Raw genomic sequence first — 72,089 nt, 5'->3', positions numbered from 1 at the left:
AACAAATGGACGATGACTGTCCGCCTCCTGCTAGCGGCGGCAGTGCTCGCTTGAAGCCGGGCCCTCAGCGGCCTTCTCGATGACCCCTTCTTGCACCTTCTTCTTCTCACGATGGCACTTATTCACTGGAATATTCACAGCATTCGTTCCAACCGAGAGGACTTGAAATTGCTGCTCCGCTCGCACCGTCCTCTCGTCGTAGCCCTCCAGGAAACGAAGCTACGCCCATGCGATCAAATTGCCTTGGCACATTACACCTCTGAGCGTTTTGACTTACCACCTGTGGCAGGTATTCCGGCTCCTGGAGGGGTTATGTTGCTGGTCCAGGATGATATCTACTATGATCCCATCATATTGCACACCGGCCTGCAGGCAGTTGCCGTCCGCATTACTCTCCCCAATTTTACATTTTCCATCTGTACCGTTTACACTCCATCGTCGTCTGCCGTTACCAGGGCAGACATGCTGCAAATTATTGCTCAGCTCCCTACACCATTTTTGTTAACTGGAGACTTCAATGCTCACCATCCTCTTTGGGGCTCTCTGGCATCCTGTCCGAGGGGCTCCCTGTTAGCAGACGTTTTCACCAGCTCAATCTTGTCTGCCTCAATACTGGCGCCCCTACTTTCCTTTCAGACACCTCTCACACTTATTCCCATTTGGACCTCTCCGTCTGTACTACCCAACTTGCACGCCGGTTTGAGTGGTATGCGCTTTCTGATACACATTCGAGCGACCACTTCCCGTGTGTTATCCATCTCCTGCATCATACGCCCTCTCCGTGCTCAACTAGTTGGAACATCTCCAAAGCAGACTGGGGGCTCTTCACTTCTAGGGCGACCTTTCAGGATCAAACCTTCACAAGCTGCGATAGTCAGGCCGCACACCTCACGGAAGTCATTCTCACTGCTGCTGAATATTCCATCCCTCACACTACTTCTTCTCCACGCCGCGTACCGGTCCCCTGGTGGACCGCAGCATGTAGAGACGCCTTACGTGCTCGTCGACGTGCTTTACGCACCTTTAAATGCCACCCTACAGTGGCGAATTGTATCACTTACAAACAATTACGTGCGCAGTGTCGTCGTATTTTTAAAGAAAGCAAGAAAGCCAGCTGGGATGCTTTCACAAGCACCTTCAACAGTTTTACTCCTTCTTCTGTTGTATGGGGTAGCCTGCGCCGGCTATCTGGCACTAAGGTCCACTCACCAGTTTCTGGCTTGACGGTCGCGAATGATGTCCTTGTGGCCCCTGAGGATGTCTCCAATGCTCTCGGCCGCTTTTTCGCAGAGGTTTCGAGCTCCACTCATTACCCCCCTGCCTTCCTCCTCCGAAAGCAGGCAGAGGAGGCTCGGCCACCTAATTTCCACTCCTCGAATTGTGAAAACTACAATGCCCCATTCACCATGCGGGAACTCGAAAATGCACTTGCCCGGTCACGGTCCTCCGCTCTGGGACCTGATTCTATTCATATTCAGATGCTGAAGTACCTTTCTCCTGCGGGTAAAGGTTTCCTTCTTCGTACTTACAATCGCATCTGGATTGCGGGACATGTTCCCGCATGCTGGCGCGAGTCTATTGTTGTACCGATTCCTAAGCCGGGGAAGGACAAGCACTTGCCTTCCAGTTATCGACCCATCTCGCTTACCAGCTGTGTCTGTAAGGTGATGGAGCGAATGGTTAACTCTCGGTTGGTTTGGCCTGTCGAATCTCGACGCCTACTTACCAATGTACAATGTGGATTTCGTAGGCGCCGCTCTGCTGTTGACCATCTGGTTACCCTGTCGACCTTCATTATGAATAACTTGTTGCGGAAGCGCCCGACCGCAGCTGTGTTCTTTGATTTGGAGAAGGCTTACGACACCTCTTGGAGGGCGGGCATTCTCCGCACCATGCATACATGGGGTTTTCGCGGTCGCCTCCCTCTTTTTATTCGTTCCTTTTTAATGGATCGACAGTTCAGGGTACATGTGGGTTCTGTCCTGTCAGACACCTTTCGCCAGGAAAATGGGGTGCCACAGGGCTCCGTTTTGAGCGTCGCTCTCTTCGCCATAGCGATCAATCCAATAATGGATTGCCTCCCAGATGATGTATCAGGCTTCCTTTTCGTGGACGATTTTACCATCTATTGCAGCGCGCAGCGTACATGTTTCCTGGAGCGCTCTCTTCAGCGTTCTCTTGACCGTCTTTACTCCTGGAGTGTCGCCAGTGGCTTCCATTTTTCTGCCGAGAAAACGGTCTGTATTAACTTCTGGCGCTACAAAAAGTTTCTCCCACCATCCTTACGACTCGGCCCCATTGCTCTCCCATTCGTGGAGACAACAAAATTTTTAGGTCTTACATTTGACAGGAAACTTAGTTGGTCTCCACATGTGTCATATTTGGCTGCCCGTTGTACCCGTTCTCTAAATGTCCTCCTTTTTCTCAGTGGCACGTTGTGGGGAGCGGATCGAACCGTCCTACTTCGCCTATATCGGTCGATCGTCCGCTCCAAGGTGGATTATGGGTGCTTTGTATATTCCTCTGCACAGCCGTCCATCTTACGCCACCTCAACTCCATACAACATCGGGGTTTACGGCTTGCAATGGGAGCGTTTTATACTAGTCCCGTCGAGAGTCTTCATGCTGAAGCCGGTGAATTGCCACTCACCTACCGGCGCGATATGCTGCTTTATCGTTACGCCTGTCGGCTTCTGTCAATGCCCCACCACCCATCGTTTTGTTCCTTTTTTGATGACTCTCTTGACCGTCAATACGGGTTGTATGTCTCTGCCCTGCTATCCCCTGGAGTTCGCTTTCGTCGTCTCCTTCAACACCTTGATTTTTCGCTCCCTGCAACCTTTAGAGTGGGCGAGAGCCACACGCCACCTTGGCTCCAGGGTCAGGTTCACGTTCACCTTGACCTCCGCTCGCTCCCAAAGGAGGTTACCCCCGGTTCAGTATACCACTCCCATTTTGTCGAACTTCGTTCGAAGTTCATTAATATGACCTTAATTTATACGGATGGCTCTAAGACCAATGACGATGTCGGGTGTTCTTTTATTGTCGGTGCGCAAAGTTTCAAATACCAGCTACATGGCCATTGTTTGGTCTTCACAGCTGAGCTCTTTGCCCTCTATCAGGCTGTTCTTTATGTCTGCCGCCACCGACATTCTGCTTATGTCATCTGCTCCGATTCTCTGAGCGCCATCCAGAGCCTCAGTGATCCGTATCCGGTTCACCCTTTCGTGCACCGGATCCAACGCTCTCTTCAGCAGCTGGTGGACGACGGGTCTCCAGTTAGCTTTATGTGGGTTCCTGGCCATGTCGGTATCCCTGGGAACGAAGCTGCAGATGCCGCGGCCAAGGCTGCGGTCCTCCAGCCTCGGACGGCTTCTTGGTGTGTCCCTTCATCAGATTGTAGCACGATCATTTGTCGGCGCATTTTATCGCTGTGGCATGCCGATTGAGCTGCACTTAGGGACAACAAGCTTCGGGCCTTGAAACCTCTTCCCGTAGCTTGGACGTCCTCCTCACGTCCTTCTCGGCGGGAGGAGGCTGTTTTGGCCCGGCTACGAATTGGACACTGCCAGTTCAGCCATCGCCATCTGCTGACGGCAGCGCCGGCGCCGTTCTGTCCATGTGGGCAATTGCTGACGGTCCGCCACATTTTAACGTCCTGTCCGGATTTTACTACGCTGCGTCTTGATCTTGGCCTGCCATGTACTCTGGATGCCATTTTAGCGCATGACCCAGGAGCTGCTGCTCGCGATCTTCGTTTTATCAACTTGACACACCTGTCTAAGGACGTTTGATTATGCTGTAGTTTTTTAATCCTATGTCTGTTAATAAGTCTTTTATAGTGTTGTCCCTTTTAGTTGCTGTATTAACCTTGTGCCACGCGGTACATTCCTAAATTAGTCAGGGCGCTAATGACCATTGTAGTTGTGTGCCCTAAAACAAAACAAAAAAAAAAACAAAAAAAAACCATGGTGTGTGCTCCGCGCTTGCCTTCGGCTCGAATTGGCACAGGGCCCGAAGGACTCAGTCCCTCCGGAGGCCTTCTGCCGCCGCTTTCTTTCCATCCTTGCCATTTAGCAGGACTCTGGTGTTGTTTACACTGGGAGTTTGATGGTTGCTGGTTGTGTCGGTTATGCTCTCACTCTAGCGGACCATTACGAACAACGTTCATTGCCAGCTGGCTGCAGCGTTTTCACTGCTGAGCTGGTCGCCATCTTTCGTGCCCTAGAGTATATCCACTCCTGCTCAGGTGAGTCCTTCGTTATCTGTAGCGGCTCCCTGAGCGGTTTACGAGCTCTCGACCAGTGTTTCCCTCGCTCTCGTCTGGTGCTAGCTATCCAGGAGTCCCTCCATACTCTTGCCCATTGCGGCCGCTCTGTAGTTTTTGTGTGGACCCCAGGCCATGTTGGGATACCAGGCAATGAACATGTAGATTGCCTGGCCAAGCACGCCACCAGTAAACCATCTCTGGACGTTGGCCTCCCGGAGACTGATTTGTGAGTGATCTTATGCCACAAAGTTTTCCAACTTTGGGACACTGAATGACGCAACCTGACAATGCCAAACAAACTCCGTCCTATCAAGGAGATGACGACTGTGTGGTGGTCATCCATGCGGGTCTCTCGCATGGAGTCTGTTGTCCTCTGCCGGCTGCGCATTGGGCACACATGGATGATGCACGGCTACTTATTGCACCGTGAGGATCCACCTCTATGTCACTGCGGGACGGCTTTGATGGTGGTCCACATTTTGTTGGAGTGTCCCCTTTTAGCTGTGCTCAGGCAGACGTTCCCACTGCCTGACACGCTCCCTGCTCTTTTAACAAATGACACGACCATAGCAGGCTTACTTTTGCATTTTATTTGGGCAGGGGGTTTTTATCACTTAATTTGCGTGTTAGTTTTTTTTTTTTGCGTTGAGTCTGGCCTTTGGCCTATGATTTTAGACTGAGTTTTTAATGTGTTTCTCGGTGGTTGGCTTTTCCTTTTTTGTCTCTATGGTCGGCCAACCACTATCACACACTGTGTGATTTTAATTCCTTGTGTCTGGTCTCTAAGTCTAAGTCTTTCTTGTCCCGTGTCGTCTGTCATCTTTTCCGTTGTTCATTTTTATTCAGTGTGGGTGTTTTTAGATTTTGGAAAAAGGGACCAATGACCATAGCAATCTGGTCCCTTTAATCCCCCAAACCAACCAACTATTCCAGTCAACACTGTCAAAAGCTTTCTCTAAGTCTATAAATTCTAGAAATGCAGGTTTGCCTTTCCTTAATCTATCTTCTAAGATAAGTCATAGGGTCAGTATTGCCTCACATGTTCCAACATTTCAACAGAATCCAAACTGATCTTCCCAGAGATCGCCTTCTACCAGTTTTTCCATTTGTCTGTAAAGAATTTGTGGTAGGATTTTGCAGCTGTAAATTATTAAACTGATAGTTCAATAATTTTCATACCTATCAATACCCGTTTTCTTTGGGATTGGAATTATTATATTCTTCTTGAAGTCTGAGGGTATTTTGACCGTTTCATACATTTTGCTCACAAGATGGTAGAGTTTTGTCAGGGCTGGCTCTCCCAAGGCTATCAGTAGTTCTAATGGAATGTTGTCTACTTCCGTGGCCTTGTTTTGACTCGTGCCTTTCAGTGCTCTGTCAAATTCTTCACGCAGTGTCATATCTCCCATTTCATCTTCATCTACGTCCTCTTCCGTTTCCAAAATATTGCCCTGAAGTACATCACCCTTGTATAGTCCTTCTGTGTACTCCTTCCACCTTTCTGCTTTCCTTTCTTTGCTTAGGACTGGTTTTCCATCTGAGCTCTTGATATTCATGCAAGTGGTTGTGTCTTCTCCAAAGGTCCCTTTAATTTTCCTGTATGCAGTATCTATCATACCCTTAGTGATATTTGCCTCTACATCCTTACATTTGTCCTCTAGCCATCCCTGCTTAGCCATTTTATACTTCTTATCGATCTCATATCAGCATGGGAATGCAATCTATCATATAACAGCACATGTGAGACAATGATTTGTGGACAATAACATTCCTGAAATGGACTGGCCTGCCACAAGTCCTGACCTAAATACAATGGAACACCTTTGTGATGAGTTAGAATGTCGACTTCACTCCAGACCTGAGCATCCAGCATCACTATGTTTTCTAGTTTTGGCTCTAGAGAAATAGTGGACTGCAGTTCTTCCACAGACATTCAGACACTTCATTGAAAGTGTCCCCAGCAGTGTTTTAGCCATCATAAAGACGAAAATTGGACACACCCCTTATTAATGTTCACTAATAGGTGTCCAGATACTTCTTATCATATAGTGTATGTTGACTGTATAGTGGCCAGAATGTAACTGACTGCAAAATTAACATAAAAATTACTGCTTTTACAAGTTCAGTTTTCTTGATTGTTACTAATAGTCATCACAGAAGATGTGGCACAGCTTCGGGACTCTTCTTGCAGTAGATGGCCATTGATGCTGTGAAAATTTAATCCAGTGTTGTTAAGTACCAATGCCGCATGAAGAATAGGCATCAGCTCTCACCTGATCTCTGCATCACTTGTGCTACAAGAAAGCAAAAAAGAAAACATTGTAGTTTCTATATTAGTTACTACTGTAAAAATCATTAACATACTTGTATGACATGTTATTTGGAGTGTCCCAAGAGGATTAGTCAATATTCAGGGATATGACAGGAACAATTATGTGAAGCAAAAATTTTCATGTGGACATATTAGCTATTCTAAATAGTTTGCAAGATAGAACATATTTAATGTACATTGTTGTTTATTTTCTGTGTTATTTAATACATTGTCAGGTTTACAAATGTACAACAGTTAGTAAATAATACATGTTTTTAATACATTCACCTGTGAGCATTATCGTACACATCATATCACAGCTGTTGTACTGTTCACAGTAAATATTTGAATATCCCACCATCAGCTTCAGTGCATTTGTGCACTCTTGGGAGAATATGCTGTGTTGCTTGTCTCACTTCTCTCTCCCCACTCCCCGATGAGGGCAGAAGCAGCCATGTTGTGACCAAGCATAATCCGTTTCAACCTGTTATCGATCATGCCGCACCAAACATTGATCGAAAAATGAACTTGTAAATTGGTTTACAATGTAGTGTGGATTTTTCTGTGGCCATCAATGAGTATTATACATGTTGTTCTGTTCCATGTAAACATGGCTTCATCAGTGCATAGTATCAATGGAAGCAAATGATGATTTTCATTTAACCAGTGATAAAATTCAAGTTGTGTGGCTTTGTCACACTGTGTATGAAGTAGATACAAGTTTTCCGCATGTAATATGAATGTTTGAGGAACATTGGTATGAGTAGTAGTAGTATTACACTGCACCATGTCAACAATATGTTGCCGTTTCCACACAGGTTGTTGAACTAACATTCATAAGAAAAATGGGAACTTAGAAGAATAACTGATTCACCCAATGTGCTGCGAACTCTGATAAACACTTGCTGTCAGGAAGGTCGCAGTTTGTAGTAATAGACGGCAAATCATTGAGTAAAACTGAAGTGATATCAGGTGTTCCCCAGGGAAGTGTCCTGGGACCTCTGCTGTTCCTGATCTATATAAATGACCTGGGTGACAATCTGGGCAGTTCTCTTAGGTTGTTCGCAGATGGTGCTGTAATTTACTGTCTAGTAAGGTCATCCGAAGACCAGTATCAGTTGCAAAACGATTTAGAAAAGATTGCTGTATGGTGTGGCAGGTGGCAGTTGACACTGAATAACGAAAAGTGTGAGGTGATCCACATGAGTGCCAAAAGAAATCGGCTGGAATTCGATTACTCGATAAATAGTAAAATTCTCAAGGCTGTCAATTCAACTAAGTACCTGGGTGTTAAAATTACGAACAACTTCAGTTGGAAAGACCACATAGATAATATTGCGGAGAAGGCGAGCCAAAGGTTGCATTTCATTGGCAGGACACTTAAAAGATGCAACAAGTCCACTAAAGAGACAGCTTACACTACACTCATTCGTCCTCTGTTAAAATATTGCTGCACGGTGTGGGATCCTTACCAGGTGGGTTTGACGGAGGACATCGAAAGGGTGCAAAAAAGGGCAGCTCGTTTTGTATTATCATGTAATAGGAGAGAGAGTGTGGCAGATATGATACGCGAGTTGGGATGGAAGTCATTAAAGCAAAGACGTTTTTTGTCGCGGCAAGATCTATTTACGAAATTTCAGTCTCCAATTTTCTCTTCCGAATGCGAAAATATTTTGTTGAGCCCAACCTACATAGGTAGGAATGATCATCAAAATAAAATAAGAGAAATCAGAGCTTGAACAGAAAGGTTTAGGTGTTTGTTTTTCCAATGCGCTGTTCGGGAGTGGAATGGTAGGGAGATAGTATGGTTGTGGTTCGATGAACCCTCTGCCAAGCACTTAAATGTGAATTGCGGAGTAATCATGTAGATGAAGATGCAGATCAGGAATTTGATGTGTCAGAGAGCACCAACAGTATTCTTTGACATCAGGAGCACTGCCATCACAGAAGACATTAGCACACACTGTATCTACATATTCATCATTAGTGTAATTTTTTGGCATTTTTAGCCAGCATGTGTCCAAATACAGTTAACTGGTGATTCTCTCTCGTACACTCTGTCCTTCAAACTACTTCACTAACAACACACCATGGACTACTGTCAATTCAGTGGGCTCATTTAGTGGGAGAAAGACATCCTAAGCAAAGAGGTTGGCTGGGTAAGTGACGTGTGTGTGCCACTACACCAAAAACAAATGTATATTAAATGTGTTCTGTCTTGGAAGCTGTTTGGAATAGGTGATACATCAATATGAAATGTTTTGCCTCAAATAGGCATTCTTACCATATCCTTAAATATTCACCATTCCTCCTGGCACACCCTGTGTAGCATACTTTATAATATATTGTATAGGCAGAAAAATCCACAGTGGCACAGCCCAAATTCTGTACCACTGCAGCACGTGCAGGCAGAGCACAGATAATTTCACACAGTCTGTCTCCTCTGTGATCTTATCAACATGCACAGTCCCTCATCTATCCCTCGACAACAATGCTGTTGTTTGGACAACACAGGAGGAGCACTTAACCCCATCACAACGAAGTCCTTTCTGTCCCACTCCATCATTCAGCTGACCTTTCTAAATAAAGCCTATCATTAGAAGCAAAATGACTCTAGAATGATCATCCTTACTGTACCAGGGAACTAAATAATATCTCTAGTTTCCACAGACAGTTAAAGAATTATCTATTAAATTTCATCTATATTCTATCTACATTTGATATCTATTTCTATATATGTTCCGCTCCCACAGAAGTATCTCTGTCAGAAGGTACCACTTTTATACACTCATAAATACAGTTTGTGTCTTCTACTATCACTGTTATTATTATTATTATTATTATTGTTACTACTACTACTAGTACTATTTATTATTATTATTATTATTATTATTAGCAGCAGCAGCAGTGTTACTATTACTGTCATTATTCATGCTAGCCTACTAGTTCTTAGCAAATTGTCTTTTTTCCAGTTAACCATGAATGTAAAAGGTACTGTTTGTGTAAAATCCTGATCTGATATAAAGAGGACCTGAAGGCCCCAGTATGATCAGACTAAATAAATAAATAAGTAGTCAAAGATTAGCACACATTTAGCCATCAGACTACACCAGTTAAAACCATTTTGTTTGCAGCTGCTGGATTTAGATTTCAAAATCATGAAGAAATGTTCACAACTGTGTTCATTAATGCAGATTCCTCCCCATCAACAATTACAGAACATAAAATTACCAGATCAAACTTAAAAATTAAAAAAAAAATAAAATCAAAAAAGGGCCTAGTCTGTTATTGTTCTGCAGCAAAGCAAACTTAGCGTAAATGCGATGTTGCAACAGTAATGATTACGACTGCAATTAAAACATGGCTCACAGCTACAGCACTGGTCATGAACCGAATCTAGAGACGCTAGAGTGAAAGCACATCATGTGTTCATTTGTATCAGCAATTTCATATCACACTCATAATCAGTGCAAATGTAAGAAACACAGTATAAATATTGGTAAAATGCAAGTCTGATGTACAGAGGGGTTATAACTACTCTCTGACTACTTGAGCCAGTGTAGATGAAAACTACACTCCTGGAAATGGAAAAAGAACACATTGACACCGGTGTGTCAGACCCACCATACTTGCTCCGGACACTGCGAGAGGCCTATACAAGCAATGATCACACGCACGGCACAGCGGACACACCAGGAACCGTGGTGTTGGCCGTTGAATGGCGCTAGCTGCGCAGCATTTGTGCACCGCCGCCGTCAGTGTCAGCCAGTTTGCCGTGGCATACGGAGCTCCAGCGCAGTCTTTAACACTAGTAGCATGCCGCGACAGAGTGGACGTGAACCGTATGTGCAGTACACGGACTTCGAGCGAGGGCGTATAGTGGGCATGCGGGAGGCCGGGTGGACGTATCGCCGAATTGCTCAACACGTGGGGCGTGAGGTCTCCGCAGTACATCGATGTTGTTGCCAGTGGTCGGCGGAAGGTGCACGTGCCCGTCGACCTGGGACCGGACCGCAGCGACACACGGATGCACGCCAAGACCGTAGGATCCTACGCAGTGCCGTAGGGTACCGCACCGCCACTTCCCAGCAAATCAGGGACACTGTTGCTCCTGGGGTATCGGCGAGGACCATGCACAACCATCTCCATGAAGCTGGGCTACGGTCCCGCACACCGTTAGGCCGTCTTCCGCTCACGCCCCAACATCGTGCAGCCCGCCTCCAGTGGTGTCACGACAGGCGTGAATGGAGGGACGAATGGAGACGTGTCGTCTTCAGCGATGAGAGTCGCTTCTGCCTTGGTGCCAATGATGGTCGTATGCGTGTTTGGTGCCGTGCAGGTGAGCGCCACAATCAGGACTGCATACGACCGAGGCACACAGGGCCAACACCCGGCATCATGGTGTGGGGAGCGATCTCCTACACTGGCCGTACATCTCTGGTGATCGTCGAGGGGCTCTGAATAGTGCACGGTACATCCAAACCGTCATCGAACCCATCGTTCTACCATTCCTAGACCGGCAAGGGAACTTGCTGTTCCAACAGGACAATGCACGTCTGCATGTATCCCGTGCCACCCAACGTGCTCTAGAAGGTGTAAGTCAACTACCCTGGCCAGCAAGATCTCCGGATCTGTCCCCCATTGAGCATGTTTGGGACTGGATGAAGCGACGTCTCACGCGGTCTGCACGTCCATCATGAACACTGGTCCAACTGAGGCGCCAGGTGGAAATGGCATGGCAAGCCGTTCCACAGGAGTACATCCAGCATCTCTACGATCGTCTCCATGGGGGAATAGCAGCCTGCATTGCTGCGAAAGGATGATATACACTGTACTAGTGCCGACATTGTGCATGCTCTGTTGCCTGTGTCTATGTGCCTGTGGTTCTGTCAGTGTGATCATGTGATGTATCTGACCCCAGGAATGTGTCAATAAAGTTTCCCCTTCCTGGGACAATGAATTCGCGGTGTTCTTATTTCAATTTCCAGGAGTGTATTTACTGTGTGGGTACTGTGCACGGTAGGATTTGCTTTGTTAGTAGTGTTGGTGTCATGACTTGCCATTAAATGCTGACACTGGTAGGGCTTCAAATGGTGGAAACACAAGCATCAGAGTGCATTACAGTTGCTGCAACATGGATGTGGACAAGATGAGCAGGAATTTTTATGTAAAGCTGTGTTATCAAAAAACAGCAATAGTGCTCCTGCTGTCCGCAAGTGTTGACCATTAAAGGAACATGGAGAGGTCATCTTTCTATAAGTGGGTTGAAGAACATAATTTGGAGGTTTGAATTAACTGGCAATTTGGGAATTACTCCTGGGAGAAGGTTATGGCCAATAGCTCCTTACATTGTTGAAAAAGTTGCTTTTTCCATGGCTGCGAATGCTGGACACTATATGTGCGAGCTGTGTTATGACAATAAACATTCCATGCTTCAGAGTTTGAAAAGTGCTGCGAACAATTGTGAAATTGTGTCTCAAGTGCGGTTCCAGGCTGTTGTGGATGCAGGTGCTCTTCACATTGAGCAATGATTGTAACATCTGTAACATGAAAGTGGTATGTAGTTAACAGATGTTACCCTCTCATCTGGAAACTGAAATGTGTTTCTTTCAATGTTTATTCATTATTTCAGTTCTGCCTGTCCTTACAAATGTTTTCACAAAGTTTCATTGAACTACAATCACTTGTTTTCCATGGGAGCCCCTCACAAGTAATAAAAGATGAATTATAACCACCATGTACAATGAATTCCGGTTGTTGCTGAATTGTGGTATTTGATTGTCTATGCCAAAGAAATTATACCGCAGCACTTCTGCAATGCTGTTGATCAGATATCAGTTGGTATTAGTTAATTATTACTGACAAATAAAGGGCCTGCAGAAGAAAGTGCAAATCCACTAGAGTGTACTTTGAGATACTGCATGTTATATGTGTGGTTAATTTAAAAGATAAGAACATAAATATTATAAAATGGAACAATTTATATAAAAGGCAGTGCATTAAAGTGATAGGTAGGGAACTACTTGTTACCGGTATGTAGTAAAGTGAAAAATACAACATGAAACACAAACAGTCTAATTCCTACTAAATTGATGATTAACACTTCATTCTACTCACCCCTTCAGATAGGAGTTAAACTGTTCACATGCATACCTTATGAAGTGTCAATGAAACCTTGTATTGGAATAGCGAGTCACTAATAATTTAGGCTATAAACAGAATTTTTCAAGACTGAACTTGAATTGTTGCACAGTTGTTTGCAAGTGAAAGTAGTGCTGCTGCAATTGTAATGGAAGCCAGGTTAATTGGTACTGTTTTACCTTGGTGGCAGGCAGTATGTAGATTGTGGTTACCTGTTCTGCATCTTGAACAGAGTTAGGCTTTCATGTATTGTCTGTCAGCTGAGATTAATTTATCCAACTTCATTGTTTTGTATTGTCAGGCAGATGGGTACTGTTCCACCATTTCGACACTTGAATTCTTTCACAACCAGGTGTTGGCATATGTGTCCGATTCTTCTTGTAGTTACATTGACTCCTCAGGTTTCCTCTACTGTCATGCAAGGCTTTTCTGCTTAAACAGTAATGTTATGTGCATTCAAGGAATACTTGTGCCAGAATCCTATGTAATACAGGGTGAGTGTTTTAACATTAGCACTGGAAACACCTCCTAAACCACAAAAAACACCAAATAACCAATTTCGTAGATCGAAAGTGAGGAGAGGGGCTGTTGTAATTGGTTAATACAAATCATTGAGAAATGCACTGAACTCTTCTTTTGAACACATACTTACGTTTTTTGTTTTTTTTTTAATGGAAACCTGTTGTTATTTTTAGCACAACTGAAAATAGAAACAAATACATAATCAGTGCCATTTGTTACGTTGTAAAATGTTAAGGATATCAAGAGTAATTTGTAACGTAAAGTTGACACTTGAAACCTCAGATGTTCAGTCACATGTTGTAGCAAACATGATCTGTAGGGGAATGTTTATGAAGACTACAATGTTTACGAGTTTGGGTGCCTCTCAGTCTGCATGGAGTGCTTACTGAATTAGTCCTTGTACTCAGAATAACTGTAGCACACTGTGTACCCAGACGTCTGTGATAGTGTACTGTACACAAGCAAGAACAGAAGTACACTCAGGTGAGGAGGTCGCAAGTACAACAGTGCGTACAGTGTTGTAAGAAATGCGAAAATGGTTCATTCTAACTCTGAAAAGGCAGAGATGATACTCATCGATAGTGAGTGTAGACGAAATGCAGCTGCAGCCTGCAGGATGTATGCACAAAGGTACGTGAACAGAGATAATCCAACACGCCACACATTTGAAAACATATACAAACAACAGATATGGTCCTAACACGCAAACGGGTCCATAACAAACCCACCACAGGAGAAGCAGGTGCAGTTGGTGTGTTAGCTGGTGTTGCCATGAACACACACGAGTTCATGTGACATCGGTAGAGGCAGTGCAAAAGTAGTGTAATGTGCATACTTCATCGTCACAAATTTCACCTCTATCATATGTCACTGCATCAGCACTTATATGGAGATGACTTTAATAATCAAGTGAATTTATGTCAATTTGCATTAACAGAGAATGCATTGCAGTTCTACCTGTTTCCTGATGAAGCAAGATTCACAAACTATGGTGCAGTGAATTTACAAAACATGCATTACTGGTCTATGGACAGGTAGTGCGGCAGCGACCGTGGAACGTGAACGTGCAGTGTGAAGTAATTGGCGACCATCCCATTCGTCCTCACTTCATTGAAGGCACCCAAACAGCTGCAAAATACATTGAGTTTCTTGATCTGCCAACATTGCTAGAAAATGTCCTGCTGGAAATGTGTAGATGTATGTGGTATCAACATGATGGTGCTCCTGCACATTCTGCAATGAACAGTAGGCTGACACTTGACAGAATGTTCGACGGGCATTTCATAGAACATGGCAGATGCATAAATTGCCCAGCCTGTTCTCCTGATCTTACACCTTTAGAATTCTTTCTGTGGTGTATGTTAAAGGAGAACATGTACCGTGATGTATTTACGACCCCAGAGGATATGAAACATCTCATTGAGGCAGCCAATGGCAACATTACGCCAAATGTACTGCTTCATGTAAGACATTCATTACACGATAGATTGCAAATGTGTGCAGCAAATAATGAGCACCACTTTACACATTCATTGGCCTGAAATGTCAGAACACACTCTCTTACATTCTGTAATTGAAAACAAAAAGAAATTTGTAAGTGTGCAGCTCTTGGTCTAGGGGCTAGCGTTGCTGCGCCTGGGTTCGATTCCTGGCCGTGTTGGGGATTTTCTCTGCCAGGGGACTGGGTGTTTGTATTGTCATCATCATTTCATCATCATCATCATCATCATCATCATCATCATTTGTGAGAGTGACTAGATTGGATTGTGAAAAGAAAATGGACTGTGTAAAAATTGGGACTTTGTACGGATGCTGATGACTGAGAAGTTGAGTGTCGCACAAGACCAGACATCACAACTGCTGTGGTAGTTAAAGTGGTTGTAAATTGGTAAGATTGTTGTACTTAATGACCACAGGGAAAAGAAAATCACTATTCTTCCCAATTCAGCCTGTTCCATTGAATTTACTCCTTTTCTAAAAGTCTGTCATCACAGTTACACAATAAGTGATTTTATGTTCTATTTAGTTGTGTTACAGAGATATGTTAATTTGCTTTTTAATGTGGAGACTGTCTATTTCAAAATTATTATCATGAATAAGACTACTACCAACATTATTAGTTTTAGTTTTCTTGCTATCCATAACCAATTGGGCTGCTATTCACAGTTCACATACTAGTGTGTTAAAGTTACATGCACATGACAGTTGTTGTGACTAAATTCTGTACAATGTTATTGCTTGTACCTGTCATATAGGATTTTGAAGTTTAATTATAACAAAAAACAATATATTAAGGAAACTTATATTAAGAATATTTATTATAATTTTAGGGAAACTGATAAGGGAAGATCACACAAAAAATTAAATAAAATAAACTACTGCTAAGACTGTGAGTGTGTTTACAACAGTATTTTATATTTTCTCAGTTTGTTCCTAAATTGATGATCTGTCATAAGTAAGTCATAAATACACTCCTGGAAATGGAAAAAGGAACACATTGACACCGGTGTGTCAGACCCACCATACTTGCTCCGGACACTGCGAGAGGGCTGTACAAGCAATGATCACACGCACGGCACAGCGGACACACCAGTAACCGCGGTGTTGGCCGTTGAATGGCGCTAGCTGTGCAGCATTTGTGCACCACCGCCGTCAGTGTCAGCCAGTTTGCCGTGGCATACGGAGCTCCATCGCAGTCTTTAACACTGGTAGCAAGCCACGACAGCGCGGACGTGAACCGTATGTGCAGTACACGGACTTTGAGCGAGGGCGTATAGTGGGCATGCGGGAGGCCGGGTGGATGTACCGCCGAATTGCTCAACACGTGGGGCGTGAGGTCTCCACAGTACATCGATGTTGTCGCCAGTGGTCGGCGGAAGGTGCACGTGCCCGTCGACCTGGGACTGGACCGCAGCGACGCACGGATGCACGCCAAGACCGTAGGATCCTACGCAGTGCCGTAAAGGACCGCACTGCCACTTCCCAGCAAATTAGGGACACTGTTGCTCCTGGGGTATCGGCGAGGACGATTCGCAACCGTCTCCATGAAGCTGGGCTACGGTCCCGCACTCCGTTAGGCCGTCTTCCGCTCACGCCCCAACATCGTGCAGCCCGCCTCCAGTGGTGTCGCGACAGGCGTGAATGGAGGGACGAATGGAGACGTGTCGTCTTCGGCGATGAGAGTCACTTCTGCCTTGGTGCCAATGATGGTCGTATGCGTGTTTGGCGCCGTGCAGTTGAGCGCCACAATCAGGACTGCATACGACCGAGGCACACAGGGCCAACACCCGGCATCATGGTATGGGGAGCGATCTCCTACACTGGCCGTACACCCCTGGTGATCGTCGAGGGGACACTGAATAGTCCATGGTACATCCAAACCGTCATCGAACCCATCGTTCTACCATTCCTAGACCGGCAAGGGAACTTGCTGTTCCAACAGGACAATGCACGTCTGCATGTATCCCGTGCCACCCAACGTGCTCTAGAAGGTGTAAGTCAACTACCCTGGCCAGCAATATCTCCTGATCTGTCCCCCATTGAGCATGTTTGGGACTGGATGAAGCGTCGTCTCACGCGGTCTGCACGTCCATCACGAACACTGGTCCAACTGAGGCGCCAGGTGGAAATGGCATGGCAAGCCGTTCCACAGGACTACATCCAGCATCTCTACGATCGTCTCCATGGGAGAATAGCAGCCTGCATTGCTGCGAAATGTGGATATACACTGTACTAGTGCCGACATTGTGCATGCTCTGTTGCCTGTGTCTATGTGCCTGTGGTTCTGTCAGTGTTATCATGTGATGTATCTGACCCCAGGAATGTGTCAATAAAGTTTCCCCTTCCTGGGACAATGAATTCGTGGTGTTCTTATTTCAATTTCCAGGAGTGTAGATGATCTGTCATAAATAAGTCATCAAAATTAAACATTCTTGACAGATTCACAAGCCTTTTAATGCTTTTTTTATTGATTTTTACCCACCAGTTAAATTTTTTTTCCCAAGGTAAATAGTAACAGAGTAAAAAAGTGGAACATACGTGTGTAGTTCAGGTGTTAAGATAAGGAATGGAAATATGTTAAATCTCCTATTCTGATAACTGCATATGAAATGTTTTGGGGAATCGATTAGATTTAAAAATGAAAGCTGGCATGATGATGAATGTACACAGGCAGTGGGACAGAAAGAAAGAGCAAGGCTGAAATGCGTAAAATAAAACGAAAATGGTCTGATCAGTTTTCCTTCATTTTGCTTGACAGTCTGTTGTATTCTTGGGTGAGGAAGAGGGAGTGGGCTATCACAATGTGATAGTGAGTTACGTTCGCAGTAGTTTGCGTACCAGTACTGTGTTAGTAACAGCTGTGCTGGATACACGAAAGTCTAACTTTTGTGATGTAGTTTGTCCATATAAATATGGTAAGGGAAAGTTTTCATGGGATTTTAATAATTTAAGGAGTAAAGATAACAACTAACTGAATTGTAAAATTATGATGTTGCTGAAAGGCAAATATACAAGACTTTGCTAGCTTTCAAGTGAATCTTTTTTCAAGCTATAGTGTACACAATGACACACATACATATCTTTTCAGTGACCAAGAGATGCTCCATTCAGTGCTGTGTACCTCTTCTGTAGAGGTATACTAATTAGTTAACAGATAATCACTGTTTTTCTCCAAGGTTGTTTGGAGATAATATTCTGTTATTCTATTGTTATAAAATATTGTGAAATACTTAGCCTTAAAATGAAACAAGCCTTTGTGGCCAGAAAAGTTACAATTATTAAAATACTTCTGGAATATTAAGCAATGGTTGTATAGATTTTTCTGTAGCATGGGGTTAAAGCAAATAGAATATGGCAGGTGCTGTATGGTACTATTATTCTTTAAAAATGCTCTGATGGCATTTTTATTTCTTCACCAAGTAGCTCTAGTTATTCCATGAAAAAGTGTCACTAACAGGCTTCTAATTGTGGCCCCATCCGTCCATAAAACATTGTCCCAATTAAAGTATGTGGTTCAATAATTATGTTTCTTAACCTTAACTGTTTTTACTATGCAAACAGGTGGTGTTGTCCAGGTAGCACAATATCTTATCAGGCTGTATATTACCATCCTCAAGCAGTCCTGTTTACATAATTGTTTTCTGATGGGCACCATCTTATATATTCCCTTCCTCTTGTTGTCCGTATTGGGTCCACATTGATCAGGCATGGCTGCACTATGTAAATAGAGGGGGAATGCCTCTCTTGGGCACAAACCGAAGTCCCAAGTCTCTGCTTTGTTTGTGAGATCATCATGTTACACCTTGTGTAAGGAGGAGAACATCTGCCAGCTTGTGTCAGAATTTAATAATGGCAGGGTCGTGGCCTATAGAGACTAAAGTGTATTGTTCCGCAATATTGCTGCTTGCATTAAGATCTCACAAGTGTCAACCAAAATATGGAATTCATAGGTTTAGAAGGCCTGTACTAAACACTGTACAGGATTTCTGCAGACCCTTGCAATTATTGTTTGAGGAGACTTTACATATTGTTAGCATGTCTATGCAGGATTTTACAAACATGTCATGTTCCTTGAGTCAGGAAATGGTCTTGTTTGCAGCAAGACAAGCATTGACACAAATAGTGCGATGATATATGGTGCACCAAAGACTGTCAAAGTGCAATATGTGGGATGGTCGTTGCAGCATCCCTTGATGTAACAGCAGAGAGAGGCACCCCAACAGTAGTGTCACCAATGACAACACTGGACGTGGGTTTAGCATCCTTTTCTTTCCCCCACCACTCGCCACTGCTGTACTCATGACAACACCGGAATGGAAGTTGGGTTCTTAGTCCTTCAGTTTATGTGACTTGAGGGGGATCTTCCCAACAGACCGTCATGCTTTGAGCAGGGTCACGGTTGTATACCAAGCCAAACTCAGTTGCAAACTGCTGTTTATTTGTAAGTTCATCAAGTAGCCAAATCTCTACACATTCTTTCAAAATGCAATCCCAGAATGTGTTGGCTGTTTGAAGAAACTTGATGCTGCTGTAATTCATACCCCTTTGCAGGCTGTTAAAGAAGGTATGAGCATATGGAATAGGTTCACAGATATGTGATTGGCTCAAAGACTTCTTGAGTTATAGAACCCAGTATGTTGACCTTGGCTGCAAATATCTATCAGAGACAGGGGTATCATAAGGAGTGCCCCAGGTTAGTGTGAGAGGACTGCTGTTATTCTCTTGTTATCATCAAGCGACTGTAGAGGATACAAGATGACATTTCTAGTTGGTGTGGTGAATGTCAGCTATCTAAAAATTTAGAAGAATGTAAGTTAATATGGATGAGTAGGGAAAACAAACCTGTAATGTTCGGATACAGCATTAGTAGTCCTGAATGAAATTTTCACTCTGCAACAGAATGTGCGCTGATACGAAACTTCCTGGCATATTAAAACTGTGTGCCAGATCGAGACTGAAACTCGGGATCTTGGAGTGGAGTGTGGAAGGTAGGAGATGAGGTACTGGTGGAAGTAGACCTGTGAGATGAGATGGGTCATGAGTCATGCTTAGGTAGCTCAGTTGGTAGAGCACTTGCTTGTGAAAAGCAAATGTCGCAAGTTTGAAACTCAGTCTGCCACACAGTTTTATTCTGCCAGGAAGTTTTAGCATTAGTAGTTCCCTGCTTGACATACTCATGCTGTTTGAATATCTGGGCATAACATTGCAAGGTGATGTAAAATGAAACTAGCATGTGTGGACTGTTGTAGGAAAGGTGAATGGTTGACTTAGGTTTACTGGGAGATTTCTAGGAAAGTGTGGTTCATCTGTAAAGGAGACTGCATATAGGATGCTAGTGTTAGCTATTCTTGAGTGCTGCTTGAGTGTTTGGGATCCTTACCAGGTCAGATTTAAGGAAGACATCAAAGCCGTTCAGAGGCAGGCTGCTAGATTTGTTACTGGTAGGTTCAAACAACACCCAAGTGTTATGGAGACGCTTCTGGGACTCAAGTCGGAGTCCTTGGAGGGGAGGTGACATTCTTTCTGAGGAACAGTATTGAAAAAATTTAGAGAACCGGCATTTGAAGCTGGCTGCTGAAAGGTACGAGAAATTAAGGCTCATACGAAGACATGGAGATGGTCATTTTTTCTCCGTTCTATTTGTGAATGAAACAGATCAGGAAGTGAGTAGTAGTGGTATGGGGTACCCACTGCTACGTCCCATAAGGTGCATTATGGAGTACTGATGTAGATGTAGACGTAAATGTCATTTGGAGATGCAATACTCTGGACAGCTGATATTTGTGGTTGTTCTTTATCCTTGTGATTCTTATTCTCTGTTAGTTTTTCCAGTTCCTTTTAAACAGTCTGATGTAGATAAATTTCTCCACACTGGATCAGGATGTGGGAAACCTCATTCGTGGAGTCTTAAGTCATCCTTTATAGACACATTCAAGCCTATAAGTTGTGAGTGAACTAAGCATTTGACAAAGTACACTGAAGAACCAAAAACCTGGTACCCCTGCCTAATATCGTGTAGAGCCCCCGTGAGCATGCAGAAGTGCTGCAACATGACATGCTATGGACTTTACTAACGTCTGAAGTAGCGCTGGAGTTAATTGACACCATGAATTCTGCAGGGCTGTCCATAAATCCGTAAGAGTATGAGGGGGGGCAGAGATCTCTTCTGAACATCACGTTGAAAGGCATCCGAGATATGCTTAATAATGTTCATGTCTGGGGAGTTTGGTGGCCAGCGGAAGTGTTTAAACTCAGAAAAGTGTTCCTGGAGCCATTCTGTAGCAACTCCGGACATGTGGGGTGTCGCATTGTCCTGCTGGAATTGCCCAAGCCCGTCAGAATGCACAACTGGAAATGAATGGATGCAGGTGATCAGACAGAATGCTTACATACATGTCACTTGTCAGAGTTTTGTCTAGACGTATCAGGGGTCACATATCACTCCTACTGCATGCACCCCACACCATTACAGAGCCTCCACCAGCTTGGGCAGTCCCCTGCTGATATGCAGGGTCCATGAATTCATGAGGTTGTCTCCATTCCTGTACACATCCATCAGCTCGATACAATTTGAAATGAGACTCATCCGACCAGGAAACATGTTTCCAGTCATCAATAGTTCAATGTCGTAGTTGATGGGCCCAGGTGAGGCGTAAAGCTTTGTGTCATGTTGTCATCCAGGGTACACAAGTAGGCCTTCAGCTCCAAAAGCCCATGTAGATGACGTTTCGTTGAATTGTTTGCATGCTGACACATCTTGATGGCCCAGCACTGCAATCTGCAGCAATTTGCAGAAGAGTTGCACTTCTGTCACGTTGAATGATTCTCTTCAGTCATCGGTCCCATTCTTCCAGGATCTTTTTCTGGACCCAGCGATGTCAGAGATTTGATGTTGTACTGAATTCCTGATATTCACGGAACATTTGTGAAATGATCATACGAGAAAATGCCCACTTCATTGCTACTTCAGAGACTCTGTGTCCCATTGCTCATGCACTGTCTGTAACACCACATTCAGACTCAATTAAATCTTGATAACCTGCGATAGTAGCAGCAGTATGTAACAACTGCACCAGACACTTGTTGTTTTATGTGGGTGTTGCCAGTCGCAGTGGTGTATTCTGCCTGTTTACATATCTCCGTATTTGAGTACGCATACCTATACCAGTTTCTTTGGCCCTTCACTGTATTTATGAAGTATGCTTTTGATTTTTGTGATATCATCTCTATGTAAATGATAAATTCTGTCACAACAGGTTTCTCTTTTTCCTCTGCAGGCTGTCACCTGGGCTCCTTTGGCGTTAGGGTACACTATTTCTGGCAGTTGTTATAACCAAACTGTTTGTCGGTGATGAAACTCCACTTCTAAACCGTCTTGTTCAGACATTCTGGAAGCCCTGTGCGCTAATGAGCTTAGGACATTCTCTTGTTAAAAGGGGACGTGACATCTGGAGACATGCAAGTATAATTCTGTATGTGTTAGTTTCCAGTGAATACTGGGTCTTGGTGTTCCATTCAATCTTCTCTTGATGAGAATTTCCAGAAATGAAAGTTGGTTTTCTTTCTTATACCTCTTTTGTAAATCTCATGTTTTGATGTAACAATTTCAGATGTAGGAATGTCATAGACTGTGTAGTCCATTTGGCTAAATTATTAGTGTATCATCTGTATATCAGAAGAAACATGAGTTATTGTGGACTTATGACTCCGTTGCTGCATCCATAAACATGTTATTAGAAAAGTGGGCATTACACAAGCTCTAATGGTTGATTTTAATACGTTTCAGCTGCAGTGCTATCTGCTGGACTGACTGCCATATCCTAGAGTACAGTATATCTTTGAAATATGAATAACATACTGTACCACATTCATAGAAATGACTACTTCTCCAAAGGCGTTTGCTAGATACATGTACATCAAAGGAAATGGGATGATTACTTTTGCATGATTTTGCCTGACAGCTGTATCCTTGTCACTCACTTTGATATTTTTTCTTTTAACTGTTTTAGGAATGTTCACCTTCAGAAGATCTTCATGGAACTAATACATTGGATGTTGAGGGAAAGAAGGATGAAGAAGATGAGGAGGCAGCAGTGGGCAAATATGACACAGTGGTGAGTTGTGCTCTAAGTAGGTTGTGTACCACTGGTGGGTTGACAAGAGCTGTGCATGATAAAGTGAAGTAAATATTTTTACAATGTTTGCATGTTAGATATGGTTGTGAAGTCTCAGTAAAGAGTAGTTTAGAGGCAAGTGACTTTCACTAATGAAAAGATGGACTGCTCATTGCTGTTTGCTACCTCAGTAGACATATACAAAAGGCACTGCTCGCCATTAAAATTGCAGGACCAGACAGAATTACTAATCGCAAAAGCTTACTTATTGTGTGTGTAAAGGTACAGTAGGAGGAATACATGGTTGTTTGTAGATGATTGTGGTGTACTCGGTACATAATTTAGCACACAGAGCTGCCACGTGTGGCAACAAGAATCACTCTAAATTGGCTTGTGATCAAGTCAAACTGAGCTTGATGACAGATATGGATTTGTCATTCATTGCTGCTTCATCTCTGTGCCAGAGTTTATCAGTTGTAGTGGGTGGTGAGTGGTGGTGTCCCAGCCTTTCAGTAATGTGTGAACTGATGTTTTCAATGAATAAGAGATTAGAAAGTTGTGCTGGCCAGGGCCATAGTTGAACTCTCTACATATTGAGGTAGATCAGGACAGCACAAGCAATAAGCAATCCTGTGTTACCATGTTTGGAGCGTGTCACGTAGACCTCAATGATAGGGCATGGCCACCACCTTAAATATCAGAAATTTAATAGCTACTGTTCAGAAGATCAGCTGCACAAGCCAGAGGTAATTACATTGTGTAGCCAGTGGCACACCATACTATCACACCAAATGCTAGGTATGGTTGGTTACTGTGCCTCCACTGAGGGAATCTCTGCTCTTGTAGATCAACACCTTCAACCCATTACCTGGAACCTACCCTCCTATATAAAAGATACCAACCATTTCCTTGACTGACTCTCCACAGTTCTACATCTACATCTACAGCTACATGACTACTCTGCAATTCACATTTAAGTGCTTGGCAGAGGGTTCATCGAACCACAATCATACTATCTCTCTACTATTCCACTCCCTAACAGCGCGCGGGAAAAACGAACACCTAAAAATTTCTGTTTGAGCTCTGATTTCTCTTATTTTATTTTGATGATCATTCCTACCTATGTAGGTTGGGCTCAACAAAATATTTTCGCATCCAGAAGAGAAAGTTGGTGACTGAAATTTCGTAAAAAGGTCTTGCCGTGACGAAAAACGTCTTTGCTGTAATGACTTCCATCCCAACTCGTGGATCATATCTGCCACACTCTCTCCCCTATTACGTGATAATACAAAATGAGCTGCCCTTTTTTCCACCCTTTGTTTGTCGTCTGTCAATCCCACCTGGTAAGGATCCCACACCGCGCATCAATATTCTAACAGGGAACGAATGAGTGTAGTGTAAGCTGTCTCTTTAGTGGACTTGTTGCATCTTCTAAGTGTCCTGCCAATGAAACGCAACCTTTGGCTCGCCCACAATATTATCTATGTGGTCTTTCCAACTGAAGTTGTTCATAATTTTAACACATAGGTACTTAGTTGAATTGACAGCCTTGAGAATTGTACTATTTATCGAGTAATCAAATTCCAACGAATTTCTTTTGGAACTCATGTGGATCACCTCACACTTTTCGTTATTTAGCGTCAACTGCCACCTGCCACACCATACAGCAATCTTTTCAAAATCGCTTTGCAACTGATACTGGTCTTCGGATGACCTTACTAGACGGTAAATGGTGGTGGTGGTGGTGGTGGTTAGTGTTTAACGTCCCGTCAACAACGAGGTCATTAGAGATGGAGCGCAAGCTCGGGTTAGGGAAGGATTGCGAAGGAAATCGGCCATGCCCTTTCAAAGGAACCATCCCGGCATTTGCCTGAAGCGATTTAGGGAAATCACGGAAAACCTAAATCAGGATGGCCGGAGACGGGATTGAACCGTCGTCCTCCCGAATGCGAGTCCAGTGTGGTAACCACTGCGCCACCTCGCTCAGTAGACGGTAAATTACAGCATCATCTGCGAACAACCTAAGAGAACTGCTCAGATTGTCACCCAAGTCATTTATATAGATCAGGAACAGCAGAGGTCCCAGGACGCTTCCCTGGGGACAACTGATATCGCTTCAGTTTTACTCGATGATTTGCCGTCTATTACTACGAACTGCGACCTTCCTGACAGGAAATCACGAATCCAGTCGCACAACTGAGACGATACCCCATAGGCCCGCAGCTTGATTAGAAGTCGCTTGTGAGGAACGAAGTCAAAAGCTTTCCGGAAATCTAGAAATACAGAATCAACTTGAGATCCCCTGTCGATAGTGGCCATTACTTCATGCGAATAAAGAGCTAGCTGCGTTGCACAAGAGCGATGTTTTCTGAAGCCATGCTGATTACATATCAATAGATTGTTCGCTTCGAGGTGATTCATAATGTTTGAATACAGTATATGCTCCAAAGCCCTACTGCAAACCGACGTCAATGATATAGGTCTGTAGTTAGATGGATTACTCCTACAACCCTTCTTAAACACTGGTGTGACCTGCACAGTTTCCCAATCTGTAGGTACAGATCTATCGGTGAGCGAGCGGTTGTATATGAGTGCTAATTAGGGAGCTATTGTATCAGCGTAATCTGAAAGGAACCTAATCGGTATACAATCTGGACCTGAAGACTTGCCCGTATCAAGCGATTTGAGTTGCTTCGCAACGCCTAAGGTATCTACTTCTAAGAAAGTCATGCTAGCAGATGTTCGTGTTTCAAATTCTGGAATATTCCATTCGTCTTCCCTGGTGAAGGAATTTCAGAAAAGTGCATTCAATAACTCCGCTTTAGCAGCACAGTCGTCGGTAACAGTACCATCGGCACTGCGCAGCGAAGGTATTGACTGCGTCTTGCCACTTCAGTACTTTACATATGACCAAAATTTCTTCGGATTTTCTACCAAATTTCGAGACAATGTTTCGTTGTGGAACCTATTAAAGGCACCTCACATTGAAGTCGGTGCCAAATTTCGTGCATCTGTAAATTTTAGCCGATCTTTGGGATTTTGCGTTCTTCTGAACTTCGCATGCTTTTTCCGCTGCCTCTGCAACAGCGTTTGGACCTGTTTTGTGTACCACGGGGGATCCGTACCATCTCTTACCAATTTATGAGGTATGAATCTCTCAATTACTGTTGCTACTATATCTTTGAATTTGAGCCACATCTCGCCTACATTTGCATAGTCAGTTCGGAAGGAATGGATATTGTCTTTTAGGAAGACTTCTAGTGACAATTTATCCGCTTTTTTAAATAAAATTATTTTGCGTTTGTTTTTGATGGATTTGGAAGAAACGGTATTGAACCTAGCTACAACGACCTTGTGATCACTAATCCCTGTATCAGTCATGATGCTCTCTATCAGCTCTGGATTGTTTGTGGCTAAGAGGTCAAGTGTGTTTTCGCAACCATTTACAATTCACGTGGGTTCGTGGACTAACTGCTCGAAATAATTTTCGGAGAAAGCATTTAGGACAATCTCGGAAGATGTTTTCTGCCTACCACCGGTTTACCACACGGTGCCCTGCTCATCACTATTGATGCCACCTCCCTGTACACTAACATTCGTAATGGTCATGGCCTTACTGCTATCGAACACTACCTTTCCAGATGCTCTATGGATTCTAAACCAACAACCTCCTTCCTAGTCTCCATGACCAACTATATCCTCACCCACAATTACTTCTCCTTTCAAGGCATTACCTATAAACAAATCCATGGTACGGCTATGAGGACCTGCATGGCACCATCCTATGCTAACCTATTCATGGGCCATGTAGAGGAGTCCTTCCTAAAAACCCAGAATCCTAAACCCATCACCTGGTTCATATTCATTGATGACATCTTTGCTATCTGGATTTAAAGTTAGGACACCTTATTTACATTCCTCAAGAACCTCAACAACTTCTTCCCCATTTGTTGCACCTGGTCCTACTCAATCCAACGAGCCACCTTCCTAGATGTTGACCTCCACCTCAGAGATGGCTACATCAGTACCTCCGTCCATATCAAACCTACTAACCACCAGCAATACCTCCACCTCAACAGCTGCCACCCATTCCATACCAAGAAGTCCCTTCTGTACAGCCTAGCCACCAGTGGTCGTCACATTTGCAGTGACGAGCAGTCCCACTCTAAATATACTGAGGGTTCACTGTAGCCTTCACTGACCATAATTATCCTCACATCCTTGTACAAAAACAAATCTCTCTTGCCTTATCTTTCCAGTCTCCCACCACCTCCCAAAGTCACACAGTCCGGCCACAGAGGAGCATTCCCCTCATAACTCAGTACCATCCGGGGCTGAAGCAACTGAATTACATTACCCGCCAGGGTTTTGATTACCTCTCGTCATGCCCTGAAATGAGAAATGTCCTACCCACTATCCTTCCCACCCGTCCTACCATGGCATTCCACCGTCCACCAAACCTACACAGTATACTCATCCACCCTTACACAACCCTGCTCCCAATCCCTTACGTCATGGCTCACACCCCTGTAACAGACCTAGATGCAAGACCTGTCCCATACATCCTCCTACCACCACCTACTCCAGTCCCTTCACTAACTTTACCTATCCCATCAAAGGCAGGTCTACCTGTCAAACCAGTCATGCCACTTACAAGCTAAGCTGCAACCACTGTGCTGCATTCTATGTAGGCATGACAACCAACAAGCTGTCTCTCCGTATGAAGAGCCACCAACAAACTGTGGCCAAAAAACAAGTGGACCAGCCTGTTGCTGAACACGCTGCCGAACAGGATATCCCTCACTTCAGTGACTGCTTCACAGCCTGTGCTATATGGATCCTTCCCACTAACACCAGCTTTTCTGAACTGCGCAGGTGGGAACTTTCCCTACAATACATCCTACATTCCTGTAACCCTCCTGGCCTCAACCTTCATTAGTCACTCTCCTCACCCACCCACCCAGCCGCCTCCCTGTTTCCATTCCAGCACTACACAGCCGTCATTTCACCCCCACACCCAGTCTTTTAATTTCTTCTTTTTTATTGCTCTCCTTTCCGCTGCTCACCCCCTTTGTACCTTCTCTCCTGTCCTCTGTCCAAACTGCAACACTTCACTGACCGCCACTCCCACCATACTATCCCTCCCCCTCCCTGTCCCAGCCTCCTCCTTACCCCCACTCAGTCGCCACGCCCCATCTTGCACTGGTGGTGCTGTTTGCAGCATGGTTTCAGCTCTCTGAGACTGCAGGTGTGTGTATGTGTGTGTGTGTGTGTGTGTGTGTGTGTGTGTGTGTGTGTGTGTGTGTGTGTGTGTGTGTGTGTGTGTGTGCGCGCGTGTGTGTGTACTGCTGACAAACGCCTTAATGGCTGAAAGCTATAATTGTGTGAATTCTTTTGTTGTGCCTATCGCGACTCAGCATCTCCACTATATGGTGAGTAGCAACTTTCCTTCTCTGGTATTGTTACATACAAGGTGTGTTAGAAAAGTAATGAGAATGACAACACTGTGAGCAATATGGTGATGTGGTGTCATGCTACTTGTGTAGATTGGTGTGTTGATCCCTTCCAGAGCTTGGTTTGAGTTTCAGCTCTGTACAGCCATCACGTGATTTTTGAAAGTGCCATTAGTAAAGTTGTGTTTTTGTTGTGTGTTTTGAAAATGGAACAGTGGAATTTAGACCAAGTTTTGCATTAAACTTGGGGAATCTGTGAATGTGACCTTCGAAAAGTTGGAACTGGTATATGGAGAACATTCCTTATCAAGAGTAAAAGTTTTTTGCTGACAAATCATTTTTGGAAGACCAAGAACACATTAATGAATGTCTCTCAGGGATACTTTCAACATCAAAAACCGACAAAAATGTCAAACCTATGCATGCTGTTGTGAGATCAGACTGACTGTTAACAATAAGGATGCTGTGTGACCTGTTAAACTTAAACAGTTTCACCATACCTCAAATTTTGAGTGAAGTTTTGTACATGGGAAAGGCTCATGTTGAGAAACCACACAAGTGAGTGGAAGGACAGTCGAAAAAATGTGTGGGTTCATCTTCTTGAGAGGATTTCCAATGACCACGAATTGTTCAGTCATGTGATTGTAGGTGATGAATCCTGGATTTCGGAGTATGATCCTGAGATAAAGTGGCAAAGTGAGGAATGACAAACTGCAACATCTTGACTAAAAAAGCTTGCATATGCAAATCAAAGGTCGAGCAAATCAAAGATAAAAACAATGCTGATTTGCTTTTTTGGCAGTACAGATATTATGCATAAAGAATCTGTTCCCCAGGGCAAACTGTCAATCAGTTGTTTTACGAAGATGTCCTTGAAAGGCTCAGTAAAAGGGTGAATTGAGTGAGACCAGACATTGCAGACAAGTGGATGCCCCGTGTCACATGACCACTTCCATCATGGAATTTTTTACTTTCAAAAGCACTCGTGTTGTTCCACAGCCCCGGTATTTATCTGATCTGTGTCCTTATGAATTCTTTCTTTTCCTGAAATTGAAAAATGTCTGAAAAGGATGTCAATTTGGGACCCGGGAGAGCATTCGAAAGAATGTGACTGCAGTGTTAAAAGCCATACCAGTTCAGGCCTTCAGCACTGCCACCAAGACTGGGAATGACGACTCTGTCACTGTGTAGCTGCCATAGGGAACTGCTTTGTAGGTGACAGTACTGGCGGTGGAAAAAATGAAAACTTTGGTGTATAAAAAACCAATCTCATTACTTTACTCACATACCTCATAGTTCGCAACACCTCTATTTGAGTCTAAAGCTTACAGGAGTGTGGTGCCAGTGTAGCCATAAATGACCTAGCCATAGGCACATCCTTAGTTTCATGTTTGAGATGGAACAGCAGCTTCAGCACTGCTGCAGATTTGGTGCTGTTGCAGACATGTCTTTTTACACATGTTTACTGTCTTGTAGTTACTAGCAGTGTAGCTGTTCATCACCTTTAGCAGAACGCAGCAATGTTGCTCACGTACGCACATGTTTACAATTAGCTCAGTGATAACAAATATTTTGTGCAACAACCACAAACCAACAACACCACCTTTATCACCTTGTTCTGCTCTCTTGGTTCAGTACACTCTTTCCAGCTTGATCGAAATCATGTGTACCTAGTATGTTTCAGTACATGTGCTGTGTGTCAAAACACACACACACACACACACACTCACACACACATTCTCTCTCTCTCTCTCTCTCTCTCTCTGTCTCTGTCTTCCACCGTTTTATGATTCTTCCAGAACTGATTTGGAGTTTACTTTCTTGCTGATTACCTCACATACTCTAGTTGTAGAATTACTGTGATGATATCGGATGGTGGTTGTTATTATTATTATTATTATTATTGTTGTTGTTGTTATTTTCAATTATTCCCATTTAAGAGAGCATTTGAACTTGAATTCCTTTATGATGATTGTTTATGTTTCTTGTGTTGTTTCTTTCGCTCCGCTGTCCATTTGCATCCTGGTCTCTTCTGTGTTGTGGTGTCAAATTTATGTTTTTTGATGGTGTTCCTGAATTCAGTTCTATTTTCTGCATCGTTTACTGTTACGTGTGCTTGTTTGAGGTCCTCTTCAACTTCTTTTATCCATTTTGTTTTCCCCCTGCCTGAGTTGATGACTTTAAGAATTCGCTTTGAAATTCTGTTTTCATTCATCCTGTGGATATGTCCGTAGAACTGCATTCTTCTTTTCCTTATTGTATCCGTAATCTTGTCTGTGTATTTATATAATTCTGATGTTGGTCTCTTCTTCCAGATTCCTTGCTCTTGTATCGGGCCAAAAATTTTCCTAAGAATTTTCCTTTCTTGTTTCTCTATTTCTTTGATTTTAGATTGCCCACCTATTTATGTTGTTTCAGATGTATACAGTGCCTCCGGAAGTACGACAGTGTTGTAGTGCCTCAATTTTGCGTTAATGGATATGGACTTTTAGTTATAATAGTTCCACGTGAGTTTATATGCTTTCTGTAGTTTTTTTATTCTTTCCTCATTGGCCTTTAGGTTGATCCCTGATGGCTGGATGATTTCTCCCAGGTACTTAAAATGTGGTACTTGTACGATTTTCCCATGGGTTGTCACAATAGGCAATTTGTCTTGTGGCACTCTTTCTATGTACTGGATTTTCTCATATGAGATTTGCAGACCAGTTCTTTGTGCAATTTTCTGTAACTTCTCTATGGCGTTAGTGGCTTCTTTTCTATTATTTGTGAGGATTGCAAGGTCATCCACAAAAGCTAATCACTTCACATTGAATCTATTGTCTTTTCTAATGCCAATTTGGATTCCTTTGGCTTCTTTTTCCCATGTCCCAATGGTTTTTTCAAGAATGATATTAAAGAGTAATGGTGAAAGTCTGTCACCCTGTCGCACTCCAGTTTGGATTTCAAATGGTTGCGAGATATCCCCCATAAATTTAACCTTGGAGACTGTGTCAGTTAATGTTTCCCGAATGATTGCTCTTGTCTTTCTGTCAATGCTGAACTCTTCCAGCGTCTTTCAGAGTGCTAATCTGTCTATTGAGTCGTAGGCTTTTTTAAAAAATACAAAAGTAACCTCTGTGTTTCGGGTGTTTCTCATCTGGAGAATCATTTTCAGATTCCAGATCTGCTCTATGCATGATCGTCCCTTGTGAAAACCAGCCTGGTATTCTCCTATTTGTGGGTCAGCTTGTTCTTCTAATCTATTCATGAGAACTTTTGATAGGATTTTATATTTGACCGGTACGAGTGAGATACCCCTGTAATTGTTTGGTTCAGTTTTGTCGCCTTTTTTGTGGAGTGGATGGATGAGAGCGTGTTTTCTCCTTTTCGGAGGTTGACCCAATTTCATCGTGGATTTGAGGACGTCCACAAGTTCTGTCCAGTTTGTGGTGTTTGTCTGACTAATTTCCTGTAAGATGTTTTCCTTGTTGAGTGTTATGTATTCGGGGTCTGGTCTCAGCACTTCGTTTAGTTTTGGCTTTTTTCTATTGGGTTGTAATCTGGTCTTTATCTGTAGAAGATGGTGGTCAGAGTCAAAAAATCCTCTTCTTGTTCTCACATTCAGAATTTCTGCTGTGTTACTCTTGGAGATGGCCACATGGTCTATCTGGAATTCACCCAACATTGTGTTGGGCGACTTCCAAGTATACAGTTTCTTATTGGGTTTTTTGAATTGTGTTGACATAATTACGAGGCCGAAATTTTCGCAAAGCTTATCAATCTTTCCCCATTCTTGTTAGTTCTCTTGTGAGCTGTATGGATTCCGGTGATTTTCCTGTATTTTTTCTCTTTACCTAATTGTGCATTAAAGTCGCCTAACAAGATTATTACATGGTGTTTGGCAATTTTGTTTGTTGTCTCTTCAAGGTCATTCCAGAAGTCATCCACTTTCTGACGGTTCTTCTTGTTATAGTTATTTGTGGGTGCGTGTGCATTGATCAAGGTATATGCTTTGTTGGCCAATTTGATGGAGAGCGTTGAAATACGTTCTGAGGCAGACTGGAAGTCAATGACAGAGTCGCTGATAGATTTGTGGACTGCAAATGCTGTGCCAAACTGTTTGAGCCCTTTCTCATTAGTTTTAACTGCTGGTTTTCCTTTGTAGATCCTGTAGTTGTCTGTATCAAAATGGTTTTCGTCCGTAAATTGTGTTTCCTGGATTGCAAGGATTTTGATATGGAATTTTTGCAGCACATCTGTAAGTTGTTTGATCTTGCCCAGTTTGAAAAGAGTATTAGTATTACGTGTACCAATGAAGTGTCTTTGTTTTGTATGTAATAATTTGGACATCGTCTGGTTCTCAACCTTAGGCGTAACATGATGCTCCTGGTCCCCTGGAATCCGATGACCAGGTAAAGCCAGCTTTGCGACTGGTGCCCGGGGTAGTGGATTCATTCCTTGTGTTATCATCATGTTTGGTTTTCAAGTTGAAAACTAACTTGGTGGTGGTCCTTCCGAGGAAAGATCACGAGGAATACGACTTGATTGTTGAGATCAAGAAGGTTGCTGCGGCCGCACCATCTAGGTGAACAGACACTGACCCCTAAGCACTGGATACCAGACGTTAGTGGATTTCGGTTGATAGTTTTGGTCCACCCCGGGTATTTAATTTCCCCGGTACCCTCCATATCTGGAGAGCATTCCCCTATCCGCCACCTGGGGAGGCGCCCGATGGGAGACTATCAACTCCACACGGGATTATTATTATTATTATTATTATTATTATTATTATTATTATTATATTTCAGGCCCTCAAATTTGAAATGGAGTCAATAAGTTGTGGCAGTGAATCTGAAAGGTATTGTACAGCTACCTTCAGTTCTCCTTTTTAATTTTGTCCAGTGTTATTCTGACATGTAGTTCCTTGTTCAAGTATTTGTTTAGACTTAAAGTGTACAGAAAACTCCTTTTTGTAATAAGAAGGTTGTCCAGAAAGTAAGTTCTGACCGGTCGCGAAATGGAAACCACTGGGAAAATCCAGAAAAGCTTTGCACAGATGTGCTGGGTAGTATCTCTAGTATGCCTGTTGATAATGTCGCGTCACTCTTGTTAGTTTTGAGTGAACAATGAGCATATCTCTGCTCACAAGAACTGCTGGCTATGAAGACAAAATTTTTCCACAGACAATGAGCTGCAGACTAGTGCAGATAACTGGCCAAAAGCACTGGCAACTGCTTTCTATGATTAGGATATTGGAAAGTTGATACAACACTATGATAAAATTTGAAGTTGGAGTGGCGACTATGTAGAGAAGTGGGTGAAAGGTTTACCTAACTGTTTAAAATAAAATGTTTCTGGTTTTCACTGTGGTTTCCATTTCGCTACTGATTGGAATTTACTTTCTGGACAACCCTCGTAGATATCCTTGTACTTAGATAAGGAAATCCTACAGAAACCATATCTGTTTACTGTGACTGCTGTAACAGCAGCTTTTGCTAAATTAGCAGTTTTACTGTTAATTAGGATTATCTTCTGGATAAGCAGAAAGAATTTAAAGCAGTTAACAATAGTTAACTGGTAATACAGTTTTTGACAGCTGCTTCCTGTATAAAGAAATGTATGTTGACTCATTCCTCATTATTGAAGATTCTCGTTCACAGTACAGTCCACAGAACATGATGAGTGAGTGAGCACAAATTTTGTACGAGTTTTTAAACTTGTTGTACCTATAGTTATACGCGCATGATCCACAATTGGAGAAGAAAGTAAATCTGCAATGTCAAAGTATTCTGTTGCTCATTTATAACTGTGTTTACAGACTTTGATACATGTAGTTTCTTGTTGAGAATTATGTGAGACAGTTTATTATTATTTTTCATTTAGAATATTTTACCATTTATCAAAACTTACTAACATTTTTTCCCTCTGCAATTTTGCAGTTTTCACCCTGATGACATGGAGGATGGCAGCAGTATTAATATCAGTGGCAGTTTAATTGCCAGAGTTGGACTAACTGCAGGAACAGGCAACAACGTACCATGCATCTCCAACCGGGAAGCCTCCTGTGGTAATAAAAGAGATGACATGCTGTATTCTTGCAGTGTGTGCCACAAAATATTGTCAAGGGGTGACAGCTTGAAGAGGCATTCCCATCTGTGTGAGCACCCATACAGCTGTGACATTTGCAGAAAAACATTCAAGAACAGAAACAACTTGAAGATCCATTCCTGTCTACACAGTGCAGAACTCCCTTACAGTTGTTATGTTTGCAACGTGACATCTCACAACAGCAGCAACCTGAGAAGGCATGAGTTGCTGCACACAGGTGAACGTCCACATAGTTGTAGTGTGTGTCATAAGGGCTTCACAAACAGTAGTGACCTGAAGAATCATTCACGTCTGCACACGGGTGTGTGTCCATATAGTTGTGGTGTGTTTCAGAAGGTATTCATGAATAGCAGAACCTAAAGAATCATTCTCGTCTGTACGCAGATGAACATCCATACAGCTGTGACGTTTGCAGCAGGACTTTCATATATGCTAACACGCTGAGGAGGCATTTGCTGCAGCACATTGGTGAACGCCCATATAGTTGTGATATTTGCAACAAGACATTTACAGAAAGTGGCACCCTGAAGAGGCATGTGCTGCTGCATACAGGTGAACGTCCACATAGTTGTACTGTGTGCCATAAGGGCTTCACAAACAGTAGTGACCTGAATAATCATTCACATCTGCACATGGGTGAATGTCCAAATAGTTGTGATGTGTGCCAGAAGAGATTTAAGACCAGCGGTAACCTGAGGGATCATTCATATGTGCACGCAAATGAACGTCCATACATCTGTGATGAGTGTGGCAAGTCATTCAGGAGTCAGATCCACTTGAAGAATCACTCACAAGTGCACATTGGTGAACGTCCATACATCTTTTGTGTCTGTCTCAAGTCATTTACACGGAGTACCAGCCTCAAGCTCCACTCACGGAGGCACACAGGTGACATCCCATTCAGCTGCAGCGTCTGCCATAAGAAATTTACACGGAATTCTACCCTGATGCTGCACATTTCTGTCCACACTGGAGGATGCCCATTTGGCTGTGATGTGTGTCAGAAGAGGTTTAAGAGCAAACATAGCCTTAATTACCACATGGAATCCCTTGTATAGTACACATTTTATTACTGTCTACATTGTACAAGGTAATCTGTGCAAGAGAGCTGACAAAGTGTCCATAGATGCTACATGTAAGGGGAAGTCAAATGAAAATGACACAGACTACAGGGTAAATCACCTACCAATTGCACCACAAATATTTCAGGCATAGAAGATGCTGCCAATATGCATTTTTCGCTGAATTGAATTGTAGGCAAGGGTGTGTATTTACAGATAACACATAGATTTTGTGACCTTTATGTTATTTACAACAGTTACAAAGTTTTTAAATGGGATGATGCCTACTGACAGCAAAATCCCAAACAAAGTGTGAATGAGAATTGTCAGATCCAGTAAGTGCTTTAGACACTAAATGACACAAGAAGCTCAAGATGGTCCATCCTGTCAGCTAATGCGGAGAAGGCTAACTGAATATTTTGGTGAGTTACGGAACTCGGTTGGGAAATATAGGAGCAAATATGCAAGACTTCAGTAACTACAATCCTTAAAGCTCATCTGAGCAAAACTGAGAAAGTGACCTGAATGAAAGTACACTATCGCTGATTGTACAAAATCCCCTGGAAGGAGATGGGTCTTGGATATGTTGTAGTAGAGGGACATGCCCTGAGTATGAGGCTATCCGCTTTTTTTGTGATGAGCCTTGGATTTCAAGAAAATTGATTCTGAAGTTCACTGCGCACTGTAATACCCAAACGTTAGACATGTTCCAGCCAAGTGAGCATGGCGCAGCAGTTAAGGTCTACAGCTACTACACTGGAGATACCGTGTTCAGGTCCTTTCCATATTTTTGCTTATTTTAAAATCAGAATAGTCCAACATTTTTCAATTTCATTTTACAGAATATCAACAAACAGTGGAAATTGTCTGAAATGCTCTCTCTCTAGCCAGAAGTGTTATATGCTTATAAGTTATAATTCCAGTCCTTATTGAGGACTCCTTTGTTAGAAGTACACATGGCCTTCTTTGTGTGTTTATGGCTTTTGACTTGTTATGCACAGCTGCCTATCAGCCAGGCTTCAGCCAGCCTGCTTCCAGGTCTGTGGCTCCTCTTGCCATGCCTTAAGACCTTACCATTGCCTCTTTTGTTATTACAGTTGCCCATTTTGTTATTGACAATGTATTTCATACTTGGCTTTTCTCTTAGATGTAACACAGTACTGCAAGTCCAGGCTGGGGTGTGAGCTGCACAGATGTCCCTCCTGGATGATGATGCTTCCACCTTTATATTGTGCAGTAGGCCACATTGCCCCTTCCACATTACTGCTTTCAGCCACTATCCTGCAGAGTCTCATGTGTGACCATATACAGTCACTGCCAATGCACTGCTGCACCATGTGCCCTCTCCATGTGAAGTCACGTGATATCTCATGAGTAGAGGCACCTGTTTGTGGCAAACATTTTTGCCCGATTCCATCATTTTTAAAAAGTTATTTCGGTATATTTTTCACTAGGTTTTTTTTCCATTTCGTCAATAATTTCACTAAATTTTATTTCCACTTTTCAGTAGTAAAAGGTAAAGGAAATACACTCCTGGAAATTGAAATAAGAACACCGTGAATTCATTGTCCCAGGAAGGGGAAACTTTATTGACACATTACTGGGGTCAGATACATCACATGATCACATTGACAGAACCACAGGCACATAGACACAGGCAACAGAGCATGCACAATGTCGGCACTAGTACAGTGTATATCCACCATTCGCAGCAATGCAGGCTGCTATTCTCCCATGGAGACGATCGTAGAGATGCTGGATGTAGTCATGTGGAACGGCTTACCATGCCATTTCCACCTGGCGCCTCAGTTGGACCAGCGTTCGTGCTGCACGTGCAGACCGCGTGAGACGACGCTTCATCCAGTCCCAAACATGCTCAATGGGGGACAGATCCGGAGATCTTGCTGGCCAGGGTAGTTGACTTACACCTTCTAGAGCACGTTGGGTGGCACGGGATACATGCGGACGTGCATTGTCCTGTTGGAACAGCAAGTTCCCTTGCCGGTCTAGGAATGGTAGAACGATGGGTTCGATGACGGTTTGGATGTACCGTGCACTATTCAGTGTCCCCTCGACGATCACCAGAGGTGTATGGCCAGTGTAGGAGATCGCTCCCCACACCATGATGCCGGGTGTTGGCCCTGTGTGCCTCGGTCGTATGCAGTCCTGATTGTGGCGCTCACCTGCACGGCGCCAAACACGCATACGACCATCATTGGCACCAAGGCAGAAGCGACTCTCATCGCTGAAGACGACACGTCTCCATTCGTCCCTCCATTCACGCCTGTCGCGACACCACTGGAAGTGGGCTGCACGTTGTTGGGGCGTGAGCGGAAGACGGCCTAACGGTGTGCGGGACCGTAGCCCAGCTTCATGGAGACGGTTGCGAATGGTCCTCCCCGATACCCCAGGAGCAACAGTGTCCCTAATTTGCTGGGAAGTGGCGGTGCGGTCCCCTACGGCACTGCGTAGGATCCTACGGTCTTGGCGTGCATCCGTACGTCGCTGCGGTCCGGTCCCAGGTCGACAGGCACGTGCACCTTCCTCCGACCACTGGCGACAACATCGATGTTCTGTGGAGACCTCACGCCCCACGTGTTGAGCAATTCGGCGGTACGTCCACCCGGCCTCCCGCATGCCCACTATACGCCCTCGCTCAAAGTCCGTCAACTGCACATACGGTTCACGTCCACGCTGTCGTGGCATGCTACCAGTGTTAAAGACTGCGATGGAGCTCCGTATGCCACGGCAAACTGGCTGACACTGACGGCGGCGGTGCACAAATGCTGCGCAGCTAGCGCCATTCGACGGCCAACACCGCGGTTCCTGGTGTGTCCGCTGTGCCGTGCGTGTGATCATTGCTTGTACAGCCCTCTCGCAGTGTCTGGAGCAAGTATGGTGGGTCTGACACACCGGTGTCAATGTGTTCTTGTTTCCATTTCCAGGAGTGTACATTTATGGCACATTTGCAGTGAAAAATATTTTATTTTACATAAATTGAAGAAACATAAAAATTATAAATCTTATTAAAACACACATACCAAACCATGAAAACATTTATCTTGTCCTAGTCTATGTACACAACACACAAGTCAGTCTGAGAAAGACAAGGATACCATGACTTCCATATTACTGGGAGTCAGAGCTGTTCTCCTGTCAGACATTATATTGCAATATCTAGAAAATGATCTCTCACTATCAACATTACTGACTGGGATCCACAAAGCCTTCACTGCAGCTTCCACAAAACGTTCATATTCTGCTTTCATGGATAGATACCAATCACATCAACATCTTTACCTTCTCTTCAAGAACTAGCTACTAAATCCCTAAACAATGTGTATGGTGCAAGATATTCTGACATTGGAAGTTCTTGCAGAATGGGAATTTTCTTTATCAGCTGAGAGATTTCAGCACTGTCTAAATTGCCTTTTATAATGTTTCTCAGATCAAACAATTTACCTTTAGAAGAAATACAATTTTTCCTCAGTCACACTCCAGCAAGTGGTTCAGTTTTGTAAGACTTGCTCTACCTACAGACTGGAAGAGTGATGTTAACTGTACTTGAATATGCTCTGGCAGTTTAAGAAGTTTTTCTGAGGTTGTCTCGGAAAAAAAAAGCATCCTCTAGTAACTTAAAGCTCTTTGCAAGGTCACCAAGCTTAGACTGCAGAAGACGAATTAACAGTATCCTGGAGCCCTCTAATGTCAGCAGCAAATTGCAACATTTTGAGCAGTGCTCAACAAGAAAAATAGGTAGGCATTTATTTTTTTTATTTTTATTTTTTATTATTTTTATTTATTTATTTATTTATTTATTTATTTTTTGCTTCAGCAGAAGTCAAAGCTTTAAAATAATTGACAGCTACACTCTCATCTTCAACAGTTTCAACAAATTCTATTATATCACAGAGATATTCTCCAAGTTACTCGAAACTTTCAAACCACGAGTTCCACCTGGTGATGACAGGAATAGGGAAAAGTTTAGCTTTTGTGTGTACACCTATGTATTTCTGAGCTAAGAACTGAATGTATGCATGCATTCTCTTTCGGGTATTAAGGAAGATGTGTTTTGTCTGCAAAACACAATGGTTCAAATCACAAAGTTCCACAGCCAACACATTGGTAACCAAATTTAATTTATGAGCCCAGCATTTTGTGTGTACTAACCCTTCTGAAACTAAAACCTTAACTGCATTTATACACTTGCCCATATAACGGGCTGAATCTGAAGTTATAGAAACATTTCTGTACTGAATTTCAAGTTTCTGCTTTACACTCATAATTCCTGGCACACATTCTGTAGCATTTTCATTTGCAATAACTGTCAGTCCCCCGACAAATAATTTATGAACTGCACCATCGCCACAACTAAGTACTTTTATCAGAACCACAAACACACACTGCCCTTTCCTGTCTGTTGTTTCATCGCAAAGAATTGAAACTCTTTCACCTTTCATGACTCCTTTTAATCTTTCCTCTTCTTCTTTGATGATTCGAGGTATGTAACCTTCCTGTAGTCTTCCAGCTGAGGGTAAGTCTCCAAAACCTTAAAAATGTCAATAGAACTGCTATTAGAGTACTATGTAATGAATTAAATTACCACATTACCCAATTATAAGACTTTTTTAAGAGGTTGCTTGAGGAAAAATTATTTTTAATATAGGCCTATTCTGACCAACAAAAATTATTGGCTATCGAGATTACCTAATCTTTGCTGCGATTAGTAGATGGTAAATTAATTATTACACAAACCGGTATGTATTTGTTCATCCATTCTCTCAGCTTCGGATGATCAACTTTTTCTATCAGAATGTTAGCCTCAATGAAAGCTTGAGTAGTCGATAAAATGATTTCTTCTTTATCATTTATCGCTCATTTTGCCGCTGCAGTGACTTCTGTGAGCATAGCTTGTCTTTTTATACCAATAGTTGTTAGCGCCTTGTCCTTGTTTTTATTATGGGAAGAACTGTTATTAATGTTTCGGGCATGTGTCCTTCCTCTGCCTCTCAATATACACATTGCAGTATTTGCACATAATTATCTTCCTACTTTTGTCGAAAACATAAAATCCTTCTGACAAAAATTTCTTTTCTCGGGCGAAAACTGTCACTACCATATTAATCATATGTAGCATGAAAACAAAACACAAAATACTACACTCAATGTACCGGCAATCCGCAACGATTTGCAACACGCAATTCTAAATACACCGCCAGAATATTAAAAAACTAAAACCCGCCTCAATTGCGAAAAAAAGCACCTAGTGTTAACCCAGGTTTCGGCATAGGTAACTACACCTTCTTCAGAACAACAATAAAACCTACAAGTGCCTAAGAAGACCTTTTCCAATGATTAAAAGAACACCATAGCTATACATTATAAACAAAAAAGAAAGGAAAACACAAACAGTATATGTATGACAGTCAGAACCACTACTTAACTTAATGATGTACACTCCGCCTCAAACCGGCCTATGTTCGATGGGCCATTACCCGCCATAAACTGCAGCTACAAACGGTTGCTCGCTTACAAGCCTGACCCGCTATGTATGCACATGCGCAAGATAAGGGAAGTTACTTGAATGCGCATGCGCATACGAATATGAGAAAGTTTATCCATGGGTCGGGGCTAAATAGCCCATATATTCCCAACCGTGGATCAATGTATATCAAAAAATGAAATTGATAGAACAAGAGACAAGCTAAATAGGAAATGAAACCTAAAAATAACAACAAACAGTTGCTTATGCTAGTAAAGAAACTTATATATGAAGATACCTATGCCAACAGGAGGAACTCTCAAAAACTATCTTGGGACGTCCTCCCAGAGGGATGATATCTGACTACATCCCTCTCTGTGCTCTGATTTACGATAGTATTTTTAACATATATTCTGCTACGACAGTCATTACCCATTGTTTTGAAAACAAACTTAAAATGGTCTCGGGAACATTTAGAGTATTTACATAGACTACATGTAAGCTGTATTACCACTACACCAGAGTCCATGAAACTCCAGAAAGATAAATGACTTCACGGGACGTTGCTGAAGGTACTTTCTCCTGTTAATCAGTTTCACTTCACAACTCATCAGCTTATGTCCTGCAGCTGTTAGGTCATCTAACTGCCTAACTGCAAGGGAATTGGAGATTTTAGCTGAAGTTCACTTAAATTTTTCCTCACATTATGTGTTATGCAGCAATATTTCCATGCTAAAGTTTGGCACAATGTCACTACTAGGGACATCTGTTCATGTTATTTGTTCATATAGTATCACCATTTGAGACATATGTCCATGACACTTATGGCAGGGCAAGGTCGGTCATGTGCGTTCTCTCTCTGAATTATCAAAAGTCCACCTACCTCGTGAAACACCCCCGTTTAATTCCTTTACTGGGTTTTATGTAATTTACTGAAGCCGCCAAACAGTTAATTATTATGATTATATGACCGTGTGCTTAATGGATGAAAGGCTATCGGTTTTTCTGCCGTGGTTTCGAGGGTATTTCAACTGAGTGCGGCTGTTCTGAGATTGCACAGTGGAATGATTGAAAGTTTGTCTATTATTAAGGACCACAAAGGTTGCGATGTATACAAACTGATACATATTTCCTACTAACACACAAATTCTTACACGTCTAATTACAGTTATCTCTTTTTATTGATTGCTGATTTTCAGTACTTCATCACACGCAATGCTCATGGTTAACATTCACAACAATCCTCACTGCAATCCATGCTTGTTGCTGGCCGACGCGGTTGATGCGAAACACGTAATTCAGCACTTGTCACTTTTGGTTTCATATCACTTGCGGATCGGTATCGATGAGGGTCCACACCACGACAGTCAGGGGGACGCACTCATTCATCATATTCCGGTGAATTTACTCGACCACCATTCTTGCCTGTCTCTCCCGCACTGCTTCTCACTCGACACTCTCTAGTACTACTCTGCTTACTCAACACTCCTGCAGCACTCGACAGTCGATTCCTGTCTACTGTTGACCTGGGTGTCGAATACTAACATCTATGTTCACCCTAAAAACCTTCTTTGTAGCCACAGGCGAAAAAGAATAATAGGAAAAAATTATCACATAGTATATAAATGGAAATGAGGAACATAAGTTCAGTTCAAATACTGAAAATTACATCGTATCATAAATAATACCCTATTGACTCTGGTAGCAAACTGCCCCTACAGAAACATCATACAACATCAATCTATCTTAATTACATAACATGGTAAACATTTTTATAACCTTATCTTACAGTCAAGAAAACAAACTGGTTCAATGCCAGCTACCCCTTTGGTATGCCGTCCTTTCAGCGGGTTTCCTGCCATCCATACTACTATCACTCTAACTTATAACACACTTGGCCAACACACGTTAAAGTTAAGGAAGAAATTCACAACATATTCATTTGAGTCTTTAACACAAACTAAATGGAATATGAGAACCAAATATAGCATTTTTACCTTGACTTATATAATTATTTTACATTTCCTCTTACCTCTACACATTGATTCAATAATCTTAAATGCTCCATTATGCACTAACTAAGTCTTACATAACTATTTGCATCACTATAACTAATGTGGTCACCCAATGAAAAATTTTAAATTACTGATCATTTCATTTTGCCAAACATTTATACTGTCCTATGTGAATTGTTATCACTAATGCTCAGATGAGAGGTACAATATTTCCTGTTATATTGACATTAATTCAGATCTGCTATATGGATATTCATTATTCATTCCACAGTGCCAGAATTCTGCTTCTAAAGCTCAACCTAACCAAAATTGTCTCTGAAAGCTAACTGGATACATGAATTACTCATTACTTATGAGTTATACTTTCTGTTTTATTCAGCATACTTCAGATCAACATGTATACCTACAAATAACTTGCAAACAGATGTTGCTCGTGTGCTAAATGACATACTTCAATACTTCAAACATCTCATACTCAATACACTTCATTACACATTACTCCCTCAACTTAACAGCAACTTCAACTGAAAATAAATATACATCTTCAAACTTCATCAACCCTCCATATTTGTTGCAAGAACTACATAATAATACTACTCCAGGCTCCTTGGCCTCCGCGTACATCATATTTCACATCATTTATTCGAACAACTATCTTCTCATGTATATGTTTCTTTGTATGTTCATCTACTTACAAGAAGATACATTACTTCAATTCTCTTACAATTTGCTTGACCTTTTAATGCCTCATAAAACAACTCTGTAAGATTACACAAACTCTTGTTTGACCAATTAGCTTCCCACCACATCTTATAAACACTGGCTTTTTAATCTGGTTCTCATTTTATTACTTCTGGCACTAATAATTTTGTAATGTACTAACACTAAACTGATTTTTAACTTATTGATTCTCTTACATCCCACAGTCTACATCAACAGTAACTACTTATCCTTATTTTAAGTCAACTATAAATTTGTTACATGGTTCCTGACTGAATTATTTGGATGACCACTACCTATTCTAACTACTGCAGACTAACGTCTTAACGTAAGGATAGAGAAAGATGGAAGAGGGGTCAAACTTGAAATAAGAAATAAAGTCTTACCCAGCTGGGAGTGTACCAGTCACCACTTAGTATACCAGCAAAAGAGTTGCTGGCTCCCTACACCTTCTCTCACTCTATTCCATTATCTGGGTTGGCCTTATCCTCATTTTTCTAACTACCTCCTCCACAACCTTTTCTTTCAATTCAGGATCCATTCTCAACTATTCACTATGCACAGACAAGAAAAAATAAAAGAACCTCCTAGTAATTCAAACACTCACTAATTATCTAATAATGAAATAATCCTTCACTGTATTAGGTTAACCCAGACTGGCAAAATAGACCTCTCCATTGAACAGCATAAATTACAGAAGCCTACCCAGATCAAACTTCAATGACTGCATTTATACACAAAATCTCAAAGTAACGTAAACACAACTTAAAAGACATATAAACATTTAGTTTATAACAAATAATGCAAATGAGACACTATTCTGTGCTGTACAGCATGAAAACACATGCATAATAGCATACCATGTTTCAGAGCAAATTTGCAAAAAAAATGTTAAAAAATATTGTTCTTATAAATTGTGCAACTGTCAAATTTAATTTGAAGTGCCTTCCGCACTGTTAAGATAGTGCAATATTAATCAGTCTCACGCCAGCAAATCGTCCTCAGTCACCGCTCGACGCTCGTCGAAGTCACCATGTTTTGACGTTTGAAGTCGCGCTACTAGTTGTGTTGGCGTTGGCTCCTCTGGCGCAGCAGCTGTCAGGCGATGCATTGCTGTAGTTGGTGTGTGGTTCTGTGTGCAAAGCGAAGCTCGTGGCGAATCGCGCTGACGCAGTCTCGTACTTCGGTGGTTGGTGACGGGATGGAGCTGCTGTCACGTATTTCGTTGATCGGCGGGTAGGTGTCGCAGAAGTCGTATACTTCGGGGGTTAGCCACTAGATGTCGAACTCCGCATCGTCGTTGTTTCAACTTCAACCACTTGGATCTGCTGTAGTCACCGGTCAGTGTGGTACATCTCCGCTATCCAAATCCTTGCTGTCGCAGCGTGTGGAACTTCTTCACTGCTTCAGACATTTGGCTAGCCGCTCGCAGTCTGGGTGATGTCATTCAACAATAACACCACAGTCAACACTCGCAAATGCAGTAACAGTTTATGGGTCCACATCAAATTGAGCGATTTACACCATTCAAAAGATAATTTCAGATACAAAGTCACTTGAAAACATTCTCCTGATATTTTTGTAATGGAATTTTGGCTGGTTCACTCGAGATTATGCACAAACACTTTTTTTCTTAGAGTATGAATTTTACTGCAATTCATGCAGGTTCTCGTGTCCATACTTCAATATATTGTTTATTAACACTGCTTTTGTCACTTTAACTCATAAAAACCAATTGTATACTGTTTCTCAGTCACTTTTGCACTGTATTGTCTAAATAAGTCACTTTTGCACTGTATTGTCTAAGTAATGTGCTTCGTTCCTGCAGTTTCTAATTTAACCATAAATCCATTACATAACAATGTTTCTAGTTGAAACACTCACGGTAACGACAATACCGGATTGCTCTTGCACTAAAATTGTCCGATAATTGCAAATGTCTTTCCACGGAAACCAAAAATGGTGCTTAATAAATCATTCTTCGGATCTGAAGATTGCCACTGTCCTTTTCACGGGAGCCAAGATGAAACACCCCTGTTTAAGTCCTTTACTGGATTTTATGTAATTTACCGAAGCCACCAAACAGTTAATTATTATGATTATATGACCGTGTGCTTAATGGATGAAAGGCTATCAGTTTTTCTGCCGTGTGGTTTCGGGGGTATTTCAACCGAGTGCGGCTGTTCTGAGATTGCACAGTGGAATGATTGAAAGTTTGTCTATTATTAAGGACCACAAAGGTTGCGATGTATACAAACTGATACATATTTCCTACTAACACACAAATTCTGAGACAGTTGCTACCTTCGCCTTACACGTCTAATTATGGTTATCTCTTTTTATTGATTGCTGATTTTCAGTACTTCATCACATGCAATGTTGATGGTTAACATTCACAACAAACCTCACTGCAGTCCATGGTTGTTGCTGGCCGACGCAGGTGACGCAAAACACTTAATTCGCCACTTGTCACTTTTGGTTTCATATCACTCGTGGATCGGTATTGATGAGGGTCCACCCCACGACAATCAGGGGACGCACTCATTCATCATATTCCGGTGAATTTACTCAACCACCATTCTTGCCCGTCTCTCCCACATTGCTTCTCACTCGACACTGTCTAGTACTACCCTGCTTACTCAACACTCCTGCAGCAATCGACAATTGATACCTGTCCATTATCGACCTGGGTCGAATACTAGCATCTATGTTCGTGGGATCATGGATCCCTTACACTCGATATTCCTTCCTTCCTACATCCCTTCACTCTATAGTAGCAGCTACGTGCTAGGCAGTGTAAATCAGTGTTGAAAGTCAGTTCCTGAAAGTTTATATTTAAAAAATTGGGCATTCGGAGGATGCAGTCTATTTGCAGAAAGCATTTAAAATTTAGATTGAATCTGGTTTTCATTCACATGAAAACACATGAAATGGCTATCAAGTCCATATTTACTATGTTAATACTCTATCATTCAAAGTTCACTGTCTATACAGCATAGTTTCACTCGAAAAGCAGCCAGAAGTCCGACCCGACTAATCCTCACGTCCTAACAGTCACAGACCCACAACTATTCGTGAGTGTAACATTCAGTCTTTTCAGTGGTCTTTTTAGTAAGAAGTGCTCACCAAAGTATTCTGTACAGAGCATGAAATATGCCACGCAAAATTGTTACTACGACCAGAAAGTTCACACGCACTTAAATCTCCAGCTGTTTAATTTAGAAACGCCAAACTTTCATTAAAATGTTCATAACTCCAGTTGCTTCAGCCACGACAAGCTCTAACCAAAATGAACTCGCCCGTTTTTCATCTTACAGACTATTTTTATGGAGCTGTCTAACATGGTGTAACCTGTAGGCCGGTTAGCAAGCGACTCTCTTGAGCTCGTCTACTCTCGTCTACCTCACTATATTCATGCGGAAACAGCTTAATTCTGATTGGCTGGTGATTTAAATGACCAATTGACCAGAATGTTCCTTCCAGATCTTTCTCATGACAAAACTTGCTTTGTCCAATCACTGATCTGTTAGTAATTAATGTCATTAAAACTTCAATTTCTAGCATTTTTTTTTTTTTTATCAAAATAAGCGAAGTACGAATTATTCTCCAAACTAATAAACAAACTTATTCCATAACTAACTTTCATTCTGCCTGCTTTTATACTAAAGCAAGCTGACACCGACATACGTCATCTGATTCATGATTGCACAATAACTTTCCCACGGTTCATTTTTACAAGGTTTCACATAAAATGACATATTAAGTTTTAACGTATGTCCCAAATACACTCTCTCAATCATTCTCATGCACTCTGTACTGGTTGTTATCTTACTAGTTCCATAGATAACTGAAAAATTGTTTGTGGCATGTTCCGCGGTATATTGCGGTAGGACAACACGCTCACCACGTGTTTTTGAATGGGAATAATACAACTAGTTCCAGCACTATTTCAGCAAGAATGATTTTTTCAGTAACTGCTGAAAGATTACACATGGCAGATCTTGTTTGTGTAGGGGGTTTTCATAGTTTTGTCTGCAAAATAATCATTCCAACAAGCATGGCCTGGGTTTTCTTCTGTTTAAAATAAACTCCACCAGATCTGAAATACTTTCAGCTAAAAATTATATTTATTTGTACTTTTTGTTAGGAACCACACTATGGGTTTAGCGTTGTAGGGTTGCCGAATTCAATGATGCACGCTACACCACGTGTAATAAACACTATTTTTATTTCTCGTAAGCACACATATACAGTTGTTTACATTCTGAATTCTCGGTACACGTCCGTACCCTTTCGCGCGCGACCACAGACTGGGGCAAAGAGCTTGCCAAAAACAAAGATATTACACGCGACTTGGTCGATAGTCGCCACATTAGCCCCCCCCTAGAGTGTGGAGCACAAACATAAATATTGGGGCATACATGTAAAGGGAACACCCAGGGGGGAGGGAGAGGGTGTTTAATCAGTTTAATCAGAAACCATACCTTACATTACATTACATTACATTAGTAATTGAAGTCTTCGAGCCAGCGAGGGGGGCGGATGGTCCTGCCTGACCGGGTGAATCCTCGTACAGCAGTTGAGGGATCTGGGGAGGGGATGGTGGGTTGTGAGGGGCCAGGATAGCGGATCTGAATGCCTGTGGCGGTACGTAGGACTTTGACCGTTGATGGGTCAGTACCAACAGGCAAGGGGACAGACTGGAGGAGATGAATGTGAGTTAAGTTGTCACTGGGGAAGCTGGCTTGTTCGTAGAAGATGTACACATTATCCGGCTGCATAACAAAAAACACATTAGAGCTGCAAATAACCACTGTGCATGACGTCCTACTTTTGCGCGCTGACAAGCCACACATGCTCGTGCCCAACTGCGACACTGTTTTATCACCCCGGGCCAAACAAAACGTTCAGATACGACTTCCTTATACGGGTTGACAGAATCTCCACACGAGTCGTCATCGGTGACATCACACGCTCTAAGGCTGGTCCCTGATACATCACTGAATCCTAACAGGGGAGAGGCGAGGGGCTGCCTGTAGGAGGGTAAGTCATCACACGCATCACTCTGCATAGGAATGTCACACGCACCTGTAGCACTGTCACCCGACTGGGAGTGGGGAACGTCACACGTGTGGGAATGGGCGTCGCTCATCCGTGGACTGTCGGTAGATGCCTCATGCGAGGTGGGTGCAGCAGGGGATGGGGTCTGACTGGGTGGGGTATCGGGCAGTTCTCCCAGAGACCATGCAGGTTTGAGGCGGCAGACGGATACCGTTTGAGGCGTGCTGTTAACGAGCACTTCGAACGTGTTGGTACGCCGTGATATGACTCTGTGCGGGCCCGTATATGGAGGTCTGAGTGCCGGTCGGATGGTGTCATCACGCACCGTGACATGAGTGCACGACGCCAAGTCCTTATGCAGAAATACGGGAGGGGGCGTGTGTGGTCGAGGAGGCGGCACGCAGATGTTAGCGATTAGCTCCTTGACCTGCCCGACGAATGTCGAGTCCCAGATTTGATCTGGAGGAAGTGAAGGCTCGACTAACTCTGCTGGGAGTGTGAGGGGTTCTCCGTACAGTACCTCTGCCAGGGATGCGCCAAGGTCCTCTCTGTACACAGCCCGAACGCCTAACATTACCCACGGTAAGGCATCGGCCCACTCACCTCCGTGGCACATCAGGGAAGCTTTAAGCGTTCGGTGCCAGCGTTCCACAAGCCCACTGCTCTGGGGGTGGTATGCTGTAGTCCTAAATCGTTTCACCCCACACAGTTCACAAAGCTGTCGGAAGAGGGCAGACTCGAACTGGCGGCCCTGGTCGGTGGTGACAGAGACTGGGCAGCCGAAGCGCGAGATCCACATTAACAGCAGGGCTCGGGCCACTGCATCGGCTGTGATAGTAGTGAGAGGAATTACCTCTACCCAGCGGGTAAACCTGTCAATTGCGGACAGTATGTAACGGAAGGGGCCTGAGGGGGGTAAGGGCCCGACGATATCGATGTGTATGTGCTGGAATCTTCTTTTTGCCACATCGAACGTACCCGTGGGGGGCTGTGCATGACGTCCTACTTTTGCGCGCTGACAAGCCACACGTGCTCGTGCCCAACTGCGACACTGTTTTATCACCCCGGGCCAAACAAAACGTTCAGATACCAGACGTGCGGAGGCGCGAATGCCAGGGTGTGCCAAGTCGTGGATACTATTAAATATGTCCCGGCGGAGAGGTGCAGGAATCACCGGGCGTATGCGTCCTGTTGAAATGTCGCACCAGATGGGTGATGAAAACCCAGGAAGTGTCCGTAACTCTAGTTTGAGTCCTGTTTTGATATCGGAACGCAATGCTGCGAGTTCAGTATCCTCTGTCTGCAATTTAGGGAGCTCACTGTGGTCCAGTTGAGAAGATAAAACCGACGCACGAGACAGAAAATCAGCGACGACATTTTCTGCGCCTCTGACGTAACGTATGTCATTCATAAACTGACATATAAGGTCCATATGCCTAAAACGTCTCGGGGATGAGTCCTTACCTGGGTTACGGAAAGCGTAAACCAATGGCTCGTGGTCGTTAAATACCACGAGATGGCGACCTTCGATATCGTCTTGGAAATATTTGATAGCAGCGTAAATAGCAAACAGTTCCCGGTCGAAGGTCGACCATTTACGTTGGGAAGCGGTCAGTTTGTAGGAGAAAAATCTGAGCGGCTGTACGACAGAACCCACGGATTGCTGAAGTACTGCCCCCACTGCTGTATCACTTGCGTCTGTAGTAAGCGAGATGGAAGCATCAGGAATGGGGTGAGCAAGCGTAACAGCTGTCTGTAAGGCTGACTTTAGATTATCAAATGCGCGACGCATATCTGGAGTCCACGTGACCGCCCGAGACCCCGATGTGTTTTTTCCTGCGAGGGCATCCGTCAGTGGGGCTTGTATGTTGGCGGCGCGGGGAATATGTTTACGGTAGTAATTTACCGTTCCAAGGAAGCGGCGGAGGCCCTGAAAATCTTTGGGCAAAGGCACCGTACTAATGTCCTCCACCCGTTCAGTTAGGGGGCGGATGCCGTCGCCAGAAACTCTGTGGCCCAGAAAAGTGACACTGGTGCAGCAGAGTTGTGACTTAGTATTGTTCACTGCGATACCGTTTGCTTTTAATGGTTGGAACACTGTATTTAAATGTTGTTCATGTTCCTCGAGGGAGGAAGAAAAAATTAACAAGTCGTCCAGGTACGCATATGCAAAGTCCAGTTTTCCAACCAGCGAGTCGATGAACCGTTGCCACGTCTGTGCAGCATTTTTAAGGCCGAATGGCATAAACAAATACTCGAACAACCCGAACGCGGTGATGATAGCGGTCTTTTCAACGTCCTCAGGTGCCATTGGCAGTTGGTGGTACGCCTTATGACAATCGACTACACTGAAAATTTGTGCCCCATGCAGCTGGGAAGCAAAGTCTTGAATATTTGGGATGGGATAATTATCTAAAATTGTTCTGGCGTTAAGCGCCCGATAGTCACCGCAGAGGCGGAAAGTGTCATCTTTCTTGGGCACCAAATGAATGGGTGACGACCAACAACTAGAAGAAGGGCGGATAGTCTTATTATCTAAAAGTTCCTGAACAATAGCTTTAGCATGTTTAAGTTTTTCCGGATTTAAACGCCTAGCCTTTGCACGTACCGGTGGGCCTTCTGTGGTATTTATTCTGTGGACAGTACCGTTATTGATCACGAACACCGATGGGGATGCTGGACCAGCACCCGTTGCACTGTGACTAACCTGTAATGCACACGTGTGTGTGTCCAAGGCCGGCAGTTCAGCAGCAGTGGCGGTGATCCACTGGTAGTCCTTGTCGAAGAGCTCGGTGGGGTACCTGGTAGCGTCGCGGGTACAGCTTCCATCCGGCAGTAGAAATGTCACGCGGCGTCGGCTGCAGGTGCGAGGAAGTGGTGCTGGGGTTGGGGGCGTGGCCGTGTGCGACAGCTGGGTGGTCTGCTTACGCGCGTCCGTGAGCTTGGCTTGCACGGCGGCGATGCGTAAGCGGAGGGCCCCATTGCTGTCCCGTAGTTCGTCGTTGTGTGATCTAAGAGAAAGCACTGCAACAGCAGTTTCCGCTAGCTCACACAGCAGAATGGCGCTTTCGGATGAGAGGGGTAATATATCTGAACCGGTGGTACGGTCTCCCGAGTTAAAGGTTAGTGTACCTCGTTGTAGGTTGGGTGACAGTGCGTGGGCTAAGAGAAAATCTACCCCAAGCACGGGTTCATCCACATCCGCGATAACGAAAGTCCACTGTAAGGGCGTATTAATGTCCTGCAGTTTAAGGCTTAAATTCGTTATTCCATGAGAGTGGATCAGGGAATTATTGGCGGCTCGAAGCGGGGGGCAAGGCTGAAGCTCGAATTTAATACCTGCGGACAAAGGTATCACACTAACCTCGGCCCCCGTGTCGACTAGAAATGAAAGGCAAGACACTGCATCTTTCACATACAAGCGTCCTGGCGCATGAGGAGAAGAAGTATTTAGTGATAGGCGTCTGTGCGGTGCAACGCGGCCCGTAGCGCCTGAATTGGGTCGCGTTATTAGTTTGGGAACGCGCATGGAGAACGACATTTCTTAGCCGCGTCGCCAGAGCGGGAGTGGAAATAACACCAAGCGGGGCGGCGCATGGCGTCGCCCGTCGCACTGGTTGAGGTCGATGCGGCAGTGGAGGGGGACTTGCTTGTAGTTCCCTCCGATGGCGGCGCTGCAGTAGTGCTGGTAGGAGAGGAGTTACTGCGGCGGTTGCCAGGCGGCGTTGGCTCCGCGCGCATGCGTGGAGCGAGTCGTGCGCACTCTGTACTGCAGGATGGGAACTGCCGCGCAGGTGTGCCAACCCCTGAGGCCTGAGGGCACCCTGGGGGGGTATGCGGGGGGGGGGGGGGGGGGGGCAGAATGTTGTAAACCTGGTCTGCGATCTTCAGTTTGGCATCTAGTGGGGCCGAAGTTACATGTAGAAGGTGAAGTTGAACTTGCGGGGGAAGTTTCAGCAACCAGATGGTCCAAAGTGTAATGTCCGGCATGTGATGCGTGTCAATCACGCATATTTGTCCGTAGCGGGGGGCGAAGCCACAATGTCGCAGATCAGATCCAGTTCGTCATGGAGGTGACACAGTAAGCATAGGAACTTTGAATTGTCGTCGGCGACGCCGTGTAGCTGCAGGACGTGGTCGACCAAGGCAAACCATGTGCGTGGCTGATCCTTGCGATGGGGTGGTAGCTTCGGCCAACGGGTGGGAAAGTCTTGAAATAAATGTTTATCAGAAACTGTCTCTCCCTGTCCATAGTTCTGCAACGTAATTGTCTCGGGTGCAGTAGCGGTGCACCAGCTTCCGCCACTGTCAGTGGCACGCGGCACGGTAGGCGTGGCTGGCTCGACCTTGGTCGAAAAATCAACGAATCGAGCGGTCGACGGAGTAACGCCCACGGGCGTAGAATGGACCGGCGCGGTAGAATCGACCGTAGTCGACCGATGTGCGGCGAACGACGGAATACAGTTTCCGGGCCCCTCCCCTACAGGTGCATTAAAATAGTTAAAATCACCTAATGTTTGTGGAACACACGTGGCAGGAACGGCGTGTGCCGTCGGAAACACTCGTAAAGCGGACGCTGGTGGTGTAGGGGGGGTTGGTGCAAAATCCGGAGTTCCGGCAGAAATATGAACTCTCCTGTCTTGAGCGTCCGGCTCGATTTGTACAGTCACTGATTCGGGTGGAAAATTCACACTTGCACTTGGGAAACCTGTAAACATAGTCACTGGGGTTTGAGCACATTGTGTCGGCTGTTGAGCACTCGGAACACGTGGAAAGTTCGTATTGGACGTAATACGTTCATATTCAAAGTTTTGTGCACGGAAAACGTTCTGATGGTACGGAACACTGTCACACGACGGCTGACTCATGTACGGTAACGGAAAGTTATTGTTCGTACCTGATGCCGGCACACGTGGCTGTGGAATTGTATAAACACTGTCCTGTTGAGTACAGCTAGTCGATGTGTTCGGAAACTGCGTAAAACTATTGCGGACGCCCGGTGGATAATTGTAAAACCATGCCGAAGTGTCCGTTGGAACACTTAGTTGGCACGTGTTCGGTGTAGCAGGCGGCAAGCGATCCATTGTGTACTGCTCGACGGTATAAGATTTCGTTGTAGCACTCGCGAACAAAATTCAGGGTCACCAGTATGGGTTTAGCGTTGTAGGGTTGCCGAATCCAATGATGCACGCTACACCACGTGTAATAAACACTATTTTTATTTCTCGTAAGCACACATATACAGTTGTTTACATTCTGAATTCTCGGTACACGTCCGTACCCTTTCGCGCGCGACCACAGACTGGGGCAAAGAGCTTGCCAAAAACAAAGATATTACACGCGACTTGGTCGATAGTCGCCACACACACCTTTCTCATATCAACATTGATAGTCTAAATCCATTATACTACACTTGTCACAAAAGCACGTCCGTCTTCCTCCAATACTGACAAAGAAGTGGCGGGCATGCCAGCATGTGTCCGGAAGTTGCAGACATTCCTGCTTCTTATGTTCTGTGGTCTACTGACCTTATAAACTCCCACCAGTACTTACAAGTGTACCCTGGTCCACTTGTCAGTCCGATACAGAAATTGCATCACTGTCTTGGCTTGTAGACAATCTTTTATGACAACTCTAGTAAATTGCTCATTCTTGCATCACCCATTGACTCCCTCCTTTGTCTCACAACATAAATTACATAAACACATATATTGATTTGTTGCCCAGAAACTTACTATAAAATAATACCAAAGTGAAAACATTTTCTCATACTAGAATAAACATAGCACTAACTCCTATATCATCACTGATGTTACAAAAATATTTCAGTTCAGCCATACTATTCTCTCATGAACCTTGTAGATTATGTGGTGGATATCAAGATTAAGAGGTGAAATAAGCCAACATAAAGTATCTGTGTTGTGTAATCAACACAACCTAATAAAAATGGTTATTCATGGCGAGCATGATGTAAAACAAAAGCACACTTGTATATACAAGAAAGTATAGTCTATTAACTCTAGAACATATTTTATACGCATTATGGTCTATTCAAGTGAATGAGCAAGATTTCAAAAATTATGAGATTTGCTATTCTCAAACTTTCAGGGTAGGTGACATGTATTGTCTCCTAGCATTATCATTAAAATAACATCCCTCATTTATCACATTTACATATTTTGCAATTCATTAAATACTGTACAATTACTTTAACAAGCACATTGGAATCATGAAATCTAATCTTACAACAGAATTGAGTAACAATCAGTCTAGATACATTTTGCATGAGATATGTTACATGGCTTAATATGGTGATTACAATTTGTTCCTGTGGCTATATCTCACAGCATTTTTTTTGTTTCAGTAAAATTCTTTCTAGATAAAGGCATGTTTGTAGGCTCAATTTGTCCTTTTCTCAATATATAACTTCAAAGAAACAACATTCCTAAGACCAAACAGCTTTTTCAACTTGGGCTATACTAATTGGTACGCATTTGGGTGTGGGTTCTCAATAATCTCAAATGGCCCAACGTAAATGTCAAAAAACATCTTGAGTTCTGCTGTTAGTAACTTCAATCATTTGTGGGATTTTGCTAAGACATGGTCGCCTACTCTGAATGTGGTAGCCTTTATTTTCCTATCATGTCTGTTTTTCCTAGCTTCACGTAGTTTCTTCATGGTTTTCGTTACAATCTCCTCATGTTCTTTAATTGATATTAAGGAACATTGTGGAAAGTCTGTTAATTCAAAAATAAGATTTGCTGGTCTGAGATGAAACATAATTTCATATGATGAAAATCCAGTAGAGCTATGCTGCAAGCTATTCATTATGTTCTCAAAGTTGTTTATATGGTTGGACCAACTAGGGTGTTTGTGACTACAATATGTCCTGCAAAGTCTCCCTGTTTCTCTCATGTACCTTCCTGCTGGGTTTGAAGATGAGTTGTACATGGATATCAAGATGCGTTTTGTGTTAGTTTTTTCCATGAATGCTTTCCAGTTTTTTGAAACAAATTCTGAACCAATATCAGATAATATGGCTTGAGGTTTCCCTACACTCTTGAAGTATTCTCTCTAAATCTTTGTAATGATTTCTTTACTCTTAGCTTTTTGAACAGGATAAAGTTTAATTAATTTGGAAAATACGTAAATTATGACGAATATAAAACAGTGACCACCTTTGCTTTTAAGTAAAGGACTGGACAGAATGAGCATATGGGCAGGTGGTGGGTGTTATGGAATGATTAGGATTATTTTCAGAGAAAGGCTATTTATTGGCGAAAGCATGTTGAAAGGGGCTACATAGGCCTAGGGAGGTGAGGGTGAGCCAGAGCTTAGAGTTTGGCGAAACATTGTTCGCGAAGCTACCGAAAGTTGTTGTCTGCCAAAACTAAGTCCACAGTGCCGCAGCACCGAGAAAAGCGGGAGATGTTCAATGCTACAGGGCACGTATTCGACTCGTGGGTGAGCAAGAATACCAGAGAGCGGGCCCGGCGACGGGCGGCTGGGTATATTCGACGCACCATGCGGCTTCCTCCACCCTGATTGGTTGGGATCGAGAAAACTGTGCGGGTGGCATGGAACTTTCCAGAGCATTGCCTGCTAAGCAACGCCTGGGGCGGCGTTACCTCGTAAGCACATGAGAGAGGCGCGTGATCAAGGTGCCCTTCCTCGGTGCTGACTTCCTGTTACTAGACTGTGGGACGAAAGAATTTACAGGCAGCTAACACTGCCGGCCATGGCTTGGCCACAATGGAAAAATGAAATTACCGTTTCAAAGCTTATAAAAGTAAAATCTCCTACTGTATGGTTCATCCTTTACACTCCTCCCCCTTCTGTGGGAGTGGAGAACGTATGTGAATTCACTCAATGTAATTATTATTTAAATGTAAACAATTTTCAAAACTCCTTCCACTGGTTGCACATCTTCACATCTCTCATGGTCATGCATGAACAAGAGTATAAACACCTCATTGTCGATTCTGAAGCTCTGATGTACTGATTTAAATTGTAATTGCTCATTACCTAATTTCACAGACTGACATTTTGCATGATCAGTAATCAGTATCTCTTTCTCAGGGGCAATAAAATAAATAAATACCTCACTCCATCGATTTGTAATAGTGATATTCTGTAGAGACTGTACATATTGTATTCTACTAGCAGGATATGTAACACTAGATGGACTGGGGATTTCGATCTGCCTAGAAGGACAACCCGTCATCTTGACAGGTACAGTTTCATTTTCGGTTTTTAAAAAAGTAATCACATTTTAACATATATCAATTCATTTCAGACAAGTTACCCAGTTTACCAGGATATAATTTTACTTTTTTCTGTAGAATTACATGGTACAATGAACATTTTACACCTAAAAATTAATCAAAACCTTATGTAAAAAAAAAAAAAAAATGTGGAATGGATAACTTTCTGTAGAAAAGAAAACCATGTGTTTTAACACAAATATCTCAAAATCACAGTATATTCTAGAGAAAACATTTATAACCCTGCTTTGACTCATTGAAAACCACCTGCTGCATCATGACACCTCACACAGGTGTTTTCGGTATTACCTAAACATGGTCCGTGAGCATTTATGTATAAAGTTTGCCACACTTTGTACATAAATGCATGCTTCTATTCTTGCCTCTACACCTCCAATTTGACAAATCTTCCGAATGATGCAATGTTGTGATACTGTATTAGGAAGAGTGTTTTGTACCCTTGAGGCCTTATATGCTGAACCCAACTCTGATGTCAATTTGTATGTCAACTGACCTTTCCCTAATTTTTCTTCTGTTACTATCTTATAGAGTACCCAAGCATTTACAGCTGCTAAGTCCACGGCATTGAAAAAAACGCGCATGGGCTGTCAGCAGCATCCGTACTTCACAGTGTAAAGCCTAGCCATTTGATCGATTACATCATCACTATACTTGGTGTTATAGTAGGCCACTGACTGTTAGCTTTTTAGGATGTCATTCATCGATAGTTACTGTGTCATGGATTGAACATAAAATAAGCACATTTTTGTTCTTTTTCCCGTGATAGCATGTTAAGAGTCATGCCAGCTGACTTATAAAGAATAGCTGTGTGCAAAAGTGCTACAGCAGATTTTGCTGTTTCCCTTCTAGATTTCTTCACTGTACCTGCAATGCTTGTACCCATACATTTAATTGTGAAAAAATTGTCACAGATTATGTTTCTTCCTGCAGAAACAAAGGTCTGCACGAGACACGTTACAGCATGCTTTGCAAGGGGAAGACCTGTGGGACACTGCTCATCTTTGCCTAGGTAAGGAAACCCATTCACCAGACACTTAGAAATCGTATCAACAGCAAGCCAAAACTTTATTCCAAATGTGTCTGGTTTATTGCTCGTGTATTGAATGAAAGAGCATCTAGCCTTGCATGGAAACAGTTGCTCATCCACAGTGATATTTTCACCTGGAATATAACACAGCTAGGAATTGACATTGAAAGGATTCCACACGGGGTAGCAGGTGCAAAACGATCTTTAGTATATGTGAATGTGTGCACTTTTTGTCAAATTGCTTAAACAGCAATCTCCATGCACTACAATAAGTACCTTTCCTGGTAAGCTTCTTTGCGGAGCCTGTAGGTCCTGGTGCTACCTTCATGATGTTCTGCTGTGGATATCTTCCAGGAACAGCTTTCAGAGGTGTAAAAGTCCATGCTGTTCTGTCATTAGCTGTCTCACTGCTCCCAATGGACGGATTTCCTTCCATCTGAAATTTTCTTTTCACTCTGCCACAAATGCCTCTAGAGCTGTTAGCTGGAGGTAAGTGCACACTGTTGTTTGATGTACCTGAAAATACAGTACAGAACAATTCAGTTACAGCAAACACAATGAATTTCAAATTATAATACAGCAAAATGGAAAACACTTATAATTGTAATTGAAATACCAGTTGCAATAACATATAAAATAATAATACAATGGCTATACAAATGTACGTGCTATAGGTAAAGCAACATTGGTTTGCAACTTCTCAGCTTGCTCTTGTGCGGTAGTCACTGATTTCATTGATGGAAGGGACATATTCCTCATCATCAATAATGCATGCCATGTCATCTTCTTGTTATTCAACAGCTTCACAAACATCACAAAGATCTTCTCCTTCGGATTCATCATCTGACACTGACATCAAATACTTTGGAAATTCTTCATCAGACAAACTGTGTCTTTGAACCACCATTACAATTGGTATGCAGAAAACAACAATAGCTTTGGACATGTCTGAAAACTATTGTTCACATTTCGGTACCCATCAAAATGAGGGATTTTGGTCCTTGTATTAGAAGCTGTTTGGGACAATTTTCAGAATGGTCCTACTTGGTAAATTCTTTGCAAATGCCTACCTAACAAATATTTATGAAAATTCATACAAAATGGGACTAGTAGAAGAATCCATTTAGGAGAAATAAATCTACAGAAGTAGAATACCCGTCAGAATGATGGGTGTGGTCCTTCTGGTGTCCACATGTAACTTACGATGTTTCCAGCAATGAAAACATCCATACCAATAATTCTGATCAATTGGTAACTGCTATTAGTGACACAGAATCACCGCTTATCCTTGATATTGTCTTTTCTTAGTTATAGGTACTTTTATCATCTAAAATTGATTGATCAGATGCAGCTCCAGAATGCCTTTCCGGGTGTTAACAATCCCTGATATTAACATATCATATTCTACATCTACATCTGCATCTTACTCTGCAAGACACCTAATGGTGTGTGGCGGAGGGTACTTTTGGTACCACTATGTGATCCCTCCAACCCTGTTTCACACGCGAGTAGTGCGTGGGAAGAATGATTGTCGGTAAGCCTCTGTATTGGCTCTAATTTCTCTTCTTGGTCAATAAGCGAGATGTATGTGGCAGGAGGTAATATGTTGTTTGACTCCTCCTGAAAAGTACTGTCCTGATATTTCAATAGTAAATCTCTCCATGATGCAAAACAACTCTCTTTTAACGTCTGCCATTGGACTTTGTTTAGCATCTCCATAACACTCTCTTGCCAGCTAAATGATCCCATGATGAAATGCGCCGCTCTTCATTGGATCTTCTCCATCAGCTCTACCTGATAGGTATCCCAGATAGATGAACAATGCTCAAGAAGTGAGCGAACAAGCACCTTATAAGCCACTTCCTTTGTGAAAGAGTTACATTTCCTTAAGATTCTTCCGATGAATCTGAGTTCTGAGTCTGCTTTTCCCACTATCTGTTTTATATGGTCATTCCACTTAAGATTGCTCTGGATAGTTACACCTAGATATTTTATGGCAGATGCTGTCTCCAGCTGTTTTTCATCAATAGTGTAGCTGTACAGTAGTTGACTTCTTTTGCTATGTGTGCACAATGTGTTGCATTTATTTACATTCAGGGTCAACTGCTAGAGTCTGCACCATTCATCAATTCTCTGCAGGTCGTTCTGCAAATTCTTACTACCTTCTGGCATTGCTACTTTGGTATAAACAACTGCATCATCTGCGAATAGTCTTCAAGAGCATCCGACTCTTTCTACTAGATCAGTTATATATATTGCGAACAGCAGTGGTCCTATCACACTTCCCTGTGGTACTCTGGATATTACCTTTACATCTGTTGATGTAGTTCTGTTAAGAGCGACGTGTTGAGTTCTATCTGCAAGAAAGTCTAGAATCAAATCGCAGGTCTTCTCTGATATTCCATAAGCTCACTTTTTTTTTTTTTTTTTTTTTTTTTTCCATTAAACTGCAATGCAGGACGGTGTCAAATGCCTTACTGAAATCCAGGAACACGGCGTCAGCCTGAGTGCTGTTGTCCACTGCACTGTGGATCTCTTGGAGGAACAGAGTGTGCTGAGTTTTGCAGGATCCATGTTGATTTTTATAGAGGAGCTGTTCATTTTCCAAGAACATCATAATTATTGAGCATAAAACATGTTCCATAATTCTACAATAGATTGACATCAATGATATAGGTCTATAATTGTGTGGATGCGTCTTATGGCCTTTCTTAAAAATGGGAATTACCTGTGCTTTTTGCCAGTCGTTAGGTACTTTTCGTTGCTCAAGCAATCTACAATAAATTACTGCTAGAAGGGGAGCAAGTTGTTTCACATAATCTTTATAGAATCTTAGGTACCTCATCTGGTCCTGAAGCCATTCCACTACTAGGCTATTGTAGCTGCTCTTCAGTTCCACGATTGGTTATCTCAATATCTGCCGTTTCGATGTTTGCACGACAATTGAAAGGAGGAACAGTGTTATGATCTTCCGCGATGAAACAACTACAGAAGACCGAATTCATTACTTTGTCCTTCTCTGTTATCTTCCATTCTGTGCCTGTGTGATCACTGAGAGAATGAACAGATGATTTTGACCCACTTACTGATTTTACATACGACCAAAATCTCTTAGGGTTTTTACTCAGGTCAGTTGACAATGTCTTACTTTCGAAATCTTTGAACACTTCTCCCATTCCTTTCCTTAAGCTCATTTTTGCTTGGTTCAGCTTTTGTTTGTTAGCTAGATTTTTACTTCTCTCGAATCTGAGGTGAAGTGCTTTTTGTAGCACTTTCTAACACGGCTATTAAACCATGGTGGATCTTTCCCATCCCTTAGAACCTTACTTGGAACATACTTGTTTAGGGCATATTGAACGATGCGTTTGAATTTTTTTCCATTTGTTCTCCATATTTTTGTTCTCATCACAGAATATGTGATGCTGACTGCTGAGATATTCTGAAAATTGTACCCTGTCACCCTTGCAGAGCAAATATATCTTCCTACCTTTCTTAAAATTCCTTGTAGAACCTGTTATCATAGATGCTGTCACAGCCCTATGATCACTGGTACCTTCCTCTATGTTAACTGATTCGATAAGTTGAGGTCTCTTACCAGGAGGTCTAAGACGTTACCTTCACGAGTTGTTCTGTAACTATCTGCTGAAGGTAATTTTCAGACAAAACATGTAGAACAATGCCACACAGTTCCCTTTCTCTTGCACCAGTTTTGATGGCATAACACATTCAATCTATACCTGGCAAATTGAAGTCACCCCCTATTACATCAGCATGATCAGAAAAATTACTAAAGATATTTTGCAAGCTCTGTCTGAAGAGCTCTACAACTACAGATCCTGACCCAGATGGTCTGTAAAAGCATCCAATCACCATTTTTGACTGTTCTTTGATACTCAATTTCACCCAGATTAATTCACATTTGGAATCCGTGATAACCTCACTAGATTTTATCGAATTTTTTACTGAAATAAACATGCCACCACCATTGGCAACTAATCAATCCTTATGATAAGTATTCTGACATGAACTTAGGATTTCGTTGTCATTGAAATCTGGCTTCTACCAGCTTTCTGTTCCCAATACTATCTGTGCTTTATAACCTTCAATAAGTGATACTAATTCTGGGACCTTTCCTTGGATGCTCCTGCAGTTTACAAAAATCATATTAATCTTTTCTGTTTCTGATCTGTGAGGACCTAGATTCTCTGAGGTTGCTGTGGCCGATTTAACAGGCAAATCGTATTATCTCCCAAGGGAGTGGTCCTCTAACCTAAAAAAGCCCCATGTACAAGCCACACGTACTCCGCTACCTTAGTAACCACTTCTTGTGTTGTAGTGTGTGGCTGCTCAAGCTCATTGAAAATGCCTGAGAGTTGTATCAACTGTTTGTTAACAGTGAATGACTACTTTCTGCAACCATGTCAGTACTGTTCTCAAATTCTACTGTGTCAGCGTAATTGGTCATTCCATGCATGATAAACTCTTCATTTTTTGTTATGGAGCATGCCATTTGATTAACACTAGTCAAGGTTACTTTAACTGTGGTCACCTTCTCCTTCAAAAGTATGAGCAAGTGTTCCTGTTCCTCTTCTACGACATCTGTCTTCGTCTTGAAGTATGAGGCTTCATCTTCATCTAGTGTTCTGAACAAAATCTTACTAACTTCGTTCACAGAGTTCAAGATCCGTTCCTTCTTTATGTGAGGTTCATGCCATGCTAATTGTCCAGTTAGATCATGGGCCTTTCCAGTTTTCCCTGTGAGCCATTTTAACACAAGTTCACACTTTTACACTTTGCTGCAATCATATTCAGTAACTCCAATCTATCTTCACAGTATCTGGTTTCCTGCCCTGTGAGAACCTTCAGTGTGCACATCAGATTGAAATAATGCACAGTTTTCCAGGCTATGCTGTAAATTTTCATTTGCTCATATTATTTTAGTGTGGTGAGGGTGACGTCTGGAACTTCGTTAATTGCATGTATTATTCTTGTCTTGTGTACTCAATCCCAATGAGCTGTAGGATAACACCAGCAATGCAGTATGATGCCAACCCATAGAATTGGAAAAATTCCTTCATTCTATTGGCATGGACCATAAGATACTTATTTCATTTCAGACAGATTGTGTGTATTACTGCGTACACATCTCACCATTGTATTGTAAACAGGCACAAGACTCTGTAAAGGGAATGGGAGAGGGTGGGATTATTGTTTCATCTGTATTTGGTATTCCTACCCACTCACCTCGTAAATCCAATCATCATTCGCTTCTTCCCTTGCAGCTATTGGCAGCATCATGTATGACATCCATTGCTGTAGAAATTATCTGCTAACCTCATCTTGTACAGCATCATTAAGCTCCCTCAGGCCATGAAACAAACAGTGAGTGCCCCATGACAATTTAAAATACTTATGTCTTAAAGTAAAGTTAAAAGGGAGCTAGCTGTGGCCACCCGTACATGAATGTGACACAAACTTTTGACATAATTTTATGAGACCCAATCAGCAAAAATTTATTCTTAAATCAACATGGTGTGTCAATATGTGGTAAATAATGAGTAAGAGAACAATTGGAATATTAAACGATATCACACTACAACCTAAGATAATACATTGGAGCCCGTATAACTGTAACAGATTATACTACATTTTCTGATTCCATCACTGTCTTTAGTGACCTCAGTGACATGAAATTCTGTTTACATTAGTGACTCCTACAGTAGGGCTTGATCTTTTCCACATGATGCTTTCCTTCATAGCTGCCAGAACTTAATACTTTCAGTTCCACTGTATTTGGTCCTTCAATGCCAATGATTTTATATGGTCCCTTATATTCGAAGTTGAATTTTTTTATTTCATATGTCATCGTATTCGATTTTGTGTGTGTCTTAATCAACACCAAATCACTCATTTTGTATGAGATTGGATGAACAATTCTATCATGACACTGTTTTCTGTGATTTGCCTTAGCTTCTAGAGTCTACATTGCGAATTGTATTTTATCATCTAAGGTCATAGTGGTCTTGGTGACACGGTTTAACAACAGCTCACATGGTGCAAAACCTGTGGACATATGTGGCATGCTGTTAAGTATATCCTCAGAGTCTTTCAAATAGTCCCTCCAGTGGCTATGTTTGTGATGATAGTAGGTTCTGCTCATACGATTAATCTCCTTCATGACCCTTCTGCTGGATTCAAGGGTGGTCTATATTTTGCAATTAAGACTTGTTCAGTGTTATTTTGACAGAGCAGCTCCTTCCACTCTTTGGATATAAATTGTTGACCATTGTACATAAGTATCCTCTTTGGTTTACAAACATTTTTATAATAGTCATCAACCAACTTCTTCACCATCATCTTGCTAACAGCTTTTCAGTGGGTAAAATTTTACAATTTTGATCATAAGTCTGATGTGGAACACCTTTCATAAGACAAGCATGCAATATATTTTCTTGTGGTCCATTTACATTAATGTCTTCCATACCAGGTGACATTCTGGAGAAGGCAAATTTACTTTTAGTCAGGAAGGAAAGTGCCTTATGGTCTGTTACCACCTTTGCCACTGTACCTGCCAGGTAATACCGAAATATACTGAATCCCTAAAGAATTACTAATGCTTCACATTCTGTAATTGTATACTGGCGCTCCCACTTCGTTAGTGCATGACTCGTGAAAGCTATTGTCCTTATTCCTCCTTCAATCTTGTCATCAATTTGATACAGATGCACACAAAGTTCATAGTCTGATGCATCACAAGCCATGTAAAAGTCCTTTTCTAAGTCTGTGTGTGACAAAATTTGTGTATTACATAGATGTCTCTTGATGCCGTCAAAATCTCTCTGACAGCCTTCGGTCTATTGCTATAGTGTTTTAGCTTTCATAAGATTCAGCAAGTGAGGACTATTTAATGACTGATCATTCACAAATTTTCTATAGAATCTAGCTAATCCAAGGAATCCCCTTAATTGTTTCTTGCAGTGAGGCACAGAAAAATCCTTCATAGCCTGCAATTTTGCCTCACCCAGTTCAATTGTGTGTCCCAAGAAATGAACATGTATTTTCCAAATTCTGATTTATCTACGTTCACAGTTACACCAGCACTCTCAAATGCAGTCAAGACACCATCCAAAGCTTAAAGTCTGCATATGTTCTTCCCATGTCATCGTAGTGATGAGAATGTCATCTACATAACACACAACTTTCTTCAGAAGCTGCTCTCCTAACACCCTGTCTAATGATTGAATGAAAGCTGACGTAGAAATGTTGAACCCAAAAGATAGAACACAGTAGTGGTAGCTTTTTCCTTCATATAGGAATATGTATATTGTCTAGAGTCCTTATGCAGTGGAATCTGCCAATATACAGATTTCAGATCAATGGTGCTGAATAACTTTGCCCCATGGAACTTTTGAAGCAACTCCTCAAGACTGAGGCCTTCTCTCTGTGGCAGAATGATTTCATTCACTGGTCTAGCATCTAGCACAATTCTGACATTCCCATTTTTCTTCTCCACAGCAAATAAGGGACTATTATACTGGCTTGATGAATGTTCAATAATTCCCATTTTCAACATCTTGCTAATCTCCTCATTGACAGCTTCATGTTTGGCTTGTGAAATAGCATATGACCTTGCAAAGAAAGGCTCATGCTCCTTTGCCTGTAGCTTGCATTCTGCTGCCTTGATTACTCCAAGTTCATCTGCAAAAACCTGACTGATTTCTTTACACCCATCCTGTTGTAGCAAGGCTAACTTCTTCTTAAGTGCTCTCTCAGAGTCTTCCATTCTAATTTGATGTTCCCATCACCACTGCCTTTTATTCAAGCCTGCATGTCACCTTTGTATACATGTTGTACAGCTTCTGACACCATGTCAGTTTGAATCTTAGTCAATCCTATTTCTTCATGGCACCCTTGAATGCAATAACCTCCTCTTCTCCTTTATTAAGTATCCTCACATTCTCATTTCTAAAATCTAATTACGCTTGCTCGTTTTTTAACCACACGACACCAAATATCAAAGACAATGCCAGTCCAGGCACAACCAGTGCTAAAACATTGTAAGTCTTCTCGTTAAACTTTACTGTAATCAGGATTTGCTCCTTTACATTTTTACCTTCTGTACCAACATCACCTACAAGGGACACACCATTTACAGGAAAATTTGTTATTTCTCTACCTTTTTCCAACCATGCTGTATACAACCTTTGTGACACTACATTAACTGGACTTCCTGAATCTAGAAGAATGTCATATTTTACATTGAAATTTCTCCCTCTACAATTGGTTTCACAGCTGCCTCCAGAACTTCAGCACCTTCCTTTAGCAAGTCATTTAAGACTTCATCCCTTTGTTACAATTTTCGTATGGTCAGCACTCTCGACTATCTACTTCCATCAGCCACGAAATCCTCTTCAAGCTTTACTGCACATTGCTTGTTCAAAGCTCCATCAAGTGGCTTCCCCTCCCTTGCACTCCTAACACTCCTTACATGCTTATCCCAAAGCTGCCCATTTGCACACCTTTCTGTAAATCTCTTTTTCATTCTGATAGTTCTCATCATCTTCTTGGCTTAACGGCAACATTGTCATTGGAGATTCTGTATCAGAATGCATTTTCACACCTTCACCCCTATTAGTATAGTCAGTGTGCTCAACATCACCTGTGACCTCATACACACTATAATCCTTATGATCTTCTAAGAGATGTACACAGTCACCATCTTCACACCAACCATACCTCCCTTCCTCTGAAACATATCTGTTAATGTGACTGGGTTGACAGTCTTTCATGGTACCAGAACAATTTTCATTGGCAGTACACAACCCTTTTGTAGTGCTTTCTTCCTCGTAACTAAAAATTTCATCAAAATACTCGTCCCTACTCTCTTGTGCACATATTCATCTATCTCTTCCCGTCTTTTTAGTGCCATACTCTTGCTCCCTATATACCTGACCATCATACATTTTAACAAACTCCGCCATCCATGATTCTCTACCAGTTAACCCATCACTACTTAGATCATCATCTCCCTTTAACTGTCGCAGATCTTTTCCTTGACATTTGGTCTCCTCTGCTTCTCCATTTTGAATATTAGTGACCTGTACATAATTTACGCGAGCCTCCCTGCATATTCCTTCACCACCTGTTGCATTATTTGCCACTCTTCATTGATGTTTAACTATCTGCTCCATTACATCCTCTTCACATTGAACTCCAGCTCTCCTTACTCTATCACTCTCCAATTTATTGTTCAGAACTGTTGTCCGAGGCTGTGGTCCTGTTTCTGGGATTCCTAACCGGACCTCATCAGGAATCACACCTAGTTTTCCTCTCCTTGTGGTTCATGATTTTGTTCAAGCTCAGTCTGTTCACTGAACCATGTTCTCTGATACCCATCATTGTAGAATGCGACACCACCACCTCTACCTCTGTGGTCACTATGTCTTCCTCTGAATCTGTGTATAACACAGTCATCAGCTACTGCTATACCATAACCTTAAAGTTGGAGACAGGTTGTGAAATAAAAACTATCTTGCTAAAGTAATTATGGTATAAAGCAACAGAGCAGTGTTACCCTCTGAGAGGAATTTTGTTATGTTGACCGTGTCGTACCTAACGTAGGTGGCTTATCAGAAGTGAAAGTCAGAATTATGTAAATATTTAAACAGTAACAAACAATGTTTTACCTATCTACACTGTTCAAAGAATAAAGAAAACGGTCGCCAGCCTAATTAGGCAAGAGAATGATCAGTATTCGTGTTCAAGAAAATAGGTATGAGTAACTTTAACAGACAAACACAACCTATACTTTGTCACATGCGAGTGCAATGAACTCTGGCACCTGAATACAGTATGTTGATGTTAAGGTTGGAGCTACCAGATCAGGACAAACTATTTGCATAAATATAACAGACAACAAAACACACTATTACCTTGAGGACTTAGTCAAACTGAACGGTCTCAATAACATTACTATTAATATTCACTGTAGAATCATAAATTGGACATAGGTTCAGTATTACTTTTCAAACATTTTCCTAGCTGACATAAAATTGTAAATGTAGTTCACTGCAAAATTATAAACTGGTCACAGGTTAAGTCTCTCTCAGCTAAGTACTTTTCCATTTGGAATGAAAGTTAAATGGAATACACTAACAGGTTACTTCTTACTGTCTTTTGAATAAAGAAATTATTTTTTTCTTTAATAGTGGTCTTTCTATTAATCGTTATCTAGCATGAGCACAATAGACAACCTGTTGGTCCTGTTACGCCATTAATATGGACTTTTAATACACAAGAGGGGCCAAATATTGTACAGAATTTGACTTGAATAGCAAGAGTAATTAAAATTAAGTAACTTTGTGCATTTGAACTACTTTCAATGGAGGGGTGTCATTAATCTTGACCACTGTAGCAGAGCAAACTAAACACACTTTCAGTACACTAGAGAAACAAGTACTTACAAGCATGAACATATAACTCTCAACAGTTGCAGTTCAGAACTTTTACTGCAGTGAAATACAAATTTGAGATATTTGTAAGATCCTTTCAACAAACAAAATTAATTTTAGCACACACTAATGCCATATTTATTTTAATATGCCTTCAATAAAGGATACTTGGTAAATACTTAACCGTGGGAGGGACCCTAAGTGGATATGTGACAGGATAAATCATGTTAGGTACAGGAGTTCACTCAAATTTTACCTTATATTTGGGTTCACTATAACATTCTATGAGCTGATTCTTCACTGTACATGACTATAGTGTTCCATTACAGTGATTGCACAATGTGGTGGCGATCTCATGTTGGTAGGTGGATTTGGAGGTAGAATTGCTGGATTCTGTCATTTCTTGGTGACAATGATAGATACCAATTCCTGGATAGTTACAGCTCTTTATCCATCCATCTGAGGCAAAGCGTCAGGAAAAGCCTCTCTCAGAAATAGCGCAATACACAACTTTTACATGAGCAGTTGATAGTTTGGTAGCTTGTCCCCAACTGACTCTCAATTCCACCTTTTCTACATAGGCCAACAACAATTTGCACATGCTGCATGCTTCCGTTCCCGAGGGGAACCAAAACACGTTTTACATACAAAATAACTAAGAACTCTAAGTGAGGATCAGCAATTACATAACAGCCAGACATATTAATTAAAACAGAACATTTGCACATATTGGTATTTCTAGAAAAAATTATTTAAACAAAATTATTCAATCTCAAAGGTAACCAAAGACATTAAGTGAGAAATACAAACATATCATTTGCTCATATCGTACACATTACATAGGTCACACTTCCCACATTCTAAAAGACATCAAAGTTTTAAACAGAGAAAAGAATAACCACTCTCATGGTATGGATTCAATCCAACAACATTTACAGAAATTCAATGATATAACATTAAATAAAACAAAAGGCAAAATAAATCTGTAGAGCTATGATGTTACATGTGCCCGTGTGATCATTGATAATTATTGTACCATCGTTGATCATCATGTCGTCTGTCGTTTATTGGTCTGTCCCTGTTGGCTCCCTCTAGAATTCTTGGCTGTCTTCATTCAGAGTCCACTTCATGATTTCTTTCTTCCAAGTTGTCTAGTTGTCCCAGTGCTTGCTTAATTGCATCTGCATCACCCCTTGATATAGCCAGTAGCTTCTCCTGTGTTGTTGTTGTTAGCATCTTACTAATGATCAATGACACTAATGCCTCCTTGTCTATTGGTTCATCCAAGTACATGTTTTTACCATATAGTTTATGAAAAAAATCTTCTTTAAACCTCTATCACGTTCAGAACTATACCTTCTATGCTGATAGAGTTCATTCCGAACCTCATTCTGTTTCCTTGCTGTCAAGTATTCATTTAGGAATGCCTTCCTAAAACTTTCACATTCTTGTCCAACTCGCAATCCCCATGTGCCTGCTTCTGCTTACACATATAACACCACAAATCTAATTTTTCTGCAGTCATCCCACAGGACTGGTAATACAGCCTCATACTGATCCAAGAAATCAGGTTGATGCCAATTCCCATTAGGACTGAATTTTTTGAAAGTCTCCATACCATTTTGCACTCCTACAAAATTGTTGTTAGTTACAACACTATCACATAATAGTGCCCTAACCTCGGCTTCCACCTGTTCCCCTACCTCATGCGTCATGGTTCCTATGTCAGCACTTACAATATATACTCGCTTCACACATCGCTTTTGTTCCAACTCCAACTGTGAAATGTTTTCATCCAGCTTTTTCACATAGTGCATCCGCTTGTTTGCCTCCTTAACATCAGTCATCTGATTAGTAATCTCCTTATGCCATTGCTCTATTTCTTCCCTTTGTATATTGGCACTTACCGATTCTGCATCTATCCACCTTTTGCATTCCTCCTCTGTCTTACATATTTTATCTCCAAGTACATCTGACACTTGATTCAGCTTTTCATCTTGCTTTTGAAGTTTAATGATAAACTCTTTCAATTCTGCATTGAAATTTTCTGGGCTCTTTTGATCTCCTCTACCAGGAACCTTTGAGTTTTATTACTCTGTTCCAGCTCTTTCTTAACCTGCTCATTGGATGCGTTATGTTGCTTAATCTGCTCATTAGATTGTTCATTAGATGCCTCAATTTTCTTACTATACACCAAAAACTCTCGCAGTAGGCCATACAAGTTTAAAGTTTGAACTTGTCCTCATTTGGCTGCATCCGAATCTGAAAACAGATCTGCAATAGAATTCCCTACATCATCTACCATGGTAGCATCAGCAAAACTACAATCAAGTGATGCCTCATTCTTCCGTATCTCATTTTCACTATACAGTGATGCTGGTAAACAGGTCATTTAACACCCCATCATTTACCACTTCCTCTGGTACAGATTTAAGTGAAATCATGGTATCAGAATGATGTTATTGTCATCTATTTTCAGCTTTATCCCCTTTACATTATCCTTCAGATGTTCCTCATTAAGCGTCCTTGACATACCATCCATACTGACATTTATTTCCCCTTCTATGCAAACATATAACAATAACACAACTCAATAGCACCTATTTGGCAATGCTGAAACTTAACACCATATTCCATAGCAAATACTAAATGTACAGTAGCAGCGTAAGCAGTCCTTGAAACGTTAATATGTTAAGCAATTATATTACAAGCAATCAAATTCAAATCTATTTGGACATAACCACAGCTGTAAATAATTTTCCTTATGGGAAATAAATGATTTACGTTCAACAATTCAGTCGAATTCAATCATATTTTTATTACTGGGTATGCTACTTTTGTTAGTTTTGTTACACACGCATCGTGACACTTACGCCTGCTATTATTGTGTGTCTGCTGCACGTTGATGTAGTGCTGTCAGTGCTGCTGATATTCTGCGTGGCCAAGATGATGCGAAGCAACGCAGTGTGCGACACTGTTGTCTCGATCTCCACGCCACAGTGCAAGACTACGCTGAACTGCTGTGATCTCTCATGCTTAGTTCTGCTGTTCATGGAGATGAGGCTATGCTGCAACTTGCAGTATTCCGTTGTCTCTCAGTTAACTCTTCCGTAGCACCGCACTGCATAGTGATTGAATTACACACCTGTTAATTGCATCAGTGGTGGGATTACAACACGGCCCACGTTGCTCTGCTATCTTGATGTCAGATCTTCAGTGGCGCCGCAGTATGACTGATAACTGGACGGCTGCACCTTCACTTGTCAACATCCGGCTTCTCGGTGGTGTGGATATAGTACAGTTTACGACGCTTAGTTGTTCATACATCAGCTCACTGTGGTACTGCTATATGCAGTATTACCATCTGCAACGATAGTCACTTATTCAACTACTGTCACAGGAAGTTGATATAGTTCATTGCCACTTCTCTGCCGCAATACTATCTTATGATGGTATCACTGCGCATTCCCATTTTTGTTCGTCACACACAAAAGCACGAGTGACATCACTACCAATTGAATATTAAATTAATTTCAGTTACTGCGCTTGGCACTCCTATCCAAAGATTGCAAGTCCTAAAACACAGTCG

General features: G+C 42.3%; 2 protein-coding genes across 2 annotated transcripts; both read left to right on the top strand.

Annotated features, from left to right (window-relative positions):
• The first annotated feature begins 22,759 nt into the window (after window positions 1-22,759).
• Window positions 22,760-34,788, top strand: LOC126284507 (zinc finger protein 596-like). Its single transcript, XM_049983486.1, has 2 exons — window positions 22,760-22,858; window positions 34,230-34,788. The coding sequence occupies exons 1-2, from the start codon at window positions 22,779-22,781 to the stop codon at window positions 34,756-34,758; spliced, it is 609 nt and encodes a 202-aa protein (XP_049839443.1). The 5' UTR covers window positions 22,760-22,778; the 3' UTR covers window positions 34,759-34,788.
• LOC126297935 (zinc finger protein 211-like) lies at window positions 34,764-35,829 on the top strand (the record flags this gene model as incomplete). The annotated part of the gene is made up of 1 exon (XM_049989282.1): window positions 34,764-35,829. A coding segment is annotated over one exon (693 nt), but the record flags the coding sequence as incomplete, so codon positions are not given.
• Between the last annotated feature and the right edge of the window lie 36,260 nt (window positions 35,830-72,089).

Source organism: Schistocerca gregaria, chromosome 1 (assembly GCF_023897955.1).
Source record: "Schistocerca gregaria isolate iqSchGreg1 chromosome 1, iqSchGreg1.2, whole genome shotgun sequence".
Taxonomy (NCBI): Eukaryota; Metazoa; Arthropoda; class Insecta; order Orthoptera; family Acrididae; genus Schistocerca; species Schistocerca gregaria.
Note: the sequence above shows the minus strand (reverse complement) of the source record. Positions and strands in the feature narration are given on the sequence as shown.

What these genes read in the sequence shown, in the direction of transcription:
- LOC126284507 (XM_049983486.1), top strand. Translation starts at nt 22,779, where the DNA reads ATGGAACTAATACATTGGATGTTGAGGGAAAGAAGGATGAAGAAGATG. An exon ending in TGGGCAAATATGACACAGTG is followed by an intron (nt 22,859 to 34,229) that starts GTGAGTTGTGCT and finishes GCAATTTTGCAG; the next exon opens with TTTTCACCCTGATGACATGG.